Source organism: Euphorbia lathyris, chromosome 5 (genome assembly GCF_963576675.1).
Source record: "Euphorbia lathyris chromosome 5, ddEupLath1.1, whole genome shotgun sequence".
Classification (NCBI taxonomy): Eukaryota; Viridiplantae; Streptophyta; class Magnoliopsida; order Malpighiales; family Euphorbiaceae; genus Euphorbia; species Euphorbia lathyris.
In genome coordinates this window covers 15,786,575-15,858,663 of record NC_088914.1, presented here as the reverse complement: position 1 = coordinate 15,858,663, position 72,089 = coordinate 15,786,575, and the positions used below count along the sequence as shown (strand labels likewise).

The following is a 72,089-nucleotide window of genomic DNA, read 5'->3' as shown; positions in this document are numbered from 1 at the left end:
TGAGCCTGAAATAGAGGAAAGAACAGATGCTGATGAGCAACCTCAAAAGAAGCAGAAGTCTTCTAAGCTGACCCCTATTGATGCTATCCCTACTGACATCATTGTTCCTGGTGATTCTCACTTCACACAGTGTCTGGGAACCGAAGCTGAGCATCAAGAAGATGATGTGGAACTGGATGATCACTTCATCACTCAGGTGGAGGAAGAATAACTCAGATCAGGATGAAGAAGAAGAAGAAGAAGCAAGCGGTCAGGATGATGCTGAGGAGACAGCTAGTGAAGAAGAAGCTGCTGACCCAACTAATACTGAGTTGGGTGCAGATAAAGAACAAGAACAAGCTGACCAGCTTAATGCTGATCAAGAAGAGACTTCTCCTTCTCACTCAGGAGAGTCTATCCAAGCTGACACTCCTCCTCGCAGAAGAAGATTAGTAAAGGCAAGTCAGAAACCTGTCATTAACCTCCCTGTTCAAAAGCCGACTAAAGATCCTTCTTCTCTTAAGTTTAAGTTTTTCAGTAAGCAAACCCCTTCTTCTCAACAAGCTTCTCTTGAAAAGCAAGCCTCTGTTTCTTCACCAAAGGAACAAGCCGACTTGAATGCTTCCGCTAACTCAACGAGCCAAATCGAGCAAGTTCTCGTCAATACTGCTGCTCCAAGCAATGTGCTGACTCAGAATATTCCTGCACCAATCATCACTGACAGCATTAGGATTACTACTTCACCGACCATCACTACTGCCGATCAATCCTCTCTTCCAGAAAATCAAGTACAGCTTGAAAACACACTTCCAGTCACTGACCCTGTCATAACTCTGACTCCTCCACAAACTGGTCATACTGAGGAAACTAGGCAACATGATGATGAATCCCTCAACTATCTGCATGCCACCGAGACTGGTAGAAAACTCATCAACTCGGTGCAGTCATTAATTAAGGACATTCATCAATCTGCTGAACCTACTGCTGGGTCTAGTAACAATGCATCAACTCAGCTGTCCCAAGTCACTCAGCTCTTAAATGAGGTTAAAGGACTGAAGGATCTGCTAAGTGATATGATTTCAATTCAATCACATCAGCCCAAGAAGGACTCAATAACAAAGCTGGCTGAGCTCCAACTGACAATGGTTCAACATCTTAACACTCTTCAAGGCCAATTCCAGACCCTGTCAGCTGCGAACACTCATTATGCAACTTCTGATGAAGTTAAGATGCTCTTCGCCCAGCTTCACACTGCGCAAATCAAGACCAACAATCAGCTGGCCTCCTACTCTCAATGCTCGGTGGAGCAAATAAGCGAAGCAGTTCGTCTGCTGAACTTAAGTAAACAAGAGATGGACACTGACCAAATGAAGCAAAATGAGATATTGGTCAACTCTCAAAGGATCTTCACCCATGTGCGTCATAACAATCTCCAGCGTCAATATTATGACACAGCCTTGCTGAAGACCTTTCATCAAGTTTTTGCTGCATTGACAGATTCAATTACTTAGGTAGGTAAGTCACAAGCTTACATACTAAGCCTGCTCAGCGCCGCTGAAATCGAGATACCCAAAGAGGTCTTGAATGAAGGCGTTATTGTCTTTGACGGTATTAATGAAAGTGCCGACAAACTTAAGGAGCTATCCGCCGTGCTAACCGCCGCTGTCTTAACCGACTCTTTTAGAATTCCTGCTCCTCCCGATGCTGACAAAACGGGGGAGAAAGAACAGGCTAGAACTCAGCAGGAGGCTCCTAGAAGCAGTCAGTCTAAGCAAAAGAAAAAGAAGTAGAAATAGGCTAGCTCAGCTTTGTTTAACTTAGTCTGTAGTCTATATGTTCTTTTATGCCCATGTTTTGCTATGTATGCTGACTACTTCACTTAAATACAATACTTGCATCTTTTATCCTAACTTGAGTTATTTCATATGATGCTGAGTATTATGTTATTATGTATCTTCAATTACATCAACTGTGTTTACTGTCTATAATACTTGTTGATTGTATCCCATGCTGATCATATGTTTGACATTGTCTTGTATGATTATAAAACACTGTCTCATAAGACCCATTGAACAAAATGATTACTCAGTGCTCTCTGAATGTTACACCTTCCGCTTAATACTGAGTAAAATAGAATATGTTCCATGAGCTGACCTATATCTGAAAACTGACCTTAGACTTACTCGATTAAACCTTAAAATGTTTAGAGTTAAAACTAAGTCAGTAGCTCAACCCTGACGGGGGAGTTCGCTAAGTAATAATAGGTCAACTATCATGGGGGAGCTCAACACTGAGTTCCTCGCTGAATAGTTTTGCCAACATCAAAATGGGGGCGTTTGTTGAAACACCTTTCCACATGATTTTGATTTGATAAAATTATTTAAGTAAAATTAAATATATTCTAAACACACTAAGTTTAAATGCTTTGATTTATTATACTAATGTGTTTGTTCAATGTTGAGTTAAAATTATTTATAAGACATAAAGAGTAAAAGGCCGAAGCCCAATACGGAAGTCAAAGCCCAAGTCAAACAAATCAAAACAACTCGGCCCGCGTGTGCAGAACGCTGTCGTTATGTACAAACGCAGCTCAGCGGAAGAAGGATCTAGAAGACCTTCGTTGAACAACTTCGGAGTGAAGCTGCTGAGTTGAATCGACAAAGAGTACAAGACAGCAGCTGAGCAAGAACAACTTCCAGACAAAGTATTTCCACTTTGGGTAAAGTTCAGAAGACACAGAACGCTGTCTAGTTGACCTTACCATAAATGGAGAGACATTCTGCCGAGCTGACTAAAAGCTGCTCAACACTGACCGAGGATAGAAGATACTCAAATCTGATTGGCCGAGAGCTCTGAGCAAAACTGAGTGACAATGATAGGAAGCCGTTTCCCTCCAACGGTTATTTCGAAATTCGAAATGACCGATGTCTCAGACGTCTCTATAAATAGAGCCCTTCAGTTGCTTCATTCAACACAGAACTTTTATCAAGCCATTACGCTGACCAAAATTCTACGCAAAGTTCTGCAAGAAAAAGCAAAGCAAATTCTTACACCAAATTCTATATCGTTTGTGTAAAAGTCTAGAGTGATTATTCAATCATCTAAAGTGTCTTAGAAATTGTTGTTTAGGACAAATCGTTATCATTTCTAGAGATTAGAAAGGAGAGGCTGAGTACTCGGTTATAGTACTCAGCGAGAGTTTAGGAGTGAGTAGAGGTATAGAGGAAGGTACTCTTGTTATACTCAGCTTCTAGGTTGTAAAAGGTTTGATGCTCTACCGTTAAAGAGCTCAGTAGAGAATTCGAAATCTCGGAACGTGTTCCGGGGACAGGACGTAGGCTCGGAGGCCGAACCTGGATAAATCTGCTGAGTAATATCTTTCTAACCCTAAACTCCTTAATATATATATTGCTTGCTTAAACAAAACTGACCAAGTAAAGAGGTCACGCTGAGTTGTATGCATTGAGTATCTGAGTTCAGGAATAGACTCAAAGTGCTATCTCCTGACTCAACGAAAGAAGCTAACTTAGTCATCAGTTGACTAAGCTAGTGTCTTATTCACTCAGCGCGCTGTGTAATCCTTTTTTTAAACAAAAAGAAGTCAGTCTTAACGTACTTAAATTTTAAATAGTTCCTATCCCCCCCTCTTGGAACTAACTTGCTACGTTATAAGGGACCAACAGGATATACCACTTGAATGATCCCTAAAATTTTCTACATATTTTTTTTATAAATGCTTTATCCTCATACTTATTTCCTCTACCAAACAGATAGCAATACAAACAAAAAGTACATCTTTGGATACACTATAGTACTCTAACCACATCAACATATCAAACTAACTTGTTTGAAAACTGCTTTGGACTCCTGAAAAATTAGTTTGAGGAAATACATGGTCTTTTAGTTGACAATGTCCCTTTAATAAGTAATATCTCCATAATTCATCTTGAATGATATTATCATCCATAACAATCTGTTTTCTATTTTCGAGATAAAAAATAATATGATCATTTAATATTTACACACATTGTCTCTTCTCACTATTTGATGAAGTCTCAATATTTTAACTATTGTCAATCGTTTTAAACATTTACGCAATGTGTTCCTAAATAAAATAAATATAAATATAACTAAATTTTTTGGTAGAAGAAAAGTTTAGGTAAGGGTAGGTCTACCCACTCCAAAGGTCAGATAAATATAACTAAATTAATAAACTAAAGTAAATCATAATTCAAATAAATAAATAAAAAATAAAGTAAATTTGGAATCCTAAATTAGAAATTAATAAATAATTATAGTTTAAATTAAAATAAATTAGAGATCCATTAAATTAAACTCATTTGGAATCTCGCTACCCCGGAAAGAGTGCGTGCGTTTTTCTGGTTAGTGGCTCATCGACGAATTCTCTGTAACGAGCTCCGTTGGAAACGACACTTAGCTGCTTCTCCGGCGTGTCTGGTTTGCAGGGAGGTAGAGACCCAGATCCATGTTTTACGTGACTGTAGGGAAGCAAAGGCTGTATGGTACGAGCTGGTCCCAAGTCGAAGCCTTTACTTGTTCTTTCGAATTAGTGAGGCGGATTGGCTGCAAACCAATCTGAACCAGGAGACGGTTATCAGGGGAGCACCGTGGTCGAGTATCTTTGCTCAAGGAGTTTGGTGGATCTGGAAATGGAGGAATGAGAAAATTTTTTCGAACAAGAAACCCCCAGATAACAAGGCTTTGTTCATTGCCGACCGAGCTATGGAGCTCAAACAGGCGCAAGCTTTGCTTATTGTTAAAGACGGGTCAGATAAGAGCCTAATCTGGATAAGTTGGCTTCCCCCTAAACCTGGATGAGTGAAGATTAATTCTGATGGCGCTAGCAAAGGGAATCCCGGGTATGCCTCAGCAGGAGGCCTGATCCGTGATCATCAGGGAGATTGGAAAGGTGGTTTCTTGGTTAATCTTGGTGTCTGTACGGCCACGCTTGCTGAACTTTGGGGCATTTACTTAGGCATGAAGCTGGCTTGGAATAAGGGGTATAGGAAAGTTATTATGGAAATGGACTCAAAAGCCCTCATTGATGTCATACTAGGATTGAGCGGAGTGCACCATCCGTACGCCTGGTTAATTAAGAAGTGGCAGGAGCTTCGTTTGAGGTGTTGGGAGGTTAGGTTGGTTCATGTGTTTAGAGAAGGTAATAAAGCCGCTGACTGGATGGCGAATTTCGCAGGATCTTGTTCTTTGGGTCGTCACGAGTGTGATGTGCCTCCTGTAGGTCTCCATGATATTCTGAGTGCGGATCGGTTTGGACGTTCCACATGCCGGAATATCAACTTTTAGTTTTCTTTCTGTTTGCTCTGGGCTCGGCCCTCCTTTATTACCAAAAAAAAGAAATCCATAAATTAGAAATTTAGAAATTCCTAAATTAAACCCTAAATGAAACCCTAAATTAGAAATCCTTAAATTAATTATAATTATTAAATTAGACTTCTAAAAAAACAACATATTAGAAATTCCTAATTTAGAAATCATAAAAAAAAAACTAAAAATAAAATAAATAATGGAAAATAGAGAATTTATCGTGAAAGTTGAGCGAGAGTAGGTAAGAAAAACCTTGGATGAGTGAATTTGTAAGAAGTGTGAGGAATTTCAGAATTTTTCCCCCAAAAGTTTGAATATTATTTGCCTTCTTTATCTTTTTTCCTTTTCTGTGTCCAATAAAACTCCAAAAAGATGTTGTTTTCATAGAAAGTGTTAAACATTGTTGTATAAATTTAACTAAACGTTACATTTCTTGTGATTTGGAGTGAACGATAAACACTCTCTCAAAAAGCTAAAACAAACAAGCACCCATTAATTGACTTTTATACTAAAATCAACTGTTTTGAAATTTTATCAAACACTTTTTACATGTTTTAGAATCGAAAGGAAAAATTAGTTGAATTTTTTTGGAAACAAAGTGCCACTTACATCACATAGTACCTTTTGCAACTAAGAATACTAAGTTCATCTGTTGGTAAATAGACAGACTTACAAGGATTGTTTTGTATATTTTCAAATAAAAAATATATAAATTTCTGCATTAAACTTGTCGTCACTCCTCTTGGTGTAGTCAAAACTTATGCCATTTTCATGAGGTTTTGATCAACAAAGTCTCCAAGAAGAGAGAATGGATTCTGCTTCTGCAATTGCATCACTTTCTACTTTCATAGATAAACGGAAAAGTCGTTCGAGAATCATCAGAACCATTGCAATTGCTCTGACAATTGCTATCGTTTTACTTTCTTTTCCATTTTTCAATTTCTCTCCAGCAGCTTCTCAGCTTCCACTACTTTTCAACTTCGGAGATTCTAACTCTGATACAGGCGGCTATTCCGCAAGTTTCCACCGCCTTCCTTCACCGCACGGAGATACTTACTTCGGTCGACCTTCAGGCCGGTTTTCTGATGGCCGTCTCATCATTGATTTTATAGGTAAAATGCCGTTTCTGAGTTTTTCAATAGTTCACTCTGAAAGTATGATGTTCACTTGAAAAACTATATGATATATTCAAATATTTTTGCAGCTGAGAAGTTAGGGATTCCGTACCTGAACGCATATCTTGACTCCATATCATCAGATTTCACACATGGAGCGAATTTTGCAGCCAGTGGAGCCACAATTCAGCCTGGAAATGGAAAATTGTTGGATGCGAATTTCAACCCTATTTCACTGAATATACAGATTTTGGAGTTCCAACAGTTTAAAGACCGCACAATTGAGTTATACCAACAAGGTTTGATTAAATTTTAGATAGTAGAATTGTGCTTTTAGATAGTAGAATTGTGCTTAAAAGTCCAAAGCTCTTTTCATCTTTAGTGTTGATTGTGATTGTTGATTAATATTTCCGATATGAGTTCTGTAATGAAAGGACTCCATGATTGACATCTGCACGCCGATTTCATTCTGAGAAAGAATAGAGAGATTAAGAAGATAATAGAATGTTATGTTATGAGTTGGTTGGTTTGATGCAGGGGCAGATTTACAGGGGTCACAATTGACCCCCCCTCCCAATTTAGGGAGAGATAAAGAAAAATTATAATTACCGACTGATATTTCCGTTGTTAAATGTAACATTTCTACAGTCTATTCATAATTTGTTGACGTATTTGGTACATATGGAATCTAGGATGGAAATGGCCATTGTTCTGTAATTTTAACACATTTTCATCCATTAACCGCCATTAGTCTGATGTGAGCTAGTTAATTGTCTGACATTTGACTCTCATAGATCAAGTTTGTTCAGGAGTAATCATTTGCTTTGTGCTCTTTCAGATAGAAGTTTGTGGAGAAGAAAGGGTCTTCCTAGGCCAGAAGACTTCTCAAAAGCACTCTATACATTGGATTGCGGACAGAACGATCTTGATTTCTGGCTTGAAACAATGATGGATGAGCAGAAAGTAGTGGCATCCATCCCCAATATAATCAATCAGTTTGCTCTAGCCATAAAGGTAACATGTATAGTACTACTGCTATTTTCTTTTGTGCACATTTTTGTGAATTCAATCATAGTTATTTTGGTCTCAAATTTGACAGGAACTCTTCCAAGAAGGAGCAAGAAAATTCTGGATACATAATACAGGTCCAATTGGCTGTTTGCCCATTATTGTTATAGTTCATCCTCCAAAGCCTGGAAATGTAGACTCAGCTGGCTGTGTGAAATCTTATAATGAGGTGGCCCAAGTTTTCAACAAGAAGCTGAACCAAACTATATCCAAACTAAGGACTGATTTGTCTGATGCAGTGCACATTCTAGTTGATATCTACTCAGCCAAATATTCCCTTATTAGTGAAGCAAAGAAAAATGGTAAGTTCAATACCTAGTTGCCAAGATATGGAGAAATTACCGATTGGGATTATAAAAGTTCTTAGACTTAATACATAATTATACTCTTGAAGTTGTCACTTGTTGCTCAGCACCTAAATTTATACTTGGACCTATACACACCTCAAGTCCTCGAGACGTCCAACACCCTTATTTGTTGCTTTTGCCAACTTGAAAGTTGACATGAAACTGTCGAGTTAAACGCTCCATGTCATTTCAGCAAATAAGGATATCGGAGGTCCGAAATTGACAAGTTTAACTGTGTGATAGGTCCAAGTATAAGAGCATCTTCAATTATTCATACCCACAATCACTAAGTATACATCATTGTAACATTTTTTTTAATAAACTTCATTTTATTAAACTATTAACTCCAATGGTTAAACTCTATAACCACTCGATCATAAGGAATCCTCCTATTGACATTGTAATTAGTGTATGAATTGTTTGTTGGTTGAGTGACTGCAGGATTTGAGGATCCACTGGGTTGCTGTTGTGGGCAGTTTGGTGATTACAGGGTTGATTGTGGAACGACAACAGAATTAGTGAATGGAACAGAAGTTTATGGGGCTGCTTGCAGTGATCCTTCAAAACGCATTAGCTGGGATGGCATACATTATACTGAAGCTGCAAATAAATTGGTAGCCAATAGAACCATGGATGGCTCATTATCAGATCCTCCGTTGCCTCTCATTGAAGCATGTGCCCAACCTATTCATTCTACCACATTTTTACGGGGATATCACAATGACAAACGAAAAGTTTTCGTGTCATAAATGTATTAGCAACAAAAATATAATCTTGTTGAGCTGGTAGTATCAAACGAGTTGTCTTTATAACTCGTGTTATTATATCAGAAATTAACGTCCTACATTTTTAAGGTAAACAATTTTGCAATGACAATAAATAAGTATTTTCCACATGTACACCGTTTCAAATTTATCATTGTAAACAAAGACATTCTAATGGTCAATTATATCTAAGATATTGAATGTGTTATTAATACAATTACAAAAAAAAAAAAAAAAAAACAAGTTTAGAAGGTTTGATATGAAAGTCAAATAAATTTAGGGTTTTTTTTTATTTAATTTTGTAGATTATATAATTTGAGTGCTAGGTTATTTATTTTTTAATCATGTTTTTGGTAAAAAATTTTATATTAAAATTTTATTTTTTAATTATTGAATACTAATTTAAAAATTAAAGGGTAAATAATTATAATGTTCCTGTGTTTTTACGTAAATTTACAATGTTTTAATAGTAAAATATCCATTCTTCCCATTTTATGTTTTTTCCCTTCATAATAACAATAATCTCTCCAATATTAATTAAGTGTTTTATTAATTTTCATATAATTATAAATTTTGATATTGTAGGACTTATCATTAAACAAAATGAAAGATAATTGTAAAATTTTAATGATAATATTGTAAAACTTATTAAAATTGGAGTAGAACAATATAAAATTATAAAAGTGATTTTTTAAGAGAATAAGAAATATAATTTTCTTTTCATAATTAATATACACAAGTATAAAAATTTCCGTGTATATATATTACATAAACTTCATTCAAACTATTTTGATTATATTTGAAAACTAGAAGATAAATTATTTTGTTTGTATAATTAGGAGTAATTTTGTACTTTTATATATAAAAAATAAATAAAGGGACAAAATAGTTGATTAAGGTAAAATCTAAGGACCTTATAATAACATGATGGATCTACTAATGAGTTAACTAAAAACATAATGGCCTTATAATTATTTACCCGAAATTAAATTAGTTATTCAAATTGGATTGATTTTTTTTTTTAGATTTTAGTTCAAGCAATTACTATTCAATTTTTTTTTTATATAAACACATTTATTTTTTTTTGGTTTTGTTTTGGATATTTAATTTAATTTAATTTTTTAATTATTGAATACTAATTTAGAAATTAAATTAACTAAAAGAGTTATTCAAATTGGAATGAATTTTTAGCTCAAGCAATTACTATTCAACAGTGAATATACCGGAATAAAAATTTTGGAACAATTTTCGTATATAAACACATTTTCAGTAGGAATCAAAGTCTTGCATCGTTATTCGAATTTCTTTTACATATTTGTTGGTTTTGTTAAAAAAAAGGTTGCTTGGATTGTTTAGGCACTCGAAATAAAAAAAAAATCTATCCCAATTTTCTTCGATTAGTTCATCTGAACGTTTTTTTGGTACTTAGACGATTTTTAGCCATCTAAGTTTCGCCTAAGCCTCATAAATACCACCTAGACCGGCTACGCGCCACTTAAGCGATGATGAACAAAAACGTTTTTTTATTATTATAATTAACTTCTAAACAGTACATGTGGTTATTCATAAATTATATTTATTATTTTTGAATATGTTTATACTCAATAACTTTTTGTGAATTATTTTAAATCAATCTTTATATAAATACTGATTTTTATGCATTTTTAAAAATATATATTATTTTTTAAGATGTCATTTGCAAGAATTTTGTATCGTATAATTCTATATAAAGAGAAATTTTGCACCACGACTTTTGTCTTTTCTTCTATTTGAAAAGAACTTGTCAACAAAATATTAGGAGAAAACAAAACGACTGTGCTGAGACTCAATAAAAAAACGACTCTGCTGGGGATCCAACCCAGAATCTCTGGTTTCGTAGACCAGCGCCTTATCCATTGGGCCACAGAGTCCTGCTATTCGGTTGTCTTTATTTTTTCTTTAGTTTATAAGTATGGTTACATTTATTTGGATCTCCTACGTTGATATTAGATCATTTTCTTCCAATTATCAAATTTTAGTAAAAAAGAACTGATAAAGCATTTTTTTATTGACTACTTTCTCATAGTCTATTCTTCAACAACAACAAAGTCTTAGTCCCGAAATGATTTGGGATCGACTAACATGAACCATCATATAAAACCGTAAATCAAGTCGTATCAGCGACACAAATTTTCTCTATCCACTACTATATTTTCCTCAATCCCTAATAAACTCATATCACTCTCGATCACCATCTTTCAAGTTTGTTTAGGTCTTCTCCTATCCCTCACCATTACATCCCTTTGCCACTCTTCAGTCCTCCAAACCGGTGTATCAAGCGCTCTTCGTCTTACATGACCAAACCACCTTAGTAGGGTTTTCCTCATTTTATTATCAATAGATGTAACCCCTAATTTTGTCCTAATTATTTCATTACTCACCCGATCCTTTCTCGTATGACCACACATCCATCTGAATATACGCATCTCCGCCACCCACATCTTATGAATGTGACAGTGTTTCACTGCCCAACACTCCGTACCATATAATAATGCAGGTCTAATTGTCGTGCGATAGAATTTTTCCTTCAATCCATTAGGCATGTCAGGGTCACAAAGCAAACTCGTAGCATTCTTCCACTTCGACCAACCAGATTTAATCCTATGAGCAACATCTCCATCTACTTCTCCATCTCTTTGAATAATATACCCTAAATACTAGAAGCAATCGGAGCCCTGGACAACTCTCCCATCTAGGGTGATTATCCCTTCCTCCCTACTCATTTCGCCGTTAAACTTACACTCCAAATATTCCGTCTTACTTCGGCTCAACTTAAAGCCTCTAGATCCCAAAGTTTGTCTCCATAGTTCCAACTTCCTCTCCACGTCTTCTTTCGTCTCATCAACCAACACAATATCATCTGCAAACAATATGCACCATGATATACCATCTTGAAGTGAACTCGTTAATTCATCCATAACGATGACAAAAAGAAATGGGCTAAGTGCAGAACCTCGATGCACTCCAATCGTAATAGAGAACTCTTCAGTCTTTCCAACACTGGTACGTACACTCGTGCACGCTCCCTCATACATGTCCTTTATAATGTCAATATATTTCCGCAAAATGTCTTTCCTTATTAAGGTCCACCAAAGTACTTCCCTTGGTACCTTATCATATGCATTTTCCAAGTCAATGAAAACCATATGCAAGTCTTCTTCTTATTTCGATAGTGCTCCATTATTTGTCTCACTAGATGGATGACCTCTATAGTACGTCCAATAATTTGGCTTAATCGAACTCAACAACTCCACGATGTCCTCTTGCACCAAGTTTAAAATAAAGCCTCTACTCGCCCTCTCCTTAGGATTGTAGTTCCAAGACCTTGGAAACCCTAAGGAGACGCCATCCGCCACTTTAATATAGAAGAATTTGCTTCTCCAATTGTAAACGTCTGACATCTTACTATGGAAATGCGAGTAGCCCTTCAACTTGTGAACTCAACAACTTTCCTAGTCTACTCTTCGATTAAAAAAAAACCCTAGCGTTGATAGCTAGGAGCAATTTTTTCATAACGTCTAAAATTGTACAATTTTCTCTCTAATATTGACAGTCAAAAATAATTTAACATTAAAAAAATTTGGATCAATTTAAGAAATAATCCATCAAATTAGGTTTTCTTACCCAAACACTACCAAATTAATATTTTACTAAATAAGGAAATATTACAAGAAAGGAAAGAAAGATGAAACCACATAGTCTTAGAACGGGAGGATGCAAGTTGTGGGATGAACAACTCAAATGAGATAAGATTGTTTATATAATTTTAGTAATTCAGTACAAATCTATTTAAAACCTATATATATATATATATATATATATATATATTCCTCACTCTCATTTGGCTAGCCATATTTCAATAAAACAAACATATATTTTGGGTATTGTTTTTGTTCACTTTCCATTGATTGACACCATTGTAAACACTAAAATTAAAGGATAAGTTGCAAAAAATATTATAATGTTTATATAGGAGCAATTTTATCTTTAACGTCCAAAATTGTGAAATTTTACCTTTAATGTTGACCGCCAAAAGCAATTTTACTCATAATGTTAACAAATTGAGTCAATTGGAGAAATACATCATTAAATTGTATTCTCGATCATGAATCTTGTCATCTACATTTTACATGTGTATTATTTTATTACTCATTAGTAACAAATCACAAACACGATTTTTTTTTAAAAAAATTAACAAATATACTGCATTGTTCCAAAAAAAAAAAACAAATATACTGTATTTTGTATGAGTTGGATAAAAAAATTTCAAATATTAACCTCCAATTCTATTATTCAATCACAAATAAATATGATTTTTTTTTAATTAACTTATATGCAATTGAAATTGCTTTTGGATACTAATATTAGGATAAAATTACACTCTTTTAGACGTTAAGGATAACATTGCTCCTATACGTAAACGGTAAGTGTATTTCTACACCATATAAACAAAACAATAGGCAATATTTCATCCCAAATCAAACAAATTAATACATAAATATAAAAATAATATATATAATTCTCTCTCTTTTTTACTTTATTTATTTATTTACATGTAATAATTAAAAGACTCATCCCCACTTCCTATATATATGTGAGTATGATTGCTCTCACATAATTAACTTTATCTCATTTGTTGTTTTGTAGGCAACTTTATCTTTATCTTTGTTCTCATCATCACAATAATTTTTCTTTTTGTTGTTTATTTATTAATGAGATATGGAGTCCTTTTCCTTTTCCTTTATCTTCTTCATCTTTGTCCTGCTCTTCAATTTCAATTGCATTTTCATAGCATCAAAACCCACCTCTTCCACCTGTCATTTTCCGGCAATCTTTAACTTCGGTGATTCAAACTCCGACACCGGTGGCTTGTCTGCAGTTTTTGGTCAGGCTCCTCCTCCTCATGGCGAATCTTACTTTCACCACCCTGCCGGACGCTACTGCGACGGCCGTCTCATTGTTGATTTCATTGGTATGGATTTTTCTTCCACCTTTATTTAAATGCATAATATCCATTCGGCTTCTTAGATAAGGGATAAGGGATCAACGTCAATTATGATCTTAAACTATTAAAATCATTAATCAGATCTCTAAATTAATAAAAACTCATTAATTGAATTTCTCGTATAGAGTAAAGATTAAATTGCTGATTTTTCTTATTTCAGAAATCTAATTGATAATTTTAATATTTTAGAATTTTAATTGAATTTAAAGCTTTAGATTAAGGATAAAATGGGTATAATGCCTCTTATTTAAATTAGAAAAGCTTGCCTCCATTAATTTATGTTCACTTTTATCTAGGAATAATTTGACCAAAAAGTAATGGATAAAGTTTAAAAATAGTTTTCTCCCGTTTTCTTTTTACTATTTCTGCATACCAATGTCCTTTAAATTTGAATCTTTTAGGACACGTGTCCATTTTATCTACAAATTTAAGGATGGATAAGGGTCATGTTACATGTATAATTTTTAAGCATTACCAGTATTTTTGTAGATTTCTTAATTCACTTCAAATGAAAATATTATTCCGACTAATTTTAGTGGTTAATTAGATTATATATTTATTTTTTTGTGATTTTCTGGGTTAGCATAGTTTATGGTTTATTTTAAAAATTAAGTAAAACAATCGGAATAGAAAATTATAATCATTCATTTCTTTTGAAGCAATAATATAATATTATACTTTATAGATCTTGTAAGTTTTATTCCTTACCATTTATTTATTTATTTTTTATTGTTTTATCAAATAAAATATAAGCATTTTTATATAATGTTATATTTTTGTGCTATTGTGGATCTCGTAAAGTTTTATTCCTTACTATTTATTTATTTATTCTTATTTTATCAAATAAAATATAAGCATTTTTATAATATGTATAATGTTATGCATTTTCTTTGAATCATTTAAAAAAATTATAAATATTAGTTAATGAATTAAAAAAGATTAAAAAATCCGAATTAAATAAAAATATTTTAGGGTCGTTCCATTTTAATTTTGGATATCAAAATATGAATCCAAGTATTAATTAATTTTCTAGCTATATGTTATAGCTAGACAAAATCATGTGAACAAATATGTACTTAGTAAAAGCATATAGTATAATATATTGTCCTTTTAATTAGATATACGAGGTTGATATTAATTAATGTTGGCATTGGTTTGAGTAATTAAGACCATTAAATTGCTGACAAATTATTATTTTCTTAAGAAAATATTTCCTGTTTTCCAAAAAGCATGTATTTCCTGTTTTTTTAAAAAGCTATTTTTTTATGTGTAAAAACAAACAGAAAGTCACTAACCAAACATCTAAAACTCTCATTTTTTAAGTTAAAAGGCAAACCAGAACATAAAAAAGAGAGCAATCAAACACCTCCAAAATCTAAATTTTTAAATTAACCGAATTATAAATATTTTTTGACCAGCAAATTGACTCTCTTATCTTTAAGTGCAAATTGCACAAAACATATATTTAAGAGGAAGTGTTTTTTTACTCTATTTTCAACTCTTGTTTACCTTTTTATAAATAAAAAGTAGTTTTAAAAGTAAGGAATCGTTACCTTTTGGAAAAGTAGATTTTTCCAGTAAACGCAAGTAACGAAACGGGGCCTTAAATTTACAAACCTTTCGAACTATATATATGCACAGTCTTGATCACATACACCTTAATGAGCATGTAGCATTTGCTTATTTATCGTTAGATCTAGGCTTATTAGAACTCTAAGGTGGAACAAGCTTTTTTTTTTTTTTTTTTCCCCTAAAATTTAACAATTATTGAATCTATTTTTATGTTTTTCCTAATAATGTGGTCTTTTCTATAAAGTACATTAACACATTTTCCTACTTGAAAATGCAGCAAAAAGTCTAAAATTGCCATATCTAAGTGCATACTTAGACTCAGTAGGGAGCAACTATAAACATGGAGCAAACTTTGCAACAGCAGGATCCACAATTAGACCCCAAAACACTACTCTTCGACAGAGCGGTTTCAGTCCCATTTCTTTGGATGTTCAATGGAATCAATTCAATGATTTCCATCGTAGATCTCAAATTGTTCGTAAAAGAGGTATTTCATTAGTTCTTAATTTACTTATTATTCAATAATTTAGATCCTTAATTAATTAATTAATTAATGTGGTTCAGGAGGAATTTACAAAGAATTATTGCCTAAAGCTGAAGATTTCTCGAATGCTTTATACACATTGGATATTGGTCAAAATGATCTTACTTCTGGCTATTTCATGAACTTGTCTACTACTCAAGTTAGAGCTTCTGTTCCTCAACTGCTCCAACAATTCAAGAATATTGTTTCGGTTAGTATATGGTCGGATATTGTTGTCTTAAAATGGTCACTCAACTTCAATTTATTTCAATAAAATCATTTAATTTTGATTTTTCTTTGAATTAAGTAATTCTAGTCACTTCATCAGCAAAAAGACACTGAAAAAATGACGTGACTGCCACATAGCAGTAGTCAACTTCCACCGCTTACCAAAACGACACATGGCTACCACCTAGCTAACCGAAACGACACGTGTCAGCTAGCTGGCAGCCACGTGTCATTTCGCTCACCTAGTGGTAGCCATGTGTTGTTTTGATCAGTGGTGAACATTACCTATGTGGCAACCACATTATTTTTGGTGTTCTGCTCTTGAAGTTGTCAAGGTGACTTAATTGACACAAAACTCTAAGTTAAATGATTTTATTTAGACAGATTGAAGTTGGATTCCCATTTTGATATAAACATTAACATTCAGTGACTAATGATGCAAGTACTCCATAAATGGTGTTTTTAACATAGTTAAAAAAGGGATAATAGCCAAATTTAACTCTAACATTTCAAGCAATTGTAAATTTAGTCTTAAAGTATGAAATAGTTTAAATTTAACCTAAGGTTTCCAAGCATCATCAATTTTAGCTCTGCCCTATCAAAAATTTGAAAAGACTAGCTTGCCTCTGTCAAATCGGATTTTCCAAACAATTTTACACTAAATATTTTAGACATAATTGATATTTGGAAGGTCTGAAGTCACAATTAAATACCAGCCAAACCAATTTTTTTCTAATTTTCCATGGCTAAAATTGATCTTGATTGAAAACGTTAGGATTCAATTTGCATTATTTCATACGTTAAGACTAAATCTGTTCTTCTGTTACAGTACATATACGGTCAAGGAGGGAGGAACTTCTGGATTCACAACACAGGGCCATTTGGGTGTCTACCATATGTTCTAGATCGCATCCCACTCTCAGCAGCAGAAATAGACAAAGCAGGCTGTGGAATTCCATTTAATAGAGTAGCTCAATATTACAATCATGGCTTGAAAAAAACCATTGCCCAATTGAGAAAGGAATTGCCAAAATCATCTATTACATATGTTGATATTTACTCTCTCAAATACAACCTCATCGCCCAACCGACAAAGCACGGTACCTAAAAAGAACCCCGAACTTCTGTAAATGTCTCGTTAGCTTTCTGAACTTGTCCAATTTTGCAGGGTTTAAGGAATCGGTGAGAGCATGTTGCGGACACGGCGGAAAGTACAATTACAACAAGAATATAGGGTGTGGAGGCAAAATTACAGTGAAAGGGAAACAAATTATGGTAGGAAAACCATGTAAAGATCCATCAGTTTGGATAAACTGGGATGGAGTTCATTATACTGAAGCTGCTAATAAATGGATTTTTGAACAAATTGTTAATGGTTCTTTTTCAAACCCACCTCTTTCTTTGGACATGGCTTGCCATAGGAACTCTTGATCATATTGAGAATTTGGATTTACCAAATCAATCCAATGGTTAGATTCACCTAATTTTTTCTTTTCTCTATCATTGAACTCAACAATGTACTACATTTTCTTGGCATTGAATAAGAAAAAGGATCTGATGTTTGGTGTTACTGTTAGCTGTTTACATTTTGTTGTTGTGGATGGAAGTTAACGGATTTTCTTTCTGAAATAGCGGTTAATAGCTGTTTCTTGATTCTAATCAAACACTTATGTTATGTAGTGTTTGGATATCACTCATGAGAGGTGACCTATATGAGGTAACCCGCATTGATAATTCTTTAGGAAAAACGTGTTGGTATTCCTCTAACAAAGATTAAATCTATATGAGGTTCGATTCGCAGTTTCCACTTTCCTTTGCTTTGGGCTTCATCATTAATAAATAAATGGGTTGATCCTCTATGTTGTGCACCTATTCATGAAGGATTTTCAGTTTGAGCATACAAGGTACTTGATGTTAGATGTGATTAACAGTAAATAGAAATAAAAAGAACAAAGTTTAGATAACTGAGGCATGTATTAACAGTCTCCTTAAGACAGATTTCGTCGCTATTGACGACCGTCTCGCGGGATACAACATATTACACAAACGAACTCTTATAGAGTGTGTATATTCATTGTCACTGAAGTAGAAAAACAAGATAGCATAACGTACATAGAGTAGAAATTATTCATAGAATATTTCTTTTTCCAAAAGTCTCTTAATTTGACGGTCTGTTTTATATAAGAAGAAAATCAGGAAGAAAAACACTCAAAGTTGATTTCAGATGCATTAGAGTTTAAAAGAAAGGAAAATAAAGGAAAAGAAGAACGCAAATCCAAATTGACTAACAAAATCTTCATGAGAGTCTAACGGCATGGACTAAACACTTCACCGAAAAAAACGTTAGGGGCTAAACAGTTCATCGAGAAAAAAGTTAGAAACTTTATCGTGTGTTTTTTAAAATACAGAGACTAAACAGTGTATTTTGTCAAAATATATAAACTAATAAATTAATTACCCATAATATTATCAAGAAGTTATATTTTGTCTTTCTTTCATCAAGTGTTATGGCAATAAAGTACTTTGAATATTAGATAATTAAGATTTCCCTAAATTCACTTTCGAGTTTTCCATCTCTCCTTTCAGATTTCTTTTCTTTTTAACCTGCTATTTTCTTCTTGCTCTGCCGATTAGTTTGCTCGTATGACCATAATGAGTGTCTTTTTTTTCAGTACTTATTTCTCTCCATGTTCTTCTTCCTTTTATGTTCTCTAACGTCTTAAATATTTTTGGGACCCTCTTGCTAAATGAAAAATTGGATTCTATTCATTAAAAAAAATTAATATTTTTAACTTAATTTTTAACATAATAAATATAATAAAAAATAATTAAATTAGATATTGTATAATAATAATAAAAAAATTGGACCCCTTAAAACTCTTAAAGCGTTAATTTTCTGGATAAGTTAACATCCATTTAATTTTTCACATAATAATTAATAGCAATAATATATTTAGATTTCTATAATAAAAAAATTGGGCCCTCTTAAATTTGGGACCGGGAGCGGGAGAGCTCTTTGTACACCATTCTGCTACTCCCCTGCTCATAATACTAATCAATTTCAAAATGCTCATGAATGCAATAAAACTGAAAGAATTCATGTGAAATTTCATCAAATATATTACAACTCTTTTGAAAAATATTGATACTTTTAATCAATGTTGTCAGAATCAGATAAAACATCAAACATTATTTATAACTAGTTTTTGACCCGTGCGATGCACGGATTCATCTTAACATATAAATATTAACAAAAATATAATCTAATAATTACAATTAATGATATAAAGTGCTATATAAATTAAATATTATTATTTTATTTTCACATTTACCTTAAATAATCTTTTTATAGATAAATATAATAATATAATTAAAATTAATATATTATATATTATATTATGTTTTTTATCAGTAAAAAATGAGGAAGTGACACCTCAGCTCCATCTTTACTATTTTATATTATATATAGATATGCAGAGAATTAGAGAGGTTTTAGAGATTAATTTAAATTATGTAGAACTTTTAGATATAGATATGCAGAGAATTAGAGAGATTTTAGGGATTAATTTAAATTCTATAGAACTCTTAGATATAGTACGAATAAAATAATCTTTTTATAAATAAATATAATAATATAACTAAAGTTAATATATTATATGTTTTATCAGTAAAAAATGAGGAAGTGACACCTCAGCTCCATCGTTACTGTTTTATATTATATATAGATTTGGTTATAGATCACTTGGTTTAACCAAACGACTCGGATTCGTCCGATCAAATAACGTAATAAATAAATAATATAATAATTATAAATATAGTTAATTTAAAATTAGAATTTAGGTATACATCGCTTTTGGAAATTGAAATTCCTAGTCCTTACACCATAAGCTGAAACTGAACTTCGTAAATGTAACATCGAGATATTTGGTCATCTTGATGTGAATATTGTTGAGGCTACTACTATTTGGATACTCATTTGGGCTAATTACAAATCTAACCCAACTAAAAGGGTCCATTTACGTATCTAACTCATTTTGCTTCAATCTCACCAAATTAGACACTTTCATCCCATTTGGACAAAAATACCCTTATTTTAATTCATCTTCTTCCTTAGACTCTTAACGTCTTCTTCGTCATCCCAAACCGACAAAAAGACAGTGGTTTATAGAGAGAATATATTATGTTTCGTTCAACCTTTGAAGAATTAGTGTCTGCGGAAGAGGATTAGGATAGAAAGCTCAAAAAATGAGAAAAAAAGAAAAAAAATCTAACAATTGAACTGCTGCGATGTCACATTTGTGACGAATTCGTCACAAATGCAACAAGAGTTGTCGCATTTGTGACAACAATTGTCGTATTTGTGACGAAATGCGACAACTATTGTCATATTTGTGACGAAATACGACAAATGCGACAATAATGGAGAAAAATAGAGAAAATTGAAACAATATTGTTACGGATGAAGAAAGAGGCAAGACCAGCGAAAAAAGCAGGCGTATAAATTAAAAACATACCATTTCTACGGGAAATTGAACATTATACTTCAATAATCTCAAAAATCGTTAACAATTGGTATCAGAAATTGAAGAAGATGAACCGAAGAAGAAGTTGAAACAAAGGAGAAGAAGAAGAAGGACAAGCAGAAGAGAAAGCGGGAGCAGGAGCAGATGGATCGATCGAAAAGAACTAAGGGTAATTTTGTCCAAAGTGAATGAAAGTGTCTAATTTGGTGAGATGGAAGCAAAGTAGATTAGATATGTAAATGAACCATTTTAGTTCCGCTAGATTTGTAATTAGCCTACTCATTTTCTGCAGAAAGAGATTTTTCTTAAAGATAAGAGTCGTATTAGATGGTTGGATACGGTAAATAAAAACATTGAATGTTTTCACCATTCCATTTTGGCCAACTTACGACTGGAATTCATGTGTTTAAGATTGACAAAGTTATTTCAACTCTTAAAGGGGATATGAGCAATCAAATTATTAGTTATTACATTTTAGTTTTAATTATGTAGTTTCTCAGAATTTTGAGAATGTAAATTATATTATTCCTTTCCCTTGTTGATTCACACACCTCTTAAATTTCCCACTAAATCAAGTCGAGCCGAGCTTTGGCCTGCTTAGGCTCAGCTCATCAAAAAATTGACGAGCTCACCATTCTGTTCGTGATGCTCACGAGCTGTTTGTGAAAATTATATATATTCTAGCTTAAATCATATTTATATTTACTTTAGAATAAATTAAAAAAAAAAAATCCTTATGGTTGCACCGTTTGTCAATTGTATGACTGTGACTTTTTTTTTTGTGATAACAAGATGAGTAGAGTTTCTTAATTTGCTAAAAATGATGATTTTTTAGGTTGACACTGTTAAAATAACCATTGACGACTTAAAAATTGTAAAATTCCAAGAATTGATGATATTCTAAGCAACTTTAATTCTTCAACTTTTTAATTTTGAGATCATTTAAGTGTTATTTGGTGAGAAGAGAGAATGTGAATGTTTGAAAGGAGAAAGCTCCGAAAATGATGGTTTTAGAAAATAAAAAATCTGATTCTGTTATAAATTTATACTAAACAACTCTAATTCTCGGAATATTGAGACCAACTTCCTACTGATGGATACATGTGGAGTATTTGCAACATTGTTGCCTAAGCCAGATTACTTTTCAAAAGCTTTCTATGCATATGACATTGGCCAAAATGATCTCACAGCTGGTTATAAGCTCAACTTGACTACTGATCAAGTTAAAGCAAATGTCCCTGACATCATTTCCCAATTCTCCAATGTTGTTAAAATAAGAATTTTAACTGTTTTAAATTTAAATTATTAGTCTGACGTACAGATAAGATAACGTTAAAATCTAGCCTTTGTTTTAGTCGGTGTATGAAAAGGGAGAAAGATCATTTTGGATCACATTAAATTGATTTGATACAATATTCACGATCAAAACTCTATAATGCACAATTTAATACTACAATAATCACAAACCACACATTTCTATAGGGTAAATAATTTATTACTCCCTTCTTTTTAATTTAACATACTGTTTAGTCTCCTTATTTTTGAAAAACATATTATAAGATCTCTATCTTTTGTCAATATTAATCCGTTGGTCCTTCTGTGTCACACCCGATACTAAACGACCTCAATCGACATCGGGCATGAAATAGAAGATTACAATCAACATTTATGAGTCTCTGAATTATCTAAATCCAATAAATGTCACATTTTTCAAGCATTCATCTCCAAATATATTTTAGACTAAATACAAATTCCTCTTACATTTAAGTGCCAAATATTACTTAACATAACCAAATCTCCAAATTTTTGCAAAGACAATTATCTTAACTTCTCCTATACTTTGCTCTTTCTCGCCTAAAACATTAAAACATTTAAAAACGTGAGACAAAAAATCACAGTAAGCAATTATCAACTACATAAATTAATTATACTCAAAATAACTATATCTATATTTTAATTTCCAAAATGCATCATATAAAATTCATATTCTTAAAAATGAATATTTTAATTCTAGGTAAGATTCAAGATCATCCTTACCGTTGAATGAAGGAATCTTCAGCTTCATATTCCCAAGACCTCTGTCTTCTCTGCCTTGTCCCTCGTGTTGCCAAACTCGTCTATCCCGATTATCACGTCGATTTTGTTCTTCGGTGTTGCGTGCTTCTAAAGCAACTCTATGATTCTCCTCAATCACATCCATATGCTCCATCAATCGGTTTAACAAGGTCAATACTTGTTCCTCCGCCATTTTTTTTCTCTACACAGAAAAAGAAACACAACCAAATAGATAATTTTGAACAAACACAAGAAAAAATTAATCCAAGCTCACAGTCCTCTCGGTGTTTCGCTCAATTCTTTGGCTTTTCGCTTTGATACGCTCACCACTCGTTCCCTTTTACCGCTCAATTTCTCTTATTGTGCTCTTTAAAGCACTCAATAGAATAAAATTCAGTTTCAAAACCCTGAAAGTCCAAACCGAAATTAAATCCTACAACCTAATAAGCAAAACGATAAACAAGAACGGATCGCAAATAAACAAGTCGATGACAAAAAAAAATGACGATATGAAAGAATAGAACAGAACAATAACTGTCTAATAGGAATGACAATTATTTAGAACAACTACTCTCTTTTTTTCAATCCATTCGAATTTTTTTTATGTTGCTTTGCCTTTTCTTTTTCTTTTCTTGAGTTGAAGAGAGTATCAACCCAGAATTATTACAATTATCTTTTCCCTCTTCTTTCTTATCACCCACTCAATTTGGAATTGTACAGTGGTGCGATTTAATCACTGCAATTTTTTTTTCCCGGAAAAACTTAGGAAAGCAGGTTAGGTTGATATGTAATCAAGGAATCAACTTTTGAAAATCCCCAAATCAAATATGAACCCTAATTTCAATTTGATGAAACCAATAAAGCAAAAAAAAAAAAACAAAGACAAAAAAAAATCAAAGAAAAAAACGGATAGGACAAAACCTGAAAAGTTAGAGCTCGGCTCTGATACCAAACTGATGCGAACCCACGAGGAATGGTACCTCGAAAATCCAACAACTAGATTTGATCTCCAAGAAAGCTAACGAATCAAGGTTGGATAGAAAAGAACCTTTGTAAAATGGAGTTGCAAAGACCAAATCCCAATCTCCAACAACCAAGAATAAAATCCGAATGATAAATTGAGATGGAAGAAAACCCCTGCAAAACAGAGTTGCAAAGACCTAATCCCTAGCCTAACTAACAAGGATTCGATTCCGAATTGTTCAGTTGTAGTGCCCCAAAGAACACAAGAGAAACCCTCACTTGAATCTCAAGAGAATAAATTCTAAACTTTAATTTCAATAAAAAACGTTGGCTGCCGATTATAACCTAAAATTAAAACTTAAATACCCAATTCTATTTAGCTATAGTCGGACGTAATGATCCTTACAAAAATAAAGAATAAAATAGGAAGCTAAGGGTATATTGGCAACTTACCTAATTATTAAATAAAACAAAACTAATTTTTGTTGGCATAGGAGTAATTAAAATAACAAAACCACGTTCCACTTCCATTTGTTGATAATTGGGGCAGAAGCCAAAATCGTCTAAGTCGTGCCTGTTAAAACACTTTTCCACATGATTTTGATTAGACAAAATTATTTAAGAAAATCTCCATGATAAAAATATTCCAACACAATTAAGTTTAATTGATTTGATTTAATTGTGCTAATGAGTTTGTTCAATGTTGAGTAAGTTAATTAACAAGAACAGAAACTGAACATCCATAAAGACAAAGTCAGCAGATGTAAGTCACACAGCCAGAGCTGAGTAAAATACAACTCAGCTTTGAGAAAGAAAATGTCTTCTTCAGAAAGGCTTGAAGGCGAAGCCGCTAAGTCAAGCTGAGTGGTTGTCAGGTCAGCATCAATGATCGGTCAACTTGCAAGACAAAGTCTGTCCATTTTCTGAGATATTCAGAAGCCACAGAAATCTGTCTGGAAGACTTTTCGAAAAGGAGCATGGATCATCTGACATCTACAAGAAGACAAACATGGCGTTTGACGAAGACAGAAGACAAGATTGGCCTGCAGCACTGAGTGCTAACTAAGAGTGACGAAAGGAGAACGTTTCTCCATAACGGCTATGTCGGGATTCAAATCAGTTGTGCCTCAAAGATCACTATAAAAAGACCAATCCATCACTTGAATCACAATAAGACAGACAAGAAAATCTTCATTAAGTCAATTCATTTGCAAAATCCAAAATAGAAGCTGTCTGAAAAGAAAAAGCAAGCTCTTACACCAACTCCTATTTTTGTGTAAAAGTCTAGAGTGATTTTATTCATCTAAAGTGTTCTTCACTCAGCGAGAATAAATTATGTATCATTTGTAAAAGGTTAGAAAAGAGAGGCTGAGTACTCGGTTATAGTACTCAGTGGTAGAGAAAGACCGAGTACTCGGTTATAGTACTCAGTGGTAGAGATAAGATTAAGTAGACGAATAGAGAACGGTACTCTTGCATACTCAGTTGCTATTGTAAACAGTTTGTGCTCTACCTTTAAAGAGCTCAGTAGTGGATTCAAAAAGCTCGAAAGGATTCCGGGGACTGGACGTAGGCGGAGAGGCCGAACCATGATAAGTTTGCTAAGTAACTTCTAACCCTTTATCCTTTGATATATATATATATATATATATATATATATATATATATATATATATATATATATTGCTTGCTAAATATTACTCAGTAAAACAACAACTTACATACGCTGAGCTGAGTAATCTGAGTGCTGAGTTGGAAACTGACTTAAGGGCTGCTTCCCAACTCACAATTGAAACAACTCTAGTTAACAGTTGACCAAAGCTTTCTCAAAACCTACTCAGCGGTGCTCACCTAGAGGCTGAGTAAAAGTATTAAATTTAAAATAAGTCAGCCTTAATAAAAAAAATTTATAATAGTTCCTAACCCCCCACCCTTTGGAACTAATATTGTCACGTTACACGGAACCAACAGTGCCCACGTCAATTCCACGCCACTTTTGTTATGGAGAAACAGAAGCCAAAATCATCTAAGCCGTGTCCACATCAATTTCCAGGCCTTAGGAAAACTTTTGAAATTATTGTTAAATCCTTGAGAACAAAGCCAATCAATCTTGAACATTCTCATGTGAACCCGAATGCTCCAATTGACCTCCATATTCACATCCCAGACTTGAAAGAGATACAACAATTAATGGACCATTAATTTCAGAAACTCCGCTTTTATCTGCGACGTCCATCACTTGGACCATATATGATTGAAGCTCCTCTTCGAACTGCTTGGCTCTTGCTCGGGTAACGGGTCCATCGGAAAGCTTTAATTGAGTGATGTGAGATCCCAAGTTTGAACTCTGATTTCTATTTTCATCACTTAGACCAAGGCCCATTCAAAGCAATGAAATGGGCCTGTAGAAATTGATGATAAATGCATAGAAAAAGAAGAGCTACCGTTAGAAAATAAAATTGGAAGAAAAATGAAGAAGACGAAGACATTCCATGTTTGCTGATAAAATCTATGTATAAAATGAGAAGGAGGAGAAGGAGAAGGAGAGGAGAAGAGGAAAGGAAGAAATGGGTAATTTAAATTTAATTCATGTGGGAATATCAACATCGATCAACAACTTTGTTGTATTAGCAATTTTTCTTGCTTTCGCTCTAGTCCGGGTTATGTTCGGAAATATCAATTATATTTAAAATATTGATTCTATTACTAATATAGTTATAAACAACCTGTCGAAATAAAAATATTTAAATCTGCCAGATACAAATTAATCGCAAAAAGCTGCATAAACTGCTTACATTTTATTAAAGCAGGTATAAACTGTTGGTCCCTTGTGAGGTGATATTAGTTCCAAAGGGGGAGGGGGCACAGTGAATTGAACTATTGGTTAATTTTAACCTTGAATAAATTTCTCACTTGGCTTGCACAACTTTATTATGCACAGAGGCAAAATAATTAAAATCAGAGGCTAGTTCGCAATAAACAGAGGAGGCTGTTTAAGGGAGCAGTTCTGATCTTAATTATATATTTGAGTTTGCCTTTTTAGTTAGCCAAAGCTTATGTTTAAGTTATGTGATGCGTAATGAATAGATATACAACAGAAGCAATTTTTCAGTTATAACAGATCAGATATAGAGCATAAATAATCAGAAGCAATAGGTCAGAGGTTAGAAAATAGTTACTCAGCGGATTTATACTACTTTGGCCTCTAGCCTGCAACAAGTCCCTAGAATACCCTTTTCTGAGCTTTAATCCACTAAAGCACTCTTTCACGGGTAGAGCACAAAAATTTATACAAATAGATAGAGCCTCTGTAAAGTACCTTCCTCTAAAATCTCTCAACTACCTATACTTCTACTGCTTACTTATAACCAAAGCAAGCAATAAAGCTCCTAGAATACTATTATGATTGTACCATGCCTCAAGTTTAACATGATATAATTTAGTAAATGATTACTATGAGGTTGCTATTAGGTTCTTAGTATTTGAACACAGGATTAATATCTGAGTTGGATCGGCATAACGGTTAGCTAAGATCCACTGATGACTGGATTAGACGAACCGATAGTTCGGTCTAACCACCACCTATCTGGATCGCTCGCGGAGTGGAACTACTACAGAATCAAGGTTTTTCTTATGAATGATTAGAACAGAGTTAATGGCACATATGAGTAGAAGAATTCAATTGGATTGAATTCATTTTCAGTCTAGCCCAAACGGGAGAAATAATAAGGGCAAGTTCAATCTGAAGTTTAGTTTTCAATTTAATTAGATTAAATTGGAAATGTCAATTCAGAATATATATATATATACATATATTATTTGATAATATATATTTACATAGTTAGAACTTTATATTATAATTAGATGTTATATGTATAATTGTTTATGCCTTTTTGAATTGGATTGCGAGCGTACTAGTAATTTTATAGAAAAATTAGAAATCTCACTTCTAATCAAAGATTGTGTAAAGATAAAAGGACGAAAAACTTAAAGGTTCGAAATTAAAACCGTAAAGAAGATGGCTTAATAAGAATAAACGATACTGAATTGAGAATAAAATGCTTGAATACTTGAAATTGAAGGATTACAAATATAAGAAATTGAATTTGTAGAACTTGGAATTGAAAATGGAGATTGTAGCACTAAGGATTACAGAAATGGAGATTGTAGCACTAAGAATTTAGTCTGGTTTTTGTTGATTGTTATTGAGAGACTTTTTTTCTGTAGCAAAAATATGTATTTATGCTGTAAATAGTATGCAATTAATTGTCCATTAAGGAAGCTCCAAGTTTTAGCAAAAAAGTTTTATGTTTTAGCAAGAAAGTTCTGTAACTGCTCCCCTCCACTATCTCATTTCTTCTGTTAAATTCTATAAGTATGTTGTAGTATGCCCACCAAGTAAGTTCCACATTTCAGCAAAAAAAAAAAAGTTCTAGAACTATCAAGGAGGCTCTGTAATCTCTAAAGCAAGGTTGCTCCCAACTCATCTTGTTTACTAACTCTTATCCAACTCCCACTATGATCATCACTTCGAACAACGACATTTGCCAGAACATTTGGTAAATTACCAAATTAGCCAAAAACTTCATAGGTTACTGTTTCACCCACAATTATGTTGGTCTAATTGATGAGGGATAAACATTGGTAAGAGCCCAATAATAAAGCCCAACGAGATCAAGTAGCATATTTCCGAAACGAATTGGCCAAGACATGAAAGATTTAAAGTTCAAGGAGGCGAATGGTAAAAAAACCTATGAGTAGTCGTGTAGAAAGGTCAATATCCGTGAAAACAGGGAACTTGGGTAGTTTGCAAGCAAGTAGTGGGGAATGACAGTTATTGGCTCAAACATGGAGGTATTTAAGGGAAGAAATCGAAAAGAAATGGATCCAACTAAAACCAATCAACAAAATCAAATCAAAATCAAACTCAATCCAAATGGAATTCAAACAATCTCCAATTATGGACTTAGCTATTCCAGAGCCTTAGTTTATTCAATTTGATCAACTTTCAACTTGTAAGTTTTAGTTATAGTCTCGCAACAATGTCAACACTCAATCTTTTTCAATTCAATGCAAGCAATTCTACTTTTATTCTATTCTTCTGCATTATTTCAGTGTAGTCATAATCAGTCTTCTAGATTCCGCTAAGAACTCTAGGCTCTTTTATATCCTTTAAATCTTTTACACTTTCATTTTGATTAGAAGTTAGATCCAACTTATATTTTATAGTTTTTTCGCAAAGCTACTGGTAAATTGACAGTTTGAGTCTGATTTTTGTTGATTGTTGTTGAGAGACTTTTTTCTAATGCAAAAATTTGTATTTATGTTAATCATATGCAAGTAACTTCCCAACAAGAAAGCTCCATGTTTCAGCAAAAAAAAGTTCCACATTTCAGTAAGAAAGTTCTGTAACTGCTCTCCTCCACTATCTCTTTTCTATTGTTAAATTCTATAATTATGATGTATGCCCAATAAGAAAGTTCCATATTGCAACACTCCTTAATCTTTAAAGCAAGGTTGCTCCTAACCGTTCATATCCACTAACTCTTACCTAGCTCCACTACCTCCCACTATGACCATCACATCGAACAACTGCTGTATATTTGTGTATTTAATTTTACAACTAAAAATTTCAGCCAAAACATTTTGTAAATTACTAAATCGACGCAAAACTTCATACGCTACTATTTGACGCCTTTGGTGGTTGGTGTGCAAGCGTTCCAGTAGCTTTGTTTAAAAATAAAAAAAAGTAAATTCGATCTAACTTCTAATCAAAATGAAAGTGTAAAAGATTTAAAGGACATAAAAGAGTCTAGAGTTCGTATCGGAATCTAGAAGACTGATTATGACTACACTGAAATAATGTTGAAGGAAAGAAATAAAGTAGAATTTCTTGCATTGAATTGGATAAGATTGAGTGTTGATATCACTGGGAAACTGTAGCTAGAACTTATAAGTTGAAAGTTGATCAAATTGAATAAACTAAGGCTGTAGAATAACTAAAGTCCATAATTGGAGAATTGTTTGAATTCTATTTGGATTGAGTTTGATTTTGATTTGATTTTGTCAATTGGTTTGAGTTGGATCTCTTTCTTTTCGATTTCTTCCTTTAAATACCTTCCATGTTTGAGCCAATAACTGTCATTCCCCATTACTTGCTTGCCAACTTCCCATGTTCTTAGTAAGATCTTTCGTACAGTAAGTTCCGTAACCGTTTTCTTGGTAGATCCACTTGTCTTCTAATAAGATCTCTAACTGCCCACTATCAGTACTCCTTGCCTTGACTGCCACGTTCTCTATTTTTGCGGACGTTGTCCCCTCTACATGACCATTCATAGTTTTTTATTACCACCCACATTCTTGAACTCTAAACCTTTCATGCTTTGGCCAATTCGTTCCGAAAGTATGTTGTTCTCATTGGGCTTCATTCTTGGGCTCTCTCTCTCTTTTTCTCCTTTGAGCTCTTATCAACGTTTATCCCTCCTCAATTAGTCCAGTGTAATTGTGGGGAAAACAGTTACACAAATTTTGATGGAAATAGTAACTAATAAAATAATTACAGATTCAAGCCAGATTACCCGCTCGGCCCAAATCCCATCAAATTCTAATACAATATTTTATTTTAAAAGAAAATAATATATTACATATTACTATTTTCTAATAAAGTACATGTTTAATCAAATTGGATTTAATTAAAGGTATTTAAATTAAGAGCCCACATAATCTAAGTAAAATTAATATTGGAATTAATTTGTATAAATTAAATTAATGCATAGTTGGATGTATGTAATTTAATTTAGATTATGTTAAAGTTTTGTTAATTAGATTATTTTAATTAAAAAAATTAATTAACAAATTTTTTAAATGAAATTAAAGGGGTAATGTGTGAGATTTTTAAGAAAAAAACTACCCAACCCTTATCCCCTTAACTCAAAATTAGTTTTGCTTTCAGAGATAATTGAGAAAAAGAAGAATGTTTCTTTGTTCTTATTCTAAGAAGCAAAACCAATTCCCGTACTGCACGATTTCGGCTAGAAGGTTAATTTGAGTACAAGGATTTGATATCGATAGCAAGCTACTATTCGTATTCCGCAAGTGATGAAGTAGAGGGAGTTCGCCTTTTCAACTCCCTCATCTCGTTCAAAGGGACTTTCTTACTCTGTCGTAGGTGAAAGGTATTTTTTTTAAACCTTAATCTTAACAACATATGGTAGATCCTTTTAAATCGGTATTTTATTTACTTATATATGTTTTTTGAAACCATTAAAACATGTTAAAATTACATCAGAAACAGCGGAAGCAATGCTGGAACTCGAATCTGGCCCACAGGCTGAGACACATGTGACACAACTACCTCGTAGGTCTGGTAGAATTAGTTAAGGCCCGGAGAAATATGGATTTCTAGTAGGAGATGAAGAAGAGGTTCTGGTATTAGACGATGAACCTATGACCAAGTGTTGACTTTGGTTGATCCACTAGAAAGGATAAAACCAAGGGTACATTTGGGTCTTAAAGAAGAAATTTTCTTTTTCAATCTCCAATCTCTGTATATTATTAATATTGTATCTTAGGTTTAGAGTCAACAACTATGTATTTATAGCTAGGCTAAATCTAAAATCCAAACCATAACTCTAACCCTAACTATTAGGTTACGGGTAGACAATAAATGAATCGGTAAATGGAGCCACCCGTTTATTCAATTTATTCCTATATTTATATATATATAATTTTCTTTGATTAAACATAAAAATTCATACATTAATTTGATAGAATATTCATGATGAAAATAAAATGTCACACTTTATTACTATAATAAACAAAAATCACACATTTCTATATGGTTTTATTTATAAGATAAAAAGAAAAGGCTTAGACCAAGGCCCATTCGAAGCAACGAAATGGGTCGGTAGAAATTGATGATAAATGCACAGAAATAGAAGAACAAATATGGAAAGGAACAAATATGAGAAGAGAATAAGAAAATTTAGCCCTTGTTTGGGAGGAGGTTAATGAGAGTAAATAGGGGTAATGGAACCCTAAGAATTAAGTTAATTTTGTTTGGGAGTTATTTTTTGAGAGTAAATAGAGGTTAATGGGGTTAAATATTTACTTCCTCTAACCTCCAAACTCTAACCTCAATGGAAGTAACCTAAAGTTTTTTAAAATTTCTTGTCCCTGCATACTAAATTTAACATTCATTCCCCTCCATATTTAAACTCTCAAACGAAGTTAAACATTTAACCTAATTTACATCCTATAAACTCACAAACAATGTTAATTTTTAACTTTCTTTTCCATCACTTTCCTTCCCTTTTCATTATCTCCTTTAACTCTCACCTCAGCAGAATGGAGTTATGGATTACGGTACAATAGAAAAAAAAGGAAAAAGAAAAGAGACAAACGAGAATGAAAAGCAAAATGGTAAAAAATGATGGATATAACTGCCAATTTGACATAAGTAAAATAAATTATGGAATTTTTTATAATATTATTAATAAAATTACTTTAATGTAAAATACATGAAGTGATATGCATTAATTATAAAATTTATTTGAAACCTCATGTTTGGTGTAATTTCCTCAAAGAAGAACTACTGTTAGAAAATAAAATTGGAAGAAAAATGAAGAAGACGAAGACATTCCATATTTGCTGATAAAATCTACGTATAAAATGAGGAGGAGAAGGAGAAGAGGAAAGGAAGAAATGGGTAATTGAACATGCTGGATTGGACTTTGCTGTATACTCGAGGATTTATCTATTAGGGTATGATCTCCAATTTATCAATTGATTTTGTATTTTCAACTGCAGGCTCAAAATTAGGGGATTGATTTTGTATTTTCAACAGCAGGCTCAAATTTTTTGTTCCTGTTGCAATTCTGTCACTTTCAATCATAGTGCCGGTCAATTGGACCTCTATGCCTCAAACTACCTTAGAGGATGGCCCTTATCCTAGTCATATGCCTCAGGATAAGCTCTCTATAATGAATATCGCTGATTCATCAATTTACATTAATTCAAGAATTTTATTTATTTATTTACTTTGGGTTAGGTGTTGGTTACAAATGTGCCACGAAACTGTGATGAATCAGTTAGTGATAGTGTCCAAAAATTTGTCCAACTCAATCATCCAGACCACTATCTCGGCTCATCAGGTTTATATATACATGTTGTTAGGAGGAATTAAGGTACATATTTAGATGATTTATTCTTTCTTTCCTTAATTTGAAACATGATTTGCTGCAGCTTGTTTATAATACAAAAAAAACTGTAGGTTGTTGGTTGTTCTCCTCTCTAATGACTGTGAATTTCTTCATCATACAGACTCATTTTCTCGGTCTTTGCGGTCGAGTGTAGAAGCAATTGATCATTATACAACAGAGGTTGAGAAATTATCAGAACAAGTACTTTCCTTCCTTTAGCTGTACATATACATACATGCTTTTCTTTTTTATACAACCTTACAAAAATTAAATGATTTCCAGATATCCATAGAGAGAGATACAGTTGTCACTGTCAGCAATTCAAACTCTATAATACCAGCAGCATTTGTTTCCTTCCAATCAAGATTGGGAGCTTCTGTTTGTGCAGAAACGCAACAGACAAGAAATCCAAATTTATGGCTAACCGAATGGGCTCCAGAGCCCCGTGATATATACTGGGACAACCTTGCAATTCCATATGATTCATTTGCAGTCAGAAAACTTACGATCTGGGTTGCATTTTTCTTGCTTAACGTCTTTTTCATGGTTCCTATTTCAATTGTGCAGTATCTAGCATACAGTAAGCACGCAGTCTTTAAGTTCCCTTTCCGTAAAAAGTGAGTATTTATTCTTTTCTACATTTGAATTGAATGTATAATCTTTTTTTAATTGACTTTTATCTGATATCTATCTCTTGTAGGAAAGTTGTGATGATGGTCATTGTAGCGGTTCTTCCAGGAATTTCTCTGAAGATCTTTCTCATATTAATACCTTCAATATTGATGAAAATGTCTAAATTCGAAGGATTCACCAGTATGTCGCGGCTGGAGAGAAGATCTGCATGTAGATACTAGATTTGGATTCAACACCATGGAGCAGCAAATACAAGTTTATTTCTTACTAGGTCTTTTTTATGTAGTGGTTTCTCCCATCTTACTTCCTTTCATAATAGTATTCTTTGGGCTGGCATATGTTGTGTATCGTCATCAGGTAAATTAGTTGAATTGTCCTGTCCTGTCCATCCAAAATACCAAATTACTTGAATTGAAATTTTTTTTTTGGATGTTGTAGATTATAAATATGTACAATCAAGAAGATGAGAGTGCAGCAGCATTCTGGCCTGGTGTCCATGTCCGCATAATTGTAATATTAGTTTCCTCCCAACTGCTACTAATGCTATTAATCATAGCCAAGGGGGCAGAGCCTGCTCAGTTTCTTACGTTGCTTATTACACTTGCAGTATTCACAATTTTGTTCCATATTGTCTGCAAACAACGTTACAAACCTGCTTTTGTTAGATATTGTCATCAGGTCCCGAATTTACCTTTATCTACAGAATTATTCTGATTCTTTCTATCACAAGTAGAACATAGAGTATATGCTGACATGTTTCACCCTCTTTATGCAAAAAAACTTGTAGGAAGCAATGGGGAAAGAAACCAAAGAAAAAGAAAGGGAGCCTAACTTCAACTTGAAAGAGTTCCTGCAGAGTGCATATATTCACCCTCTTTTTCTTTGGTTTCTTTCCCCATTGCTTCCTACAAGTTTTTTGCATAAAGAGAGTGAAACATGTCAGCATATACTCTATGTTCTACTTGTGATAGAAAGAATCAGAATAATTCCGTAGATAAAGGTAAATTCTGGACCTGATGACAATATCTAACAAAAGCAGGTTTGTAACGTCGTTTGCAGAAAATACGGAACAAAATTTTCAATACTGCAAGTGTAATAAGCAACAGAAGACACTGAGCAGGCTCCGCCCCCTTGAGCATTAATAATAGCAGTAGTAGCAGTTGGGAGGAAACTAATGTTACAATTATGCGGACATGGACACCAGGCCAGAATGTTGCTGCACTCTCATATTCTTGATTGTACACATTTATAATCTACAACATCCAAAAAAAAAAGAGATTCAATTCAAGTAATTTGGTATTTTGGGTGGACAGGACAGGACAATTCAACTAATTTACCTGATGACGATACACAACATATGCCAGCCCAAAGAATACTATTATGAAAGGAAGTAAGATGGGAGAAACCACTGCATAAAAAAGACCTAGTAAGAAATAAACTTGTATTTGCTGCTCCATGGTGTTGAATCCAAGTCTTCCTGGATCCATTGCCTTTTCTTTCTTTACCAAATGATACATTATCAATGGTTTCAATTTTAATATTTCCCCAGCTACTCCATCCCACCCATCAACCATTATGTAAGTTATGAAAAAGGTTGCTGTCCTTGGCATTGATACAAGGAAAATTGACCCTAACCTACAAAAGGTAAACTCAAAAAATGAAAACTCTATATATGCATCAGAGACAAGCATACCCACATAAGATATACTTCCTTTAAAAAATATTGGTCAATAACACCTGCAATGATTATGCTCCCAAGAAATACATTGATAAATTGGAAAATATAGTATCTACATGCAGATCTTCTCTCCAGCCGCGACATGCTGGTGAATCCTTCGAATTTAGACATTTTCATCAATATTGAAGGTATTAATATGAGAAAGATCTTCAGAGCAATTCCTGGAAGAACCGCTGCAATGACCACCATCACAACTTTCCTACAAGAGTGAAATCAATTGAAAGAAGCAGAACAGAATTGGGGAAATTTCAGTATATATTCGATTGATTTCATATAATAGAATACAATGGCTATATATAACCCAGCCAACACACTGATAACCGTGTAAGGCTAACAACACAAAAGACAAAATATCTAAAATAGTCCTCCAAACATAGAAACTAATACAATATAATCCTTCAGCCTCCCCTCAAGTTGAAGTACTAGCAATAGCTTCAACTTGACTTGTATTACCAATGATATGTAAATTCATAAGCAACAAAGTACTCGCCATCTGAGCTCTTGTGAGTGGCTTGGTGAACAGGTCTGCAAGTTGGTGTGCAGATGCAACAAATGGTGTACAAATGAATCCTGATTCCACATAAGCACGAACAATGTGGCAATCAATTTCCACATATTTCATCTTCTCATGAAAAACCGGGTTTGCTGCAATGTATATAGCTGCCTGATTATCACAGCTTAGAGGAATAGGTAGTTCTGGTGGCAACTGAAACACCTCCATCAGATAGGACAACCACTTGATTTCACAAGATGCAATTGACATTGCCCTATATTCAGCTTCAGCTGAACTCTTACTGCACACAGGTTGTTTTTTAGATTTCCAGGATACTAAACAATCTCCAATGAACATGCAATATCCTGTGATAGACTTTCTAGTCACCTTGCACCTCCCCCAATCTGAATCACAATACCCCTTCATAGACTTCAAATTGGAAGAATTAGAATAAAACAGACCCAGCTGCACAGTTCCTTTTAGGTACTTAACCACATGCTTAGCTGCTTCCATTTGAAGTTCAGTAGGAGCACTCATATACTGACTTAACTGCTGAGTGATAAATGCTATGTCTGGGTGAGTAAATCCCAAGTATAGAAACCTCCCAACTAGTTTCCTAAACTGTTCTAGTTCTGCACTCAGTGGAGATTCAGCATCTACAATAATTCCACTATTGAATGGATTCAATACAGGTGCACAATCACTTAGCCCTGCATCTTGAACAAGATCTCTGATATACTTAGACTGAGATATCAGTAAACCTCTATCTGATCTAGCCAATTCAATACCTAAGAAGAACTTGGCTTCACCCATATCTTTGATAGTAAAACTATCATCTAAAGCCTTTTTGACTTCATTAATTAGCTGCATAGATGTTCCTGTAATCAGTACATCATCTACATAAACAATCAATGCCAAAAAATGAGTAGAAGTCTGTTTGGTGAAAATATATTTGGTGAACAAACAATAGTCATGGATTGACTTAACAAACCCCAAAGTAATCAATCTGTCAGTAAATGCTTTATTCCATTGCCTGCCAGCCTACTTAAGCCCATACAAGGACTTGTTAAGCTTGCAAACTAAACCTTTTGCCTTATTATACCCATCTGGAGGATTCATATACAATTCCTCATCAATATGCCCATGAAGGTAGGCATTATTGATATCCACTTGTTGAATGGGCCAATTGTGTGTCACAGCAACAGCAAGAAAAATTCTCACAGTAGTAACCTTAGTCACTGGAGAATAACAATCATGGTAATCAATACCAAACTGCTGATCATATCCCTTGGCCACCAACCTTGCTTTGTGTCTTGCTACTGAGCCATCAGCAGCATATTTAACTTTAAAGAGCCATTTGCAAGTAATTGCCCTCTTCCCTGCTGGCAAATGCATTAAGCTCCATGTTTGGTTCTTCTCTAACGCTTCTATTTCCTGTTGCATAGCTAGTTCCCATTGAGGATGCCCCTTAGCCTCTTTATAATTTTTTGGCTCAAACTCCTTGCTAACATTGGCTAAGCAAATCATATAGGACATATTATAAGCAAACAAGCTATGAGATGCCTCTGTGGATACTTGATTGACTGCAAAGTCTTTAAACCAATTTGGTTGTTGAGTCACTCTGCTTGACCTGCGCACAGGTACCTCTACTACATGCTCATCTGTATCTCCATTCAACTGCTGAGAATCTTCATTATTTGCACAAATCACATCTATACTTGAACCAGTATCTGCAGGAAAAACCATAGACTCCATTGTGGAAGGCACATTGATCAACTGTGAGCTTTCCAGAGATCCAGCACTAACATTTTGTAGGTATGGAAATATTTCCTCAGCAAATATCACATCTCTGGAAATCAATAACTGATTAGAGGCCAGGCTGTACATTTTCCACCCTTTCTGACCTGTGGCATTCCCTAGATAAATGCATTTGATTGATCTGTCATCAAATTTCCCTTTGCTAGGAATGTTGTTCACTACATATCCCTGACAACCAAAAACTCTCAATAAATCCAATGCAGGTTCCTTTCCATATAACATAAAGTATGGAGTTTTCCAATGTAATACCTTTGTAGGTGACAAGTTCAGTAGAATGGTGGCTTGCATCATAGCTTCTCCCCAGAACTGAATAGGCAAACCCCCTTGCTTCAGTAGAGCTCTTGCAACTGTAGTAAGGCTTCTATGTCTTCTTTCAACTACACCGTTCTGTTGAGGTGTATATACACATGTCTTTTGATGTAACAAACCAAACTGTTTGAACACTGCCTGTGTAGACTGACTAGTGAACTCAGTACCATTGTCAGTTCGTATACATTTCACAGTTATTGCAAACTGAGTTTGAATCATGAGTATGAATTGTTCCAGCAAACTAGATACTTGGTCCTTAGATCGAAATAAAACTGTCCATATTACCCTGGTGTAATCATCAACCAAGGTCAACATATATCTATCACCACTAATAGAAGAAACCTTATAAGGCCCCCAACAGTCTGCATGGATGAGATCAAAAGCTCATGTTGTCTTGATACTACTAACTCCAAATGGTGATCTAACCTGTTTAGATCTTAAACATATATCACAATTGTGAAAATCACCAATTGTACATTGTGACAAACAACTGATCTGTTTCAATTTCTCCTTAGACATATGCCCCAATCTTCTATGCCATAACTCACCATTACCAACTGAACTAGCATTGACCACCAAAGCAGATTCCTGGCTTACAACACTATTAATTACATCTTTAGTAAAACCAGAATTCTCTAAATAATACAATCCTCTTCTCAACAAGCCTACAACAATTGGTTTTGCACACTTCAACTTCTGCAAAACACAGTATGAATTCTGGAAACACACAGATATTCCTTGATCTTGTAGTAGTCTACTCATAGACATCAAGTTATGACAGAAACTAGGCACAAACAGAACATTTGACAACTGAAATCCATTCTTAAACCTGACTTCCCCCTTATATTGTACTAACTATGCTTCTCCAGTAGGAAGAAATATCTTTTTAGGGCACTCTAATTTGACAATATTATGCAAAAGAGCCAACACATGTGTCATATGTGTGGATGCTCCAGAATCCACTATCCAGGCAAAATCATCAGCATTACTCAAGCTAGTAGAAGAAGCATTACCTGTACATACTCCTGCAAAAGCAGAGAACTCTTGTGAAACACTGTTCTGTATGCCTTTGCCCCTCAGTTGTCTTTGTACTTCCTTTTGCATTATTTCCTGCACATATTCAGGCTTATTTTGCACATTGACCTCCTCATCAAAATTATCTAATGGTGATGAACACTCGGTTGTGGTATCCTGTACAATATTAGCTTGATGTTTGGCTGGTCCAGTAAATTTCTTCCCCTTGAACCAATCAGGATATCCTTTCAATCGAAAACACTCAGATCTGTTATGACCTGGTTTTCTATAGTAATTACACTGTTTATCTTCCTTACTTCGAGCAGTATTGAAATTACTACCACTCCTGGAGCTAGATCCACTTGAATTAGAAGAGTAATTGCTAGAATTAGGCTTGAAACTCTTGTTACCTGGATATTTGCCACCAGTGGACATATTGACAAATTCTTGCTGGTTACTCTCATCTTCACTTTGTGGCTTTTCTATCTTAGCTAACATAGAATAAGCTTTGTACACAGGTGGAAATGGATCCAGTAGCAGTATTTGATCTATAACATGATCAAAATTAGCATTTAGGCCAGATAAGAACTGCATTAGCTGCTCTTCTTCTGTTTGAGTTTGTGCATTTGTGCGAGATACACAAGTGCAGACTACTAGCGGTTTGATTTCTGCATACTCATCCCACAATCTCTTCAATCTGTTGAAATAATCAACTAGCGTCATGTTTCCTTGCTTCAATTCACAGATCTCCTTCCTTAATCGAAATATAAGCGGTCCATTACTCTCGCCATAGCGTTTTTGAATCTCCAGCCACAATCCTCGTGCTGTTTTTGCAAATACAAACACAGGACCTAGATCCTTTGAGAGCGAGTTGAGAATCCATGAAAATACGAGATCATTGTCCTCCTTCCATTTCCAGTACTCATCAGATGTCTGATCTTTTGGCTCATCCTCTTTCTCTATGTGACGAAGCTTCCTCTTAGCATTTATTGCTAACTTCATAGATCTACGCCAGAGAATGAAATTTCTGCCGTTGAGAGCAGTGCCTACAAGTACTAAGCTCGGATTATCATTGCTGTTGTAAGATTGAGTCGCCATTGTTGACGATCTGTTGTAGTTGCTTGAATTGCTTGAAGTTTCAGATTCTGATTCAAAATTCCTTCTCTCTTCCTGTCTGGTTTTGATTGGAGTTGATTTCACAATTTCAACATACGATTGTTGGCGTTTGGTCATATCCAGTGAAACTTTGAAAGTTTAGAGATATGGATCATGAACCGTGATGCTCTGATACCATGAAATCAATTGAAAGAAGCAGAACAGAATTGGGGAAATTTCAGTATATATTCGATTGATTTCATATAATAGAATACAATGGCTATATATAGCCTAGCCAACACACTGATAACCGTGTAAGGCTAACAACACAAAAGACAAAATATCTAAAATAGTCCTCCAAACATAGAAACTAATACAATATAATCCTTCAAAGAGATAGATATCAGATAAAAGTCAATTAAAAAAGATTATACATTCAATTCAAATGTAGAAAAGTATAAATACTCACTTTTTATGGAAAGGGAACTTAAAAGACTGCGTACTTACTGTATGCTAGATACTGCACAATTGAAATAGGAACCATGAAAAAGACGTTAAGCAAGAAAAATGCAACCCAGATCCTAAGTTTTCTGACTGCAAATGAATCATATGGAATTGCAAGGTTGTCCCAGTATATATCACGGGGCTCTCGAGCCCATTCGGTTAGCCACAAATTTGGATTTCTTGTCTGTTGCGTTTCTGCACAAACAGCAGCTCCCCATCTTGATTGGAAGGAAACAAATGCTGCTGGTATTATAGAGTTTGAATTGCTGCCAATGACAACCGTATCTCTCTCTATGGATATCTGGAAATCATTTAATTTTTGTAAGGTTGTATAAAAAAGAAAAGCATGTATGTATATGTACAGCTAAAGGAAGGAAAGTACTTGTTCTGATAATTTCTCAACCTCTGTTGTATAATGATCAATTGCTTCTACACTCGGCCGCAAAGACCGAAAAAATGAGTCTGTATGATGGAGAAATTCACAGTCATTAGAGAGGAGAACAGCCTGTTATGGGTCCCGCCCATATTTAAGGTCCATTTAATATTAATTTTGGCTTCTTTGAGAAGCTATATTAATGTGTATTTATTGGAATGAGTTGTATTCATTTAATATAAGTGAAGGAAGAAGAAAAGACACACACAAAAGAGATTTTCGGATTTGGCCTTTCTCTCTTTAGGTCAGTTCACGTTTTTGTCGATTCCCGGAGATTGAACCGTCGGATCTTCACGATTTTTGGACAGGAGCTTCTAGACATATGGTTCCTTGTTCTCACCGTTGGGATTATCGTTCAGAGGTCGGGAAGGTCTGTTCGGAGTTGGGGCAGATTGTAGATTGATTTCTTCTCTTTCTTGGTATTTGTCTACTTCTTGAAATCTCTTATTGTTTCATGATTGTTGGTGGGTTATAAACCTTTTGTAAGACTTTGTTGGGTTTGTTTTGCCCTCAATTTTATCATAATAAGAGAAGTAGGGTGGACTCCTCAAATGTCCCATGGTTTTTACTCTTCACACCGAAGAGGTTTTCCACGTATAAATCTTGTGTTGTTGATTGCGGTTTTTGGATTTCCATTCTTGTGGTTATTGTTGCTGTTTTGATTTGGAACTTGGGTTGTGCTTTGGTTGATTGTTTGTTAGATTGATCCTTGTGGTGTTGTTATTGGTATTCCGCGTATTTGATTGTTGTTATTGGTAACCCGTCTTTTGGGTCCTTCACAGCCAACAACCTACAGTACAATACAATACCTTCATCATCGGCTTTTTAGACGGGTTCCTTGAAAATTTGAGTTGATAATAGTCAAGCCAATTACGCAATTTCGGAATCTGACTTCGGAACCAGCGCGAACGTCTGATTCGTTCCTCGGTCGAGCTACCGCCTCCTGTTGGTTCTTATCGGGACTTCGCTGCGTTAGGAAACGACGTTGGTACGGGACGGCTGAGTCGTGCGTTGCAGCGATGTGGCGCTCCTGCCACCATTGCTGCTGTATCTCAGAAATTTTAGAATATTTTTGAGCTAATCTTTTCTACAATATTCTTAGAACATATTACTCCTTAATAATGCGTAGATAAAACTGTAAAATGGTTGTTGTTAGGATTTTTTAGGGTACATACAATTTTTTGCTCCACAAATACTAGCTTTCAAAATAAAATAAAAGATACTAGATTTTGGTATTTTGTTTTCTAGCAAAAGTTTTTTAATTGCCAAAATTAAAAATTAATCTCTATTAATACTAGATCTGTCCATGGGTCTAAGTATTTGTTAGCCCGTCCAAATCTGTATTCTGTGGATCGGGCTTAGATATTGAAATTTGATCTTAAGCTCATGTCCGTTAAAATCCACCCAATTTTTTTGAGGGAAAATTACACAGAAATTCATCTTTTAAAAACTATTTACAACTATATCAACTCATAATTTTAGATTATGTAAAAGTAATAAAATCAGTACTTTTAATATATTTTAAAGATTGGAATTTATAAATTAGAAGTGTAGAATATATTTTATAGGATTTATGATTTATGAATTGGGGTGTAAAAATTTTAAATGATGTTGTAAAATCATAATATATAGAGAATAATGACATGTTAAAAATTAAGTTTGGTGATATGACTTAATTGTAATTTTGTACTTAATTATGATATTCATGTATTTGACCCTTTTTTTTATAGACTTGGAATTATAAAAATAGCACGGACAGAATCAACCTTGCTAATTAGTAAATTTATATGTTTATATATTAAATATTTATTTTTAAATATAAAATGGAAAATTAGGTATATTTTTTTAGATGAATTTATTTTAGTATTTGGATTTTTAAATCTGGCCACGTCTAAATTAACAGTGGAATGGTTTAGATTTGGATTGAATATTCTTACATAAAAATCTATTAGGTCCGGCCCAGCCCGCTCGTTAGACATGCCTAATTAATACTAACAATTAGATCATATATAAAATAGAGGAAATTATGTGAAAATCAAGTTTCATTTTAATTTTACAATTAAGTACCTACTTTTTCCTTTTTCTATTAATAAAACAAATTCTTATAATAATATTAAGTGTGACAATTATGATAATAAAGTACTCAAAATTGAATTTTAGATAATTAAGGTTTTCCTAAATTCACTTTTCCAGTTTTCCATATCTCCTTTCGGGGTTTTTCTTTTCCTTTTTAATCCGCTATTTTCTTCTTAGGGGGCGTTTGGTTCAAACTTCGGAATGGGAATGGGAATCGGAATCGGAATGCTACGGAATCAGAATCGGAATGACTATTTATTTGTTTTGTTTGGTTTAATCCGGAATCGGAATCTGATTACATTTGAGGTCGTTTGGTTCAAATTTCGGAATTGGAATTAAAATCAAAATCAAAGTGGAACAAAATTAAGATTTATTTATTTCAAACTAATAAAAAAATTCATTAAATTATATAATAAATCATATTGTATATATCATATTTTATATAATACTTTTGAAAAAGAGTCACATATAGAATGAATGAATTAATATATGCTTTACCAAAAAAAGAATTAATATGTGTATATATGTAGTTGTTTATTTTCTACCAAAAAAAATGTAGTTGTTTATTATTATTATTTTATTTATAAAAATATAGATGGGAGTTAGTGGAAGTAAATTTGAAATGGTTTTGGGATAGTGATAAATAAATAGTGGGTTTTGTTTAAAAAATCGTGGATTTCTTAGATTTGGGAAGGAATGGGAATACAATTTGATTAATGGGAAGGGAGGAGGGAATCAATAAGTCTACAAATAGGGGAATGAGATTCTCATTACTAAATTAAATGGATAAAACCAAACATCAAGAAAGTTAATGAATCATTCACATTCCCATTCCCCACCCTAAATTTATCTAACCAAACACCCCCTTATTCTGTCTATTATTTTGCTCCTATACCCATAATCAATATTTTCTTTTGGTACTTGTGCTCTCAATTTTCTTCTTCATCGATATATTCAACGTTGTGAAAATTAGACCGAACATCAAACATGATTTGTAATTGGGTCATGGAGTACTTGTTTCTACCAAATGATTCAGATTGGTCCAACCGAATCACGTAATAAGTAAATAATATATAATAATTATATATATAATTAATTTAAAATTATAAATTAGGTATACACTATTTTTGGAAATTGAAATTCCTAGTCCTTATGCCATAAGCTGAAACTATGAAATGAACTTCGTAGATGGAACATTGAGGTGTTTAGTCATCTTGATGTGAATATTGTTGAGGCTACTACTACTTTGGTTGTGGTTCAAAATGAGATTAGATATTCTAGGATGTCAGATCAATTACATCAAGCTTCAGATACTCATTTTCCGCAGAAAAATATTTTTCTCAAAGATAAGAGTCGTATCAGATGATTGGAGAGTGTAGATAGAAACAATTAATGCTTTCAGCGTTCCATCTCGGCTAGGAAACTTTCGGCTGGAATTCATATGTTTAAGATTGACAAAGTTTATTTCAACTCTTAAAGCTGATATTAGCAATCAAACTATCAGTTATTACATTTTAGTTTTAATCATGCAGTGCCTCTGAATTTAGAGAATGTCAGTCATGTTATTCTTTTCCTTGGAGATTGAGGTATATAATTTATTTATTATTTGATAAAAATACATACAAATTGGAGATTGAGGTATAGATCAGCCTGGATCCTCCGTATCATGTTATTTAGATAATTAGATATAATATCGAGGCTTTCCAAAGCTTCATTCCATATCCTATTGAAACAAGGAATTCTCTCATCTTTAGGAGTCTCTGGTGCATGTAGGTAGCACCACCCAACAAGAAATCTTGACATTTTGAGAATCCTTTCTTTATGGAGTTCAAAGTCAATTTTCTCTTATTTAGATTATGAGTCTTCATTCCTATATAAAGGGACCTGACTCCCTTTAATAAGGTACGATTACAATTGCAACTCAATACTGTAACACATATTTTTCTCTTTTTGTTTACTTTCTCCATATATATCAAAACTAACTTAAGAGTTAGAGTATCCCTCACAGGGGGTCCGGGCAAGTTTTGTTTTGCATGATACACATAAGAAAGCCAGATCAACTCGCACATTCGGTTGCTCAAGTTAGCTGCTCTAGGCACAATCGCACTCTATATCCTCTTCTTCTAGATTTTTGTTATTCTTTAAGAACAAAATTTCTTTCTACGTTATCATTGGTGCAGTGAGCGTGAACCTGATATTATTACTTATAGCTTTTAAAGAACATATTCGACATGTTATATGTGTTGACGAAGTTTTTTGAAAATATAAATTTTGTAGTACATTGCGGTTTGCAAAGATGGTAATAATCAAATTTATCACATTGCTTTTGGGATTGTATACCGAACGAAAGTAATGAATCATGGATCTAGTTTATGACTAAGCTAAGAGATTGTATTCTTGAAAGTTGATACTTTTTCCATAATATCAAACAGACACTAGAGTATTGATTATCTCGTGAATTTGTATGTTGATAATACATGGATGTTGTTGTCAACATCTGAAAATATATATAAAGACCAACTATCGGTCTGTTAAGAAGATAACAAAACAGTATTGGCAAGCTGTTAAAGCTTATCACAACTCTGATTTTGAAGAGGCATTCTTGAAACTTCGTGAAATACATGCCCCATGCGATGTATATTTAAAGGAAGCTGGAATCATATTTCTCTTTAGGTCCTCCGTCTTCTCCATGGCGCCTTGAAATTACATATTAATTTCTATACTACTATAAGAAAACTTCAATTGAATTGAAGGGAATTAGATGAGAGGAGAAATTACAATAGATAGTAGAAAGACAGGACGCGCATGCCCTATTTCAAAAATACCAAAAGACTAAAAGAGGGTCCAAATATGTCCATAACTCTAAACATGCAAAGACTCAATTAAATAAATTTAATTGGTTGATTACATAACCGTTTTATGTAATATTTAGGTTAATCACATTAACTCGTCAAATTAACTTTCATCCAATTTTACTTCTAATCGTTTTGTATCTTTATATTAATTCTTAGATTAATATAACCATATAAAACGTCAATTATGCATGTCCCAATTATGTTGATTTCAATTCATTTAACGCTTTGGTTTACAACTTGGTAAAAACAAACTTTTAAACGAATTTTCATTCGATAATCAAAATAGAAAACTATTAATTTCCGAAATATATATATATATATATCAGATTTTAAAACGGTTTTAAAAACGATTTTCAGAAATAGGAAAAACTACAATAAATTTCCGTTTTATCCTTAGAATTAATAAAACTAATTTTATTAACCTAACTATAAAACTAATAGATTTTGTTATAATGATTATCAATCGAAATAATCAGGAACATACGCATAATCTATTTTAATTAACAATTAATTAAAACTTATTTATCTTTAGAATCAATTAATCAAAACAATTTGTTAATTAATCCTAACCATAAATATTTATTCAATCCTATTGAAAAACTTCTAAATTTTCATATATGAAATAACGGATTTAACGATGGCTCTGATACCACTGTAGGAAATTAGGCTAAGGTATAGCAGCGGAAATATAAAATTTTTAGCATACTTTCTTTTAACCATAGGATCCGTTAATCGTTATTTCATATAAAGAGGGATAAGAAGAAATACCTTTTGAAGAACAATCTACCGTTGTTAACGAAGTGCCCACAACTTCAAAAGAGATGGAAACTGTTTACCAATCTGCCCCTATCCGAAACAGACCTTCCAGACCTCCGAACGACAATCCCTTTGGTGAAAACGTGGAAGAATATGTCTAGAAGCTACTGTCCAAAAATCGCGATGATCCGACGGTTCAATCTCCGGAAATCCGGGAAATAGTGAACTGACCTGATGTAAGTGAAGAAAAACGAATTTCTCCCTTTTGTTTGTTTTTCCTTCTTTCATGAACACAGTGAGATTAAGTTAGAATCAACCGTATGAGATGCAACCAAAATAGATTGCCTCTAATTAATCAACACAAGATCAAAGAAAAAGAAGATGGATGAAATTAATCGATCGGTGGAAGCCGTATGAATTCTTGTCCACGAACTGGGGGAGTCGAATTGTCTTTCTCTCTCTAAGTTAGGGATTTCGAAAATCACTAGGTGGGATTAGAGAGGCTTAGTCGAAATTCTCATGTAGTAGGGGTATATATAATCACTTGTATCTAAACCCTAGTTAGATAAGATTAGGTTACTTAATAGGAATCCAATTCGGAATAGAATTCCTAATTATTATCTCACTATATATCTAATATATCTAGGATAATAATAAATAACCTAATTGGATAATAATAGGAATATTTATAATCTAATTATAACTCCTAACTTATTTATCCTTTAATTAATTTAATTCACAAAACTAATCAAATTAGGATTAATGGAATTAAAATAATTCCTTATTTATTATATATAAATTTCGGCCCCCCTCTTCTAATTAAATGGGCCTTACTGGGCTCAATTGGGCTTCCATCTATTAATGACATCCATCTCTCTTTTGGTTCCAAGTCTTACGTGTGACCCATTAGGTTCTTACTACTTCTGGCCGTATGCAACTATTAAATTAATTTCTTCAAGAATTATATTTAATCTTTGCATAACGGAATGATGTACTGAGTATGTTATTGGCAAGTCTGTAATCATTCCCCCAGAGTCCGTTAAGAAGACAGGTTGATTCTGTCGTTAACCTTTCCGTATTAGTTACAGTATAATTCGATCCTTTTAACAACTACATCCTTGAACTGAATCTTATGACTATGGGTGATGTCAAGTCACATATAGCGAGACGTTCGTTTTACTTGTACAGACCGAGTCAGCTCAAAAAAGATAGGTTAAGTGAAATCTGTATTTCTTACTCTTAAGCTATCACGTTGCAAGGATTTAGAGTCGAGTCTTCCACAAGCGATCCTTGGATGTATCTCCCATTAATCGGGAGTGATAAATGCTCAATCTAATGTATAACTACCCTGACATTACCTCCTGTGACACCCAACCTTTGCCGTTCACACCCCAGAGTCATCTCTGTTAAGGATCGTGGGACAACAGGATCAAAGTCTCACATTCAGTAATTCAGGATGACCAATTAACATTCCTTTGAGTCTGAGGATTAGTTATACCTATTAATACCAATGAGATGAACAGGTGACAAGGATGAATCTACCCATCCTGTTATCTCAAGTCGGATCCCCAATCCTAATGAACAACTTTTCATCGGATCTATATAACTGTCCAGATATCTGTATATATGAAGCTTGTGACATCAGCTTTCTGTCGGACAGAAGACATTGTTACATACAAGTCTCAACAGTGATATATCAATCCTAAACATATCACTTGACTTGGGGTGGTTTTAAGTTTATTAGTTTATTATAAAGTTTTGTCTCACTTCATGCTTGTATGAACACTTTATAATCACTTTAAACAAACTTACGGATTTCCTTTTATTAGACTTTATTTAGTGCTTAAAAGGGATTGCCTTTATATAGTTATAAAACATATATCTCATTAAAACAAATGATATAAAGAACAATTCATTTACATTAAGTTTGTATCCTAGAACAATTGTCTATAGGACACTAAACCCCAACACATAAGAGCAACCATTCAAAAATGGTTTTACGATAGACGCAACACATCATGTTATAAATCTAACCATGTTTATAGGATTTGTTCAATGTAACCCTATGCTTTAACCTAATGTATTTGGTTTTCAGGAGAACGTACATCCCATAACAAAATGGCTTGAAGTAAAGATGATAAGGCACTGACATAAAGCCGTTACTTGTTGTTTTCAGTGGCAATCACACCTTTGAGATACGCGATCAGAATAAGGAGGGTGTTGATTTAGAAGTAAGAACATGCATATGCAGGAAATGGCAACTGCCCGAGTTTCCATGTAGACACGTACGTAAAGTTGCTTCTGAGTTTCGGCTAACTAATGTATATTAGCGGGTAGATAGTTACTACAAAAATGAAACACTTAAATTGGCTTACGTTGAGTCCATATATCCAGTTGTCCACTAGTCCGAATGGAAGATCTGTGATAAGCTGTGAAAGTACCCCTTATAACTAGAAGACCATTTGCTAGTCGATCAAAAAGTCAGAATAGAAGACCATCTCAAGGTGAAGATGTAATTCCCAAAAGATGCAGCATGTGTGGGCTTGTTGGGCATAATCATTTGAATTATCACCACCCAATACCGAATACATCACGACCTTCAAGTGAAATCCCAAAGTCTTCGAACTCTAGGGCGTCGGGTCGTTGATAAATGTATAAGTAATATGGAATACATGTATAATTTCATTGAATTTCATTGAAATTCATTCAGTTTCAATCAATTTCATTCAGTTTCAATTCAATTTTATTCAGTTTCGATGAAATTTCATCCAGTTTTGATTCAATTTCACTCAACTGGATAATGCAATATGGTTTGAATGCGAAGTAACTCTAGTTGAGTACTTCACAATTACCAAAATTGCGAACCAGTACTTAAATTGTGATTCGTAATACCTCAAATGTGAATCTAGCTGCCAAAATGCGAAGCTTAGTTCGTAATTTTTGTAAGTTGTGAACCAATATATAAAATTAAGATTCACAATTTCCTTAAACACGAGTTGTCTCTGCCAGATGGCAAAGATTTTGTGGAGTTTCACTCAATTTCATAATATAAAGCACTCTAATTTGACTCAGTTTCAGAACATAAAGCACTCCAATTTCATTCGATTGCATATTTAGTATATGCATTAAAACACAATGTAAATTCATAATATTATATAAATCATAATAACTAAAAATGTACATATAATATCAATTATCCAAAAGGGTCCAAGAAACAACTCAATAGCTATATGATTCCTAAAATAAATATTTTCGGCTCCGATGAAATCAAACTCACGGCCTTTAGACAAATACTGTGCGAAAATATATGTAAAGACTCCACAATAATTAGATAACGACTCTTATTATGGAACCCCACATTTTTTTAAGAAAAGGAAAATATCATCTATACCCTACTCCACTGCAAGGTCAAAATACCTTGTGCACTAGAATCGTCGAAGTATCCGGCCTATTTCATAATTCCCGGAATGGAAAATAGAAAGAGAGCCAAGAATGTTCCTAGCTTCTCATCAGGATAATATGTGTGGATGCTGTGTATATACGGAGATGCCACTCCACCAAATTTAGTTCCCCACATATCCAATGCTCAGTATTAATGCTGACTTACATGAATACCCTCATAATCTCCTTCCAATGTCTCAAATAAGCATTCGGCACAGATCCGTTGACTACATCAACATACATTGATGCAAATTTGTATCTCAGAGCCATACACTCCTCCTGATGGGTCGTCAACATTCAGGGCAACCATCTGATCAACCCTGCATCAATCATCGTCCAATCCGAGTAAATGTCTTTTAAACCATGTTGATGATGCTTTAATAACCAAGAACAAACATCGTATACTGATACACCCAAACAAAATATATAAAGAATCACTCAAATTATAAGCGTATTAATTAACTGATGTTGAAAGTGAATACACTCTCGAGGCATTTAGGTCTCGTATTTAGGATAGTGAACCATATAACATCTAGCTGATATAAAATTTCTTTCACAATCCTAGTACCGTCGACATCAGCCGTCGCTTTCCACTTTCCATACTCCTCTTTCAGATTCAGACTAATTGGATTACCCGGTCCTAATGCAGTAAGAACCCTATCCGTTTTCTTTTTCTTTTTTGGCTTTATATCATCATAAGAAGTGTTAGATGACCTCAATTGTAAGCCTCGTTTCCTTATTCGACGTTGTTGTTCATTGATAAAGTCTAGAGAGAAATTGCTAAAGTTTTGCTTTAGTGACTATTGAGTTGTTCTCTTTTCATCATGGTTTCTCCCTTTTATAGATGTTGGAAGTAACTTCATACTTCCTTCCACTAAGTCACGTTTTCCACCTTCAGATCATGTCTAGAGTAATGGCTCCACTATCTAGTCCTTATGATCTCCATGATGGATTGACTATGATATTTTCTAACTTTCATGCTTTTGACTTGGCTTACAGAATGCACGTTAAATTATTAAATAGCCTCATAATTCCCCTTAGGTTTAGCTCAAGTCTCCCCTGAGGTTTACATTAGAAAATAGGTTTCCTTTGAGGTTTACTCTAAAAATCAGGTTTCTTTGAAGTTTACTTTAGGAAAATCTACTTAGACGTAATTTATGCCGGTTAAGACATTTAAAATATATAAAAGCCAAAAAGTTAAGAGCATAAAAAATTAAAGGCACAGCTGATGGACCAGGAGTGTAATTTACCCAACATTAATCAGTTCAAAACGTTGCGTTTAACTCGTCTGAAACAACAAACAAAAGAGGAAGAGCTAAAGCCCTAGAGGACCGAAACCCCCAAATGGGATCATTAGCGAGGCGAGTGTGTAATATCTTCAGGCTTCCGAGTCCGGGCATAAACTCACTGACTCAGGAGCTCCGTCCTTTCCAGATTCAACAATGGCGGGGGATCCGGGTGGAGGTATATGAAGGTAATGTGGAGAAGGCTCTGACCATACTGCAGAGGAAGATGCAATCAAGCGGGATCGAGCGGATGATAAAGCGAGAGCAGACTCATCACTTAAAAAATTCTGAGAAACGCGTCTTGGCACGCAAAAAACTCCAGCGTAAGATTCAATCTCAGGAATTGGCTCGCAAGCTCAAGGCCATTCTCATCAAGAAAGTCAGGTATTTTTCACATTTGCTTCGATTTTCTATTTTAGAAGATTCAATTGGCCTAGGAAGATTAAGAAAAAAAAAATTATTATAAAATTTGACAATAATCCTTTTGATCCTTAAAAACTACAGTTGCATACTGTTTAATAGCCATACTGCGAAATTATGCAGTTGATTAACAGATTGATAGGTATTCCAGTTGTAAAGCATCAACATTTAGGTAAGATTTTGTATCATGAGCCAAAACGAGACTTCGTTTTTGTTGTTTTTTCTCAAAGAATTTTATTAATGATCTTGTAATGGCTGTTAGGGAATTGGAAATTATGCTGTATCCTATTTTTGGTCATTTAGATATGTTCAGAAGCTAGTAGATAGCTGCATACGGTCATACACCCCAAAAGGTCTGGAGTAGATTCAACCAACACCTCTATTTTCTTAATTTTTGTGTTCTTATTTATACTTCTGAGTTATGACTTCGAATGTTTTCTTGAAGGCTTAATACATTAACATGAACTTGGCCAGAAAAACCGATTGCCCCCTTGACCCCTGAATTTTAAAGGTGGCTAGTTAGCCCTCTAAACTTAATTATAATGTCTCATTAGCCCCTTAAGTCCACAAACATGTATCACCTAAGATAAGTTTAAGGGGCTAATAGGTCGTTGTAACCACTTCAGGTGGCCAATATGTCAATCTAAGCAAGTTTAGGGGGTGAATAGGTCATTGTAACCAAGTTGAGGGGACTGACGAGACACCCTTAAAGTTTAGGGGGGCAATTGGTTTTTCTGACCGAGTTCATGTATTCATTCAGCCTTTTCTTGAATAATTAACTTGTTTTACATGAATCATCATGAAGGCAAAACAAGATTAAGTACGTGTATTACAGTCCACATACTCTTGTTGTGAAAGCTTGGTTTGTTTTTCTTGCTTTGAATCCTCAATCATAATTTGAACCTGTAAGGTATTGTCGACTGCAAGAACGTGTTAGAATTTGAATGTTGCTCTTTTTATTGTTGAATGTCTTGATGATGTAATTTGATAGATGTTATGTTATTGATTTGTATAGTGCTCTAGGATGCTTCAATTTTCTTCTCTCTCTTTCTGTTTTGATTTATCTTCCTGGACTGTATCTCTTATATCTTATTATTATATGGCTTTTCTTTTCATGTAAATACCCTGTTGATATTCACTGATCAGTTATTAATGTTGCAGGGGTTTATAAGAGCAGCTTTGGATTACCTTTATTGGTACAGATGGACTATCTGGGTTGCATAATTTGCAATTGCCTTCATTTTTTGCAGAATTTTGAGGTTATTAAGCACTCTTTGTTTCTATGTTCACTGGCAGCTTACTTGGCTCTGTGATCAATTCACAACTTATTTAGCTTGTGGGGAATTCTTGAAAAATTTCATGACTTTTGAATTGATTGCATGCATTTCCCTTGACATGTGAATTTGTAATGTGGCCTTGTATGAAGGGAAAGAAATAGGAATTACTTAAACATAATATGGTAAAATGTAGTAAAATATTCATTAGTTTGAGAATCACTGCCTTTTTTTTTTTTTTTTTTGTTATTTTTGATATTTGCTTGGTTGATCTGAAGTATTTGTGATTTGTTAAGTTGAGAATTATATTTACTATGGGGTTCAAGCTTAAGTTTTAGGATCGACTTGTTGAAAGTTTGATTAGATACTCTTTGAAAGATATTGAAATGCATGCGACCATACTAGGTAAGTGAGGTTTAGACGTCAAATTGTATTACCTTCTTAAAGGTAGATTGCCTCTTTTCAGAGATGACATAAAGAAAATAGAGATAAGGGTCAAATTTAACATTGCGTTTTAGGGGAAGTGCATATTTAGCCCTACCGTACGAAATGGTACAAATTAAACCCTAATATGTCCAAGCAAGACCAATTTTAGTCATACGTTATGAAAATTTGAAAAGACTGGTTTCACTGTTATTTAAGTGTCACTTCAGACCTTCCAAACATCAATTATGTGTTATTAATACAATTACAAAAAAAAAACTTGTTAAAATACTAACAACTGAGTTTGTTACATATAAGTTAATAACATTTTTTTTTGTCAAAGTGTAATTTTTATCGTGTTACTAACATAGTTACAAATAATCAACCAAAAATGTACGAAACTGTTTTAGCTTATCAACAAACTTGTTTGGAAGGTCCAATGTGGCAGTCAAACCAGTTTTTTCAAATTTTCGGTAATGTAGGACTAAAATTCTCTCGCTTGGAAACGATAGAGTTAAATTTGTACCATTTTGCACGTTACGGTTAAATATTTACTTCCATTAAAACCGTTAAGATTAAATTTAACTCTTGTACCAAGAAAATATTGTTGCCTCTCTAAAGGGTTCTCCTAGTAGGTATGGTTATCCTTTATGTCCACTTAACCTATTGTTCATATGCAAAAGGAATTGTTGAAGTATTACAATGTTTGTCCCATCCAGATTGAAATACTTGGTCACTCTTCCTTGAGGTATCCTCAAGTTCAACATTGATTTTGTTATATAAGTGGAGTGTTTTGCAGGCTGCAGCGTTACCTTTATGCTTTGATTGGATGAAGGTTTTGCAGGGTTAGTGAAGGAAAGGTTGAGAAAGATTAACACAAACTGAGTCCTATTTTATAAAAGATTATTGTTAACCCTTCAAAACTTTTACTTTACTAACCCTTCAAAAATCCTTCATCAATTGGATGAAAGGTTTTGGAGGTAATAAGGGAAAGGTTAGGAAGGGTTATTGTTACCCCTTTCTAACCTTCCTTTTATTAGCTGTCTAAGACCCTTCGTTCAATTAAAGTGAGGCGAAGAAGCCGCTTATCCGGCCCTTTTTGCTAAGACAGGGCAGTTATTAGTCTAGCTTATTCATATCTCTGGTACCACAATCAGCTAGGAAGACTGGCTTAATACATCAGTTGTCCCTGAACTTGTCCAAATGGTTGATTGGTTCTTTGAATTTACATGTTGTCTTATTAGTTTTCTAAATTTGCTTAAAGTGTCATGATTAAGTTCATAAATCTATAAAAACGATATAAAAATGGGCTTAAACCACTATTTGACCATCGACCTATCTAAAATTTTGTTATTTGGTCCCTGGCGTATTATTTGGTCACATTTGACCATTGACCTATCTCAATTGGTGCAATTTCACCAATTTAAATAGAGATTTGTTTTCTATTAGCACGTGATGATATTTTGACACTTAAATTTGATAAATTTGAGTTTAGAGATTTTTTTTTTATTTGTTTTTTTAAATCTAATTAATTATTTTCACATAAGAGAATTTGTGTGGCAAATAAACTTCAAGACGTGTGACGTGTCAAAATATCATTATATATGAGGGGGATAACAATTTTGTTAAGTCTCAGTCTAAATTAGGTGAAATTTCACCAATTGAGACAGTTCAGAGGCCAAATATGACCGAATAGTAGGTTAGCGGCCAAATGACAAAATTTTGAATAGGTCAGGGGTTTAATAACACCTTAAGTCTATAAAAATGTGCAAGACAGAAAGTTAATTTGTTTTAAAGACTTCAAATCGCGAATTAGACTTTCGTTTTTTTAAGTTTTTAAACTTTTTTACGGAGACAAATTACAATTTATAATACTTAAGTTTGTGGAGCAAATGGATTACTATAAGCAAGTTTAATGGGCCAATATGCCACTTTAAATAAGTTCAGGTGGCAGGTTCTTTAAAGCAAGTTGAGAGGGCCAGACGAAACATCATATAAGTTCACCAATCAAATTTTCTTGACAAATTCAAAGGGTTTTGACGTATTAAGCCTAATTAAAATGATGGATTGTAAGTGCGGGTTGCAAATAAGTGGAGATAGAGTTACTTTTTCGTTGTGGGTAAATTACACTCATGGTCATTGAAATTTATCCATTTTTATATTGTGGCCACTGAACTTCAGTCCTTATCGGAATGACCATTGAACTTTACACTTTGTTATACCGGTGGCTACCATCACCATTGACCAGCTTTTCTTTCCTTTCTTCCTTGTAAAACCTAAAATACTTTTACCCTTCCTCTGTCTCTTTATCTCTTTCTTCAAAAATAAGAAATCAAGAACTCGCCCATTTGATTGTTGATATGCTAATTTCCTCACTCCCACCGCTCAAATCCCTCAGATCGTTAATGGAACTGGAATCAAATTCCTTAATTTTAAAATCTGCCACCTGTCTCGTCTAGTATCCCCATCCTCGGCGACACCTTGATCCCCGACGGAGGCTGACGTCGACGAGGCTTGGGCAATGCGGCAGCGGGGAGCGGTGAGGATAGCCTGGAGTTTGTAGGGAGACCTCCTTCGGCAGCGGTTGAAGAGAGATCGGAAATGAGATAATGGAGTGAAGTTTCTGAATAGATGTATTGATGAAGTTTTTTGTCAAATCTGTGATTAATTTTGTCAAACATGCTTCCCCATTCGAATAGGGGACATTTCATGTAAACTGAAAAAAAATGGGTTTTTAGCAGTTCCTTCCTTGGAGAAAGGAATGAAGTGGTTCTTGTTTGGATCACAATCAAGACATCAATAATATTTTCGAAATAATGGTATTTGAGTCTTTGAAGATTTTAACGGTGTTTGAAAGAGAAAGAATAGTTAGAGAGATGTATTTTTTTTAGAGAGAGAAACGATCCATGAAGATGGAGAAGGAGTAGAAGCAAGAGAAGGGTAAAATTGGTATAAATTTTTTGAGAAAGAAGGGATGAGAGAGATAACCGGTTAAAGAAGGGGTCAAAGGTGGAAAAATGGTGGTCAACGGTGACAGTGGCCACCGATATAACAAAGTGCAAAGTTCAATGGTCATATTGGAAAGAATTGAAATTCAATGGCCATAATGTGAAAATGGATATAGTTCAATGGCCATGGGTGTAATTTACCCTTTTCGTTCTTGTTTATAAAATGGGAAAAAGTTATAAACGGGAAAAAGTTACAAAGGGAAATTTTTTTTTTATCTTTCTTGTTCTCGTGGGAATTTGAGTCTCATTATTTAAATTTTAATAATCAATTATTTTAAAACTTGATTTGAAAAGTATTACAATAATTACTTGATGGAAAAAAATGCATCAATTCTGTAGTGAAGCTCTTAGTCTATTGGTTGAGAGCTTATCTATAACTATAGAGGATATGAGTTCAAATCGTATTGGGGTAAGGTAGATTGGAGGTTTTCATTTATCTTTAATATGATTTTCATGGTTTAATACACCACCACCACTTTAGTTAAATAAATTAATGTCTTTCTGAATTTATAAAATGTCCCCTTACCTTATGAAGTTGTTTGTTTAAAATGATTTATTGACTGTTTTAATTTATTAAAAAAGTAATTTATAATTTTCTAAACTTACTACGATCTAATTGACCTTTAAGCTTGTTTAAAGTAATTTGCATTTAAATTCAGGGATTGTTCATATATTAAGCTTTTATTTATGTATTTAAGAATCTCCATGGGGCATGTGTTCCCATTCCTAGGGAAACAATTTTACTCATTCTTATGTCCTGAGGAATATAAATAGGGATTCTCTCTGTTGGAACAAATTACTACCCAGACAGATGTTTCACGCACTCCATTTGCAACCCTAAGATATTTCACGTTTAATTGTAAAAGGAAATTGCTATTGTATGAGTTTTTGTTAATTAGATTTTTTTTTTTTTTGTGGGTTACTAAACCCAGCCACTAATTTATACTTCTAGCCCCGTGAATAGACCGAACTACCCTTTGCATTAAATTTAAAAAAACTCAAAACGTCTCAAGAACCCTATACGATTTTTGCTCAAATCCAGACAAATTAGTGAACCGAATCATGGATGGTGACAAAAGTCGTAAAGGAAAAGCTAAAGTGGTAAGATTTACCGTTTTATTTCGTTGATTTTTACATCGAACTGAAATCTGTGGGGTTTTTTTTGTATTCGGGCGTGATTCTCATACGCCCGCACCACTTGTCGAGCGTGATGTTCATACGCCCGACCAGTGGTCTGGGCGTGATTCCCTTACGCCCACGGTTTTTTTTTTTATAAAAATTTACTATTATTTACAATTTTAGTAATTTAGTGTAATTTTATAATTTTAGTTTAATTTTAGTATAATTTTAGTATAATTTGAGCATAATTTTATAATTTTAGTATAATTTATTATAATTTTAGTATAATTATAATTATTTACAATTTTATTAATTTAGTAGTATTTTAGCATAATTTACATTATTTACAATTTTATTAATTTAGTGTAATTTATAATTTATATGTTACCATTTTTTATTAACTATATGTAATTTTTTTTTTTTTTGTAGACGGAGCGGCCTACTAGGGGTGGGAAATCCATCCCGTCATCTGCTCGTCGTCTAGATATGGACGGCGAGGATGATACACCACGCCATACGAGATTGCATGGTATTGATATATCCGGTCGTAGGCGTAGAGGGGCTGCGACGGACCAGTTGAGGAGGGACCGATTGTGGAGCAGCCCGATATTGATGGATCGGAGGGGGCGACAGATTTTGATGACAGAGAGCCTGATAGCGATACTTTTGAGGACTGCCTGGATGTGGCAGCTCGGGTAGTGCGACAGTCTGCAGTTGCACATGATCACGAGGTTGAGGATAGCGATGAGCAGCCGACCCCGGGGAGACAGCCGACCCAGCGCGTAGGAGGTCGTTTTGCGAGTACAGGTATTTTTTTATAATTTTAGTATAATTTTAGTATATTTTAGTACAATTTTAGTATAATTTTAGTATTTTAGTATAATTTTAGTATATTTTAGTATTTTAGTATAATTTTAGTATACTTTAGTATTTTAGTATAATTTTAGTATTTTAGTATATTTTAGTATAATTTTAGTATATTTTAGTATATTTTAGTATTTTAGTATAATTTTAGTATTTTAGTATAATTTTATAACTTTCAGGGACAAGCAAACGTCCCAAAGCTAGTGAGGACGAGAGCTGGCTAGTTACTGCACCGGTGGATGGTGGCCCCGTTGATGGTTCCGTGATTCCTAGTTTTCTAGGACATGTTGCCTCACGGATGTTGGGAGGAGAGATTCGGTCGTTTCTAACATGCTACAACAGATCATCAGCATGCCGAGATTTGTGTCAGTGGTTTTCTGGTACGTCACCCGAGGTAAGAATAATATAGTGTGTCAACATTTATTGTAATTTGTAATTCAGTAATTGTATAAATTGTATATGTGTCATTTTACAGCTGAAGGAGATGATCGAGAAGACTGGTTTGTCTCACCTTCCACATGCCATGTTTAAGAACCTCGACACTCCGCTGTTGACTGCGTTCGTGGAGCGGTGGCAGCCCGATACGAACTCCTTCCACATGCCGTTCGGGGAGATGACTATCCAGCTGCATGATGTGTGGAAGATTCTTCGAATCCCGATCGACGGTCCGATGGTGTCCGACTCTCCCACTACTGACGGGCTTCATGCCATGTGCATGATGATGTTTGGGGTGAATCAGGATCAGCTTCTATTGCCGGGCCGACATTTATGGGGTGGTGGAGGTGTATTTGTTCAGGATGTACACGGGCTTGTCATCGAGGGTAGGGATGACGCTACTCGGGCCACAACGTGGATGTAGCTTATGCTTGGATCCACTCTGTTTATTGACAAGAGTGGAGATAGGATTAGGCCGGCCCATCTTGCTGAGGTTTACGGCGGTGTCAACGGGGCAGCTGGACTATCATGGGGGTCTGCTACACTTGTCATGTTGTACCGGCAGCTGGGGATAGCGAGCAGAGGAGACTATTCAGGTATATGCGGATGTTTGACCCTACTGCAGGCATGGATATACGAGTATTTTCCGGTGTTCCGGTCGCATAGAGGAGCTCACTTGATCCCAGATGACCATGCCCGTGCACTGAGATGGGAGGTCGGGGTACCAGGCAAGACGACCACCCGACTAGATACCATACGTGGGCAGCTGGACCGTATGACGGCGACAGAGGTATTTTATAAAATTTTAGAATTAATTTAAGTATTATTTATAGTATATTATTATTTTTTATTGAGTATTTTTTTCTCCAGGTGACGTGGTTGCCTTATGGTCCTGTCCCCGATGATGATCGGCTTATAGTGTCCTACGCCGGTTGGATACGGTGTAGAGACATCGTCGAGCCGTATATGCCCGATCGAGCGCTGCGACAGGTCGGATATACTCAGCCTATCCCAGCTGAGCGTATTAGACCTGATAAAGCAGTACGACCATGGAGATCTATAGCGTATAAGCTCACGCATTCCTTAGTCACAGTTGAGGATACCTGGCGGAGATTTCCATCGGCTCGGGGCATTGATCGGAGGAGATGCCGACCAGTTGGATACGATCCCACTGCCTGTGATCCTGCTTATATGGACTAGTATATGCGATATTCGCATCCTCATCTCCTTCATGCACCATAGGCTGGACCGGTATAGCATGCTCGCGCCAACAGCGAATTTGTAAGTTTATTATTATTTAATATTATTATTTAGTATTAGTTTATATGTGTTTAATTTTTAATATTTATTTATTAATTTTTTTTTGCAGTGGGTTAGCTGGTTGTGGCGTGTCACCCAACTATCGGCTACCCACCGATCTGACGAGGTTGCTCCACGCATTAAGAGGGAGATGGATGAGTTTATGGATGCGTGGCGTCGGGCGAGCTGAATTATTGTTGTAGAACTTCATACATTTTAACACTTTTGATATTATATTTACTCTTTTACGTTTATAAATGTTTATGTTTATTAATGTTTATTTTAATGTTTATGTTTTTAAATTTTATTTGTTAAAGGGTAATACGAGTTAAAATGCCATAATTTTATTTGTAAACGGATAATTCGAGTTACCACAATTATGAACTATTTTTTTGTGATTTATACATGCGGGCCTGAGGTAATCACACCTCACCACACGATGGGGCGTGAGGATATCACGTCCTCACCATGTGGTTAGGCGTGATTACCTCATGCCTCACCACATGGTGAGGCGTGATTACCTCACGCCCGCGTGCTGGGAGAGGTTTTTTCCCCAATTTCCCACCTCAAAGCTTAAAAGGGTACTTTCGTCCTTTCACGGGGCTAGAGGTGGGAAATTGGGGCTGGGTTTAACAACACCCTTTTTTTCCCAACAAATTAGATACTCATTTTTCCTCTCCTCTAAAAAACTAGATTTTTTTTTCAGACTAGTTATGCAAGAAGGTAGATGTTAAGACCATCTGTCTTCCTAAATTTTAAAAGTTACAAACACATCACTATCCTTATTCAATTGTATTTAATAATACCATATTTTTATCCAATTGCATCCAACAACTCACTATTTTTGTTCAATTGCTTTCAATAATCCCAAAACTTAATTGCCTATAACTTTTAAAAGTTTCTAATTATTTATCTATTTATCATTTTCTTTCTATCATGTGGTGATCACTTTGATATTTGGTGGAGGTTTGTCTTTCATTTTCTGCATCCAACAAATTCTATTAAGAAATCGAAGGTGATTAAATGTAATGGATAAGAATATGAGGTCATTTGAAATTTTGAAGGTTCATGGGATAGTTGGAACTTTGGGTAAGTACAAGGAGAATAGATGTATTAGGTCAAAACATTTCTTTTCATATATATTGATATCATGCGAATATAAACTCGCCACGTGGCGCTTTAGAGACCCGAATCAACACTTCAAAAATAGAATATGTGGCGCCTCCACAATCCAACTAAACAATTTGTCTCCATATTAGAGCAACTCGAGAAGACTCAAAAGACACGGTCAAATATCCATCTATTACAACAATCTCGTCTGATCCTATGAATTACCGACTTAGTGGGTTTGAGGAATATCAACCATCGATATCTCGCGCACATTCGCCTATTAACAGGTGACACGTAGCATATCTCGTTCCTCAATTCATAATCTCATTCTACAGTTCAATCACAATATAAATAGAGTAAGTTTAACTCAAGGTACACTACTTCTATAACAATCTGGTCCAAAGTAGGTGGCGACAGGGTGAAAGGCCTAAGGGATGTCGATAAGAGTAGGAATGAAATGAACCCGACATCAAAAATGGAGAGAGAGTATAGCTTATTAGTAAGATGAGAATTCAATACATGCAGACGCGTTTTGAAATCGTGAGGCCCAATGTGTTGGATTTGGGCCATAGCGACAATATCTACATGGTATTAGGCCATGAGATGTTACAATTGGCATGAGAACCGACTCCACGTACAATGTGTGGTTCAGGAACAAACCAGGCGAAAGCTGGTGGACCTGTAAGGCTGTAACGATCCGGTCTAGAGTAAGTGGAGCTAGGGTAGAAGACTTGAGCAAGGAGCCGCCCTAAGAGATGACGATGAGGGCAGGAATGAACTAAATCTCACATCAGAAATGGAGAGGGAGTGATTGAGACTTATTAGTGAGATGTGAATCCAATACATGCAAACACGTTTTAAAGTTGTGAGAACCAATGTGTTAAATTTAGGCAAAAATGGACAATATCTACATGGTATTAGGGTAGGATGTTACAACTTCATTCATTTTATTAAGCTTACATTACAACTTTGATTTACTGTTGTGTTCATCACCGAGTCCTACCTCAAACTGACGGGTAAATTTTATCAATGGTGTACAACCTTCGTCACATTTCACACTTTAGTGTACAACTTTCAATTTGTCTCACTACTATATACGACCTTATAGATGACCTCCCAATTCAATGTACAGCAGGTAAAAATGACCGATCAACATGCCACCTCAGCATTTTTCATCTAACCATTTAAAAAAGTGGAACTCACTTCTATAAAATTACTAAAATACCTTTATTCCTTATAAAATTACTAAAATACCTTTATCCCTTTTTCGTGATCCATCTCTCTCTTTCCATTTCTCTCTCTAAGTCTTCTCTCTAAAAAAAACTTTCAATCTCTCTCTAGCATCATCTGCCTCTATGTATGCACTACACTCCCTAAATTACCTTTGCGTCTGCCATCTGCTTGACTAACCGGAGTGCCTCATCGACTAAACCAGTCTTACAAACTCCATGAATAAGTATATTATAAGTAAACTTATCCGGCTTACAATCCAATCATTGCATTATACAATCCAGTACTTGGATTCATACCCAAAAACGAAATTTGCCCAAATATTTCATCACAATACCTTGCTATTCCCAATCTTCCCCAACTACGAATCAAAACATAAAGCAAATCCTCATTCACTCTATAACCAGAACTCTTAATTTCTTTAAGCAATTCAACTGACAACACAACAAGACCTTTCCTGAAAAGGCAATCCGCTAAAACACCCTTAACAAATTGATTCTTTGTGAATAAGGGGTCAATATTCGAGACCCAGATATAAAATTTCAACAATGAGTTCAAAGGGTTGTCTTGATTTTGCAGTATACTAATTACAAACTTAGAATTTAAAATTACCCTTTTTGCCTTCAGCTCATGCGTCGGCAACAAAAACTAGTCAAATTTTCTCGAGAGAATGCCAGAAAAGTAAGGATGATCAACTGGGTTAGTGTAACTATGATGTGAAATGGGATTGTTTGAGATTAAAACTGATTTGGGTCGAGAATGGAGTGAATAGGGAGTGTTACCTCTTACAGAAGGTTCAGTGTTGGTGAAATGATTCTGTTCAGATTCCGGCTGTGTAAGGAACGATGTCAGACTGGAAGAATCTGGTGATCGCGAAAGATGCTTGAGTGCTGATGATGCCTTAGAAGTGGGTCCCATTTTTTTTTACTGAGGTGGCGTGTTGACCGGTCACTTTTACCTTCTATACACTAAAGTGTTAAGTAACCTATAAGTGGGTCCCATTTTTTTTTACTGAGGTGGCGTGTTGTACACCAAATAGTGAAATAAGACAAATATTATACATCATTGATGAAATTTACCCTCAAACTGACTTAGGCATCGAAGATGGTTAGCGGGACAATGACCCCCTTTGACCTTGTTTCTGTTGAATTGTAGGTCTCCAAGTGGACTTTCAGTAGGGGTGGGCAAAAAATTGATTGAACCGGTAACCGAACCGAAAACCGATAATCCGAACCGGAAAAAGCGGTTAACCGAACCAGTCGTTTTCTTAATGGTTAAAAAAATAGATAGGTATCGGTTTCGGTTTCGGTTCCGGGTTAGAGTGTTCAAAAACCACGGTTAACAGTTAACCAAACTGTTTAATAAATATAAATTTAAAAAAAAATATATAGGCCATTTGACGACAAAAGCAAGACAAATATAAATATAAATACATACATTATACTGCTTAATATAAATACATAGATTAATATAAATATATAACATAGATTATACTGCTTTATGTTGTAATAAGTACTTTACCGAAATATTATTTACATTTCTTTATGTTTTAAATGTAAACTTGATGAATTGTTTTTTAGTTCGATACTTATGTTTGAATTCTGAACTTTTATATGAATTCGTTTCGTTTGAATTTTTGAAATAATGTCTATTTTAATATTGTTTAAAAATTTAGGTTTGGGTAAAAATTATGGTTAACTGTTGATTTTTGGTTAACTAGTGAGAATTGGTTAAAAACCGTTAACCGAAAAACCTAACCGAAATTAATGGTTAATCGATTGATATGGACCGGTTTCGGTTTGGATGGTTAAAAAACCGTTGATAACGGTTCGGTTAATTTTTTTGCCTCATGGACCGATTAACCGAACCGTGCCCAACCCTAACTTTCAGGATTCAATCATATCAAATTGCTACACTGAGCATGGAACAAACACATCAATGACTCACTTAGTAATTCCATCCAACTTCCATCCTTTAGTGAACTCCTTGCATCAAAGTTCATATTATCTTGGAAGAAGAAGCACAATGACAGTTTCAAGCTGATTGTGACCTAGCTCTAGATATGGTGGAGGATACTGAGGCCCTAGACGCCCAACAACAAAGGCTCATAGGCGCAATCTCCCGACGACTGGCAGAAAGCTTGAGATCTATCCACGACATCATCAGCGTCATGCGACAAGAGCCATCTGAATGGCCGAGGTTAAAGAAAAGGTGGAGATAGTAGAAGAGACTATACAGTACATGAATAAATATGAGAATACCAATTGCTCAATGGGGCATCATACTACCCTAAGTTGCCATCGTCAGCGAGACGGATATCCAAAGGATCGTGTAAGGGATTCAGGCGCCCAATCGAGGGGTAAATAAGACTCCCCAATAATACATCACAGATCCCAAACTCCCATTGCAAGAAAAGCAAAGAATACCAACAAATAGTCCCTCGAAAGATCAACCCATGTAAGAGAAGAAACGCAACCCTCCCAGAATATGAGGACCCTAGATACAAACCAAAAAAGAACCTGACACAGATCTGTCGAGTCCAAATCTGTCAGCCAGGAAAGGGTAGTCGGGATTTATGGGCATCCAAAGAAATAAACCTCCCAGTAAAAGGCGAGGTTTCCAAGGCCAATTTTGAGGCAATACAAAAAGAATTGGATAAACTCAAAAGCATGATTGTCGAAGCAGGGATCGACTGGAAGCATCCTAACATAACAGAGGTAGAAATACCACTATGCAGAAAGATCAAAATGGAGCCCATGCCAAGAGGGTTCAAATATATGCTGCTAAAAGAGAATTATTAGACAGCAGTCCCCACTACTCACACCAAAAACTTCAAGTGAGCCATGGACACTACCACAACAACAAACGGTGTGATGTGCCACCTATTCCTACTACCCAAAAAAGGTGATGCCTCCTGCTAGTATGAGCAGCTCGACACTGAGACAATTATCAGCTTCAAGCACGTGTGGGGGCTCTTTTCTGACCACTTTGTAACATCCATCCCCGAGAGAAAAACCATGCAGGATCTCATTACATGGTCCATCATGAAAAAGAAGCCCTTAAGGATTACGTGGAGAGATTCCAACATGAAGTCATTCAAGTTAAAGTATTGAATGTGGAAGGAGTGGTCGACATCATGGATATTGGGGTTTAGTGTCCTATAGACAATTGTTGTAGGATATAAACTATTTGTAAATGAATCGTTCATTATAATTTGTTTTATAAGATATAGTATGTTTAACTATATAAAGGTATTAATCTTTTATCAGAACTAATTAAGTTAAGTAAAATAAATTCCAAGTTTATTTAAGCAATAATAAAGTGTTCATATAAGCATGAAGTGAGACTATACTTTATAATAAGTCAATAAACTTAAAACAACCCCAAGTCAAGTGATACGTTCATGGGATTAACATAGTGTTGTTGAGACTTGCATGTAATAGTGTCTTCTGTTGTGAACAGAGAGCTAATCTCGTAAGCTTTAGATATGGAGATATCTAGGCAATTACATGGATCTGGTGAAGGACTTCATTAGGATTGGGGACCCGACTTGAGATAACAGGATGGATGGATTCATCTAAATGTCACATGTTTCATCTTAAATGGTATAGTAGGTATAAGTAATCCTCAGACTCAAATAAACATTAATTAGTGATTCTGGATGATTGAGTGTGGTACTTGGACTCTGTTTAAACACGATCCATAACAAGGATGACTCTGGGGTGTGTGCGAGCAGGTGTTAGATATCACATAAAGTAATTACAGGGTTGTTAATGTTAGATTGAGTATTCGTCACTCTTGATAGATAGGAGATATTTGCCTCTTGTGGAGAATTAACTGGAAATTCTTGCAAGGTGATAGGGTTAAGAGTAGAAATGGAGATTTCACTTAACCTATCTATTCAGAGTTAATTCTACCTGGACAAGTAAAACAAACGTCTCATTATATGTAACTTGACATATTCCATAGTTACAGATTCATCTAAAGATATAGCTGATGAAGGATGGAACTATACTAGACCTAATACGGAAAGGTAAACGTAAGTATCAACCTGTATTCTTATCGCTCCGGGGGAATTTTTACGATTCTTCTAGTAACAATCTACGAACTCATTCCGTTATATATTTAGTTGAATTAATTCCAATAAATATATATGGGTAGTAGCGGTAAGAACCTATTGGGTCGCACATGGGATTTGGAATCGGAGGATGAAATAGTAATTGAAAGGGTGGAGATTAAATGGGCCGAAATTTATATATATAAGAACTTAATTAATTTAATTGATAATTATAATCAGATTGTAGTTATAGTTAAATTAACTTATTATGTGATAATATTAATTAGAAGGTTTAATGTGATTATATCTCTAATTAATTAAATCCCTAACATAAACAAATATCTAATTAGGAATAGTATTATTTTTTTTATATTAAGATATAGATAAAGATAATATTTGTATTTATTTATCTAATAGTAAACCTATTCGGAATAAGATTCTAATTAAGAGTTCTAACATAATGTGATTACGGTTAATATTCTGAAAGGTTATAAATACACCCCATGGCTAGCATATTTTAGCCAACATAAATAGAAGAAAATTTGACCTCCGCTCGTTGAATTACTCATTTCGTTTACTCTCTCTTTGATCGTGTTGATTCCTTTAGATGCAATCAATTTAGATTGTTATTCATTGGGTGATTACTAACCTTTTTCTTTTCGATTGTTTTCATTATTCATCAAACACGGTTGAGAAGTTAGTGGGCACTTCGTTTGCAATAGTAAATAGATCATCAGAAAGGTACACTTGTTTAATCCTTTTTTGTATGAAATAATGATTAACGGATCTTGGGAAAGGGAAATAGATAAAATTTTATATTTCTGCTGCGCCTAGACTTGTCTATTTTCCTTCAGGCGGCTAACTACCTCAACAAGGAGCTATCCTGAGAGATAACCACTAATAAGCCCTGAACCTTCAAGGACTTGATGACTCAGGTAAGAGAAGGTCGCCCCACCAACAAGCAGCATATGAACGATAAGGATCGAGATCGAAAAAACCACAAGAGCACTCGGAAAGATAAATGATCTTCCTAAATGCTCCTAGAGATAAAGTCCTATACTGGGTATAAAAGAATAGAGGTACATATCACATATCCTCCAAAAATGAAGAAGTCTCCCTCGCGCAGAAACATATCATACTACAACTTCCAAAAAAAGTGAAGGGCACGACACGAAAGATACAAGCAATTCATTGCCGAATTAGAGAAGTTGGCGGCCCAAGGAAATATGTACCATTTCCATAAAAAAAGTTATCGAGGTTCGGCGCCCGAAGAGAAAGAGAGATGATGCAAGGATAAAGCCCCATGAGGCGTTATCAATGTCATTCCTAAAGGATCGGGTCTGGGGCAATCATCCAAAAGAAGGTTCCTCAAGAATGAGAAACCGGACACATTGAGGTCAGACTTCTCATTCGGTAGAACAAGGAATACCCCTAGGATAGTGCATGACGATGCACTGGTGATTGAAGTCCATATTGAGGACTCTAAGATTCGCATGGTATTAGTAGGCACCGGGAGCTTAGCCAGCATCATCATAAAGAAAGCCTATGAGGCACTTTGCATTGAGCCAAGCAGATTTTGAAAGGAAGGGTCTACCGATGATTACGTTATATGGGAGAGTGGTGTCTACCACGAGGAATTCTATTTGAGCTTTCCGATTAGGACGTCGCCTTCGACTTCCACATGTAGACTAATGTTGCCAAGCAAAAGGACTATATGGCCTCTTATCCCAACGAAAGGAGATATGCTGGGATCTAGTCTATCTGCATCGGTTTTAGGGCCTCGTATGCCTTACGAATGATGATGTTAGTTGAAATACTCATGTCCACTAGGACATGTCAGACCGTGAAGTTTTCGATCACCATATCTATAACTAGAGTGTCTTTATGGGATTCTTTCAGCATTCTTTTTAATTGACCAGATGAAAATTCAGATGTACAATCCTACAACCATTGTCTATCGTCATATGCCCTTTTTTTTATTGTGTGATCACTCAAAGGTTCTCTAGTGATGGCATTGATTACCCCTCGACGATAATTCTTGACAAGGATCATGGGGTCTCCGGACCCTTTGTATTTTTCCAAAGTGGGGTATTTGATCCCTTGAGGTAGAATCTTTCTTTAGAGGCGTGGGAAAAATGGAGAGATTGTATCTATGACCTCTGATATCAAGCATCCTAGAGCTGAACTTCCTAGAGCGTTTCATATTTCTCTTTGGATGAACTTCGCAATAGATCTCTTTAGGCTCTTCGCTACTAGACGATGCCCTTGAAGGTTTATGCTTTTGATTCACATGCCAAAGGAGAATGTGGTTTTCTCTTTAGTTGAATTTGATGATTTCGAGTATTCTGAGAGGTAAATTACATACGTGGTTGTTGAGATTTTGATTCTCTGATTCAAAGTTTGTTTTTGACTAAGTTTAGTTTTACTAGGTCTTTAGTTTGTTAGTGAGATAAGTAGTGAGATTTTATTGTTTCCTTTAAAATCTCCATTTTTGTTGCATTATAAGCATATAAAAAGGCCATAAATCTGTATCTTTCAATTGTGCAGAACATTGACAAATTGAATAAAATTATTAGCATCATTTTCTTATTAATTTCTTCTATATTTTTCTCAAAAAATCCCAACAGTAGCGTACAACATTTGTCATGTTTCACACTTTGATATACAACCTTCAATTTTTCACATAAAACTGTACAACCTTTTGGTTACCTCTCACTAAAATGTACCACCGTAATTGTGACCGATCAACCCGAAGTCAACGCGCTACATTACCATTTTTCATCCTATCCATTTAAAAAAGTAGGATCCATAAATTATAAAAAAAATTAATTTTATCCTTTTGTCTCTTTTACCCATATTTCTCCCTCTCTTCATCTTCTTCCCTCTTACCTATCCAATTTATTTCTTTTTCTCTTCAATTTTTTTTTCTCTCTAATCCCTCACTCTCTTAAATGTTAATCATCTCTTTAGGCTAAGCTACTTTCATGAATATCTGTTCTCTCCTTCAAATTTATTTCTCTCTCTTCACATTTATTTCTCTCTTCACATTTAAGATTGTTGATTATCCTCGAAAGTTTGTCGAGGAGACTAGAAACTACTCCATCTCCTTCCTTCCAAATGAATTCAATTTCATAAATAAATTTCAGGTCAGATCTTTTAGTTTTGCTTTGAAGGTTATATATCAAAATGTGAAACATGATAAATATTATTGTAGTCTAAGACGGTGACACGTATCCTGTCATGATGTTATTTGACATGTTATCACTAAATAATACTCCGTCTGTTTCATTTTAATTGTCTTTTAAGGTTTCTACGCAAATATTAAGAAACCTATTAATTAGCCTAAAAGTAGTTAAACGTTACCCCATTATCCTCTTGCAATTAATGCTTAAATTTCTCTGTAAATTTCTTTCCTCTCATTATACGATGACAAAGTTGGAAAAAACACATTTAATGACCCAGATGATTTAATAAATAATATATATATATAAATTAATAATACATATAATAAAAAATACATATATAATAAAGGATAAGGTACCAAAATAGACATATAGTTTTTGGAGAATTATTAATTTAGCCTCCACATACAAAATAATACCAATACATGTTTAACGTTTAAAAAATTGTATCAATTTAAGCTTAAAGAACGGATTGGACACGTTATTCTTATTGCTCCGTTAAATTCTGATTTCTCTCTCCACGTACAATTGACAGAACTTAACGGAGTAATACCAATGATGTAACTCGTTCTGCTATTGAGGTATAAGTTGATACTATTTTTTAAACGTTAAGCCTATATTAGTGTTATTTTGTATGTGAAGCTTAAATTGATACTTCCCAAAAATCATAGGTCTATTTTGATACATTATCTCAATAATAAATAATATATGAAATATATGTACTTATTTATTTTTATGAAATTAATAAATTGAAAATAAATAATTAGAAGCTTAAAAAGTCAACAATTACAAATCAAAATATTAGATGTGTATTAAATGAATCTAGCTATAATAGTGGATTAGAAAATGAAGTAAATATAGCCTAAGTAATTGATTAAATAAGAAAATGAAAATGGGTCAATAGATTGACAAGTCTATTTAATTAAAACACATACGGTCACATTTAGCTATGGCTCATCTATACAAGAAAGTAAGAGTTACAGGAAGATAAAAAGACACAAAGCAAAAGAAATCCAAAAGACACAAATAAACTTCTATATAAAGCATGATAGATAGTATTCCGTCATTATATTCATTGGCCGTGATAAATACTCTCTCCATTCCATTATATAAGTCATTCTAGGGTATTGCACACAAATTAAGAAATATATTGGTTAACTAAAAAAAATTCTCTCTCATGTCACTATTGGGCAATAAGCATTGGAATATTAAAAAACACATGTACCAATACAAAAAATAATTCTCTCTCATGTCACTATTGGGCAATAAGCATTGGAATCCTAGAATGACTTATATTTAGGGAAAAAACCAATTTGCTAGAATGACCTATATAATGGAATGGAGGGAGTAATATTATATTTCTGAAGGTAATTATTCGATTTTTTTCATATGTTGTAGTTATTTTGTTCTCAACTATGTTGTTGTTTTATTTTTATTAAACAATAATTGTTATAGTTTCATCTTTCGGATCCATTTCTGTCGTTATTCAGGTTCTATACCTCTCGCTACCTTATCCATGTTTTCTTTTTTATTTGTCTTTTTTTTCAAACTGGTATCTCTAATTGAAGAAATCCGATAGAATTAGAAGATGCATGGACAACTAAAATCGGAAAACACAAAAGTGTCAAAAATTACAAGAAATTCTTATGTTTTTCAAGGTAATTATTCGACTTTTTTTCATATGTTGTAGTTATTTTTGTTCTCAATTATGTTGTTAATAGCGGAAGCAGTGAGAAATGAGAATAAGTGTTTTAGAGGCTTTTTTGATGAGTTGTCAACGTAGTAAAAACTCAAGATTAAAAAGATTTAATTAATTAAAAATAACATATTTATATTTATAATATATTAAACAATTACTAGCCCATTAGTTAAAATAATAAAAGAAAGTAAGAGTTACGAGAAGATGAAAAATAAAAAGTAAAAGAAATCCAAAAGTCACAAATAAACTTCTATATAAAGCATGATAGATAGTATTCCACCATTATATTCATTGGTCATGGTAGATAGTATTATATTTCTGAAGGTAATTATTCGATTTTTTCATATGTTGTAGTTATTTTGTTTTCAATTGTGTTGTTTTATTTTTATTAAACAATAGTTGTTATAGTTTCATCTTTCAGATATATTTCCGTCATTACCCAGGTTCTATACCTCTCGCTACCTTATCCGTGTTTTCTTTTTTATTTATCTTTTTTTTTTCAAACTGATATTTCCAATTGAAGAAATCCGGTAGAAGTAGAAGATGTATGAACAACTAAAATCGGAAAACACAAAAGTGCAAAAAATTAGAAGAAATTCTTACATTTCTGAAGGTAATTATTCGATTTTTTTTTCATATGTTATAGTTATTTTGTTCTCAATTATGTTGTTTTATTTTTATTAAACAATAGTTGTTATAGTTTCACCTTTCAGATCCATTTCCGCTGTTACCCAGGTTCTATACATTTCGTTACCTTATCCATGTTTTCTTTTTTATTTGGTTTTTTTTTC

At 34.2% G+C, this 72,089-nt stretch overlaps 3 protein-coding genes, 1 non-coding gene and 2 pseudogenes across 4 annotated transcripts; 4 read left to right on the top strand and 2 right to left on the bottom strand.

Moving 5' to 3' along the window:
* The first annotated feature begins 6,081 nt into the window (after positions 1–6,081).
* LOC136230388 (GDSL esterase/lipase At5g14450-like) lies at positions 6,082–8,794 on the top strand. The gene is made up of 5 exons (XM_066019452.1): positions 6,082–6,437; positions 6,530–6,739; positions 7,279–7,454; positions 7,540–7,810; positions 8,297–8,794. Exons 1-5 carry the CDS (start codon positions 6,134–6,136, stop codon positions 8,602–8,604), a joined length of 1,269 nt encoding a protein of 422 aa, XP_065875524.1. The 5' UTR covers positions 6,082–6,133; the 3' UTR covers positions 8,605–8,794.
* Positions 8,795–10,456: 1,662 nt separating this feature from the next.
* TRNAR-ACG (transfer RNA arginine (anticodon ACG)) lies at positions 10,457–10,529 on the bottom strand. Its single transcript has one exon. It is a non-coding gene; the product is annotated as a tRNA-Arg (tRNA).
* A 2,752-nt stretch (positions 10,530–13,281) lies between these two features.
* LOC136231185 (alpha-L-fucosidase 3-like) lies at positions 13,282–17,556 on the top strand. Its single transcript, XM_066020494.1, has 5 exons — positions 13,282–13,630; positions 15,513–15,722; positions 15,800–15,969; positions 16,816–17,086; positions 17,155–17,556. Exons 1-5 carry the CDS (start codon positions 13,378–13,380, stop codon positions 17,415–17,417), a joined length of 1,167 nt encoding a protein of 388 aa, XP_065876566.1. The 5' UTR covers positions 13,282–13,377; the 3' UTR covers positions 17,418–17,556.
* Positions 17,557–21,602: 4,046 nt separating this feature from the next.
* On the top strand, positions 21,603–34,328 carry LOC136229691 (calcium permeable stress-gated cation channel 1-like; annotated as a pseudogene).
* A 9-nt stretch (positions 34,329–34,337) lies between these two features.
* Positions 34,338–41,804, bottom strand: LOC136229690 (calcium permeable stress-gated cation channel 1-like; annotated as a pseudogene).
* A 9,398-nt stretch (positions 41,805–51,202) lies between these two features.
* On the top strand, positions 51,203–53,091 carry LOC136228791 (uncharacterized). The gene is made up of 2 exons (XM_066017267.1): positions 51,203–51,562; positions 52,760–53,091. The coding sequence occupies exons 1-2, from the start codon at positions 51,237–51,239 to the stop codon at positions 52,767–52,769; spliced, it is 336 nt and encodes a 111-aa protein (XP_065873339.1). The 5' UTR covers positions 51,203–51,236; the 3' UTR covers positions 52,770–53,091.
* Positions 53,092–72,089: the final 18,998 nt, after the last annotated feature.

Excerpts from the sequence above, each read along its gene's own strand:
- LOC136231185 (XM_066020494.1), top strand. The coding sequence starts at position 13,378 with ATGGAGTCCTTTTCCTTTTCCTTTATCTTCTTCATCTTTGTCCTGCTC. Across the intron at positions 13,631-15,512 it reads TCTCATTGTTGATTTCATTG|CAAAAAGTCTAAAATTGCCA; the intron begins GTATGGATTTTT and ends TTGAAAATGCAG. Across the intron at positions 15,970-16,815 it reads AATTCAAGAATATTGTTTCG|TACATATACGGTCAAGGAGG; the intron begins GTTAGTATATGG and ends CTTCTGTTACAG.
- LOC136228791 (XM_066017267.1), top strand. The coding sequence starts at position 51,237 with ATGGGATCATTAGCGAGGCGAGTGTGTAATATCTTCAGGCTTCCGAGT.
- LOC136230388 (XM_066019452.1), top strand. The coding sequence starts at position 6,134 with ATGGATTCTGCTTCTGCAATTGCATCACTTTCTACTTTCATAGATAAA. Across the intron at positions 6,740-7,278 it reads AATTGAGTTATACCAACAAG|ATAGAAGTTTGTGGAGAAGA; the intron begins GTTTGATTAAAT and ends GTGCTCTTTCAG. Across the intron at positions 7,811-8,296 it reads TAGTGAAGCAAAGAAAAATG|GATTTGAGGATCCACTGGGT; the intron begins GTAAGTTCAATA and ends GAGTGACTGCAG.